Raw genomic sequence first — 72,089 nt, forward strand, 5'->3', positions numbered from 1 at the left:
TACGGGGACGCGACGTACCTGAGGATTCGTGTCCGCCTCCGTCAGTCGCCTATTCCTTATTTTCTCGTCGCACCGACATGACGACGTGTTGCGTTCTTATCACGACCTTTCCGCATCCGGCACGAGCGTTTGCACTCGCGAGATCGAAAAAGCCGACGACGACGGTGACGACGATTTCGCGGTGTCCAACCGATTACGATCCGTCGGTATTATTAATAATAATAATATTTGTTATTATTATTATTATTATCTTCGAAAAATAGTCGAAATACGTGTACGCGCACACGGGTTTTCGGACCGAATCTCTGTGCGCGCGTGATGAGACGCCGTCCACGCCCGCCCGAGTGCGAAACCGCGTGGTGGGGGATCGGTTTTACATGCGCAGTTTGCACAGAAATATTGCTTGCGATTTATATCACGCAGTGGGCTATTTTAAAGTTTTTGTTGTATAGTTTCTTTTTTTTTTCATGTTTTTCGTTTCGGGGTTTTTTTTGAACGTATTTTATTCTGACGACTTCCTTTCATTTGTGTGAAGCATATATACATCATGTTACGTGCGTTTGCCAATATTATTCCCCGTACCACACCTTCGTCCGTTTTGCCCACACACGTACGTACGTAATTATAATTATTACCATTATTATTATTATTATTATTATTATTATTATTATTATTATTATTATTATTGCTACAAGTACAGTTACACACGGTCACGCATTATGACACACATTATTTTTGTCTGTTACTGTTTAAGAATGCGACATGATTTCATTTTTCGGTGCATAAAAATAATTACAATTTTCTGAATAATACGTAGCAGTGTGCCGTTACCTAGGAGCGAGAACGCTATAAGACTTCACCTTAAAAAAATTGGCTTGAAAACGTGTTTTAGGTCAACACCGAACGTCTCGAACGCCCAGGATATAAAATATTATTTTTTATTTGTTTCATAATATTTTATAACGTTCAGTATAAAACAACAATTTCCTAACATGAACAACATTACTGTTACATTTCTTATTAAGTGTAAAAAATAAAAATAATAATTAACAATAAAATAATATAAATAGAGAATAAACATGTTTAAATATTAAACATTATGGACATTGGACATATATAGCTTACGGAACCCTGTCTTTTTCCATTTCACACTTTTCTGGGCCACGAGTATATCGTGGACAGTGGTAATTGAATGTGTATACATATATCATATATACACAAATCGCCAAAAATCAAATCCTGTCCCACACTTGTGTCTTGAAGAATCGGAACAACAGAAACCCAAATACCGGTACGGACAGCTTTTCATCCTTGCACATGTATAGCCAATAACCGAACACTGCCAACGAAAGGTTGCCGAATATCTTCAAATACGGTACCGCGTTGGGCTCGGGAATTTCTGGCTGATGCAGCACGACGGCCGATAGCCATTCTCCAGACGTCGCCAGATCTACACCGGCTTCCGGTTGTACGGACAACGTGGCCGAATATTCACCGCTCTCGTCATAGTATTCTTCGTCCCCATATTCTTCATCCACGTCGCCGTCTTCTTCGTAGTCATTCCGTAGGCCGGCTTCAAATCTAACGACTGGTTCATCGCCGCATTCTATGGCAGCAGCCATTTTCAACTGTTCAAAGTCCAAATAAGTTTTTGCTACAGGTCTCCTGGCCACTCCACTGTACTGTTCCACTATGGCACCGTAATGTCTAACCGCGATCATCTCGGCGGCAGCGGTGGTATCAGTGTCAGTGGATGAGTTGGCATTGTCATCTGTGCAGGTATCGACAGTGATGACTGGAGGCTCAATTGCGTCGTCTCCATTACTTGCTGCCTGGGATATCTTCAACTCTCGTCCCGGAGACTTCTTTCGAGTAACTTGATCATCGTACCTGTCGCGGTCCGGCCCATTTGCCTGTCTACTAAAAAACGGTGGCACAAAAATCTTCTTCAGCACAGACTTGGGACTGCGATCGCTCGTCTCCGTAACCGTAATGACTGGAAGCGTCGGTCTAACGCCACTACCAATGGTGGTTTCCCGTTCCGGTATCTCAGGTGGTACGATACCGATCGAATCTGACGATAATTTGAATTTAACCTGCTCTGAACTGTCGGCTGCAAATGCATTTTCCTTGAAGAACGGATTTGGTAACATTGCGTACTTGGGGATCCCGTCTCTTGGTCGATAAATAGCATCCACTGACATCTCTACCGTAGATATATCAGCTGTGTCTGATTTGTTCTCATCCGGCCGAGAATATTCACCACTATCAGTCGATTCATTAGAGTAATTTAAGGAGTCTTGTGACATCGAGTCAGACTTTTCCGACCTATCTTCCATGGACGGTGGAATTACCGCCGTCGCCGACGGTCTTCGATCAGAATTTTCAGAGCCTATGGCGGCTGATGTAGATGCTCCACCGTTGACCTTTTCCACCCATTTGGCTGGTGACTTTGACCGTTCCCTATCAGACAGTTTCTGATCTGACATATAATCATCGTCATAATACACTGTTGAAAAAAAAGCGCTAGACGTATTGTTTTCTAACGCTCGTTTTCCACTTCCAAAATTGGTAAACTTTTCTTCCGATCTGTCTGACATATTATAATCATCGTCAGATTCTATTGACGTTTCAGACTCTTGACCAGAAAATGAAGTAGACTGTTCCGGATTGTCGTCGTCAATTATTTCTTTAGCATCGTTCATGATTTCTTCTTCTTCTATGCTGTTCGCTAACGACATAAAACTATTTGCATTTGTTCTTTTAGAAATATCGACAACACTATGAACTGAATCTGAATCGCTAAAAATTGATTTTTCTTCAGAGCCATCATTTGATCTTCTAGTGATAGGTGAGCGCCTTAAACTATTTTTCCTATCCATCGCATAAATTGCAATTTTTTGAGCTTCGGAAGATAAATTTTCATTGTTTGAATATCCATTGAACCTATTTAAGTTTCGTTCGTAGAGAAGTTCACTAGAGCTGTAAGAGTTCCTTAAATGTTCTTCGAAACCTTCAGACTCTGCACCTAATTCCGGAGATGATAATGAAATGGGTGGAGCTGATCCTCGTTCGAAATTCAATAGTAATAAAGAATCTGTTGAATTCCCTAAAAAATATATTTACATATAATTGTTATGAGTACATTATTATATTAATATTATATGTTATACGCATACTTTTTGTTTTATAATTCATTGGCGGTATTTGAGAGTTCGTTGTATCTCCCTGACTTATCCTATCATTATTTGTCTTTAATCCAGGAGGTAAACCCCAATGGTCCTTTTGTTCAATTGGCTGTTGCCAGGTCTCAGCGGATACGTCTAGATAACTAAATGATTTATAAATATCCGTCTCTGAGTTATTTAAATCGGTCTTTGACTTTTTTTTTCGTCTCTTTGGTACAGGAGGTGAAACCTCGTCTACACTTAGTTTCCTCGCTTTAGACAACGGCTCCGGAGACTTTGATTTTCGACCAAAGTACTCTAACATCTCCGTTTCTTGAATCTGTATTAGCTTTTCTTCGTCCTCGAACAGGAGAGCTGGTGTGACAACCGGCTTGTATATACTATATAAAAAAATACATGAATGAAAGTAAATATTTCTACTAAATACATTATTTTGTGCTTAAAACATTTAAAATGCTAATTTACCCTCGTTTGATATCCGGTAAAAATATTGGTTCAGATACGTCGCTTGGTAAACTCATACCGTAAGGATTTTCTGCTTTTACTCGAAATCTGTATTCCGAACCCTCAAGTAAATCGTCGAGGTCTGCCGTAAGTTGTCTACTGGTCGACGCTTTTAACCACATATCCCAGCCAACCTGCAATCCACGGCGTTAAGTATTAAAAAGTGATTAACCAAATAGATTAACATCGTATTACTCTATTATACTCAATAATATAATTTCCAATTTTACAGCCTCCGTCATCTTCCGGTGGCTTCCAGGAGAGTGTTACAGATTTACCAGACGTTTTGGATACATGCACTTTACCTGGCTGTGAAGGTCTATCTAAAGGTAAACATTACATTTAATTCAAATGTACAGAAATCATAATGTAAAAATATTAAATAGTGATTATTTTAATACTATTAAATGCCATTTTGTTAATTAAATTGTACGTACCCGTAACAGTAACCAAAAATGAGGCCATATGATCACCCAACGGGTTTACTGCTTGAATTTGATAGCACCCTCTATCTGATCTTTTAACACATGCTAATTTTAAGGCGGCATATTTATCTGTATGAATCACTTCGAACCTAAAATTGTTGAAATATTCATTGTGATTACACTATTATAGCTATAATAGATTATAATTAATTTTATAATAATTCTCTGCAATAACATAAGTTCTAATAAAATTGGTAAACTTTATGTTGAAATAAAAATGTGGTGTTTAATTAACGGGTCCATTAACTTTAAACGAATTGTAAGATCATCAAAATTGGTTCGATAATAGGTATAAGACGTCATTGTATATTTTTTTTATACATATAAAATCTAAAATTAATTTCATTTATTTATGAACGCTAAAAACTTGTTTATTTGTATCTTCAGACATCTAAAATAATTAGTCCCAAAATATAAATTTCAACAGTTCAAAATTAATTTTACCTATCACCGCCCCGGATTTCTTCCCCATCGTGAAGCCAAGTAACTTGTGGTAACGGACGACCGGAAACTGAAACTTTTAATCTCATTGGTTCATTTTGTTCCAAGAGCAAACCTTCTTCGTAATCTTGCGGTAAACGAACCATGGGTGGTGCTAAAAAAAACAATTTCACGTTCAAACGATCATCTTCACGACGTGTCGCAACTATATTGTGTCATTGCACTTAACTCTATTATTTAATATATTATTATTAATTTTTGATGCAATAATTTTATAATTATTGATAAATTGATTTATTGGTAGTCATTCGACTATGGCTTATATTTTAACGAATTGTCTTATACTATAATAATGATTGATGATGGACTGATGTCGATGTATACCTTCGAGTCTCAACCTAGCCTTTGTTATCGCGTGGCCAGCTCTGTTTGTAGCTGAACATTTTATTTCTCCTTCATCCGAGTACTCGGCCTGATGAATGTATAATGTACTCATTCCGTTATCGGTATTCACTCTTTGACGTCTGTTACTGAGAAGTTCAAACCCGTCTTTGAACCAACTGATTTTCGGTGCTGGCGTGCCTTCAAACTCCACTTCGAATTTTACCTTAAAACGTGTTCAGTTATTATAATTTGAGTATAAATATTAATGTTACATTGTTATAATACTGATGTATAATTAATTATTATTGCATATGTACGGTTATAAAGTTTATTATAATATATTATAAACTGTTCAAATTCTTAGTATGCATAGTAGACATTCTATAAATCAAATCTGAAGGGAACACGAGAAATAATTTAAGAAGGATACATTTTAAAATCAGTACCTAGGTATTATTATAAAAATAAATTATGTTCTAATAATCTAATGTAAATTCAACACGTCGAATACATGACCAAACATTAAAAAAAAACTAGCTATTTGTTTTTGCAGGTAAAAAGTATTATACTTGTGCAAATTAAAAATAATAATAACAATACAACAGAAAATCTTGGGACTTTGATTAGGTAGGTAAAAAAAATAATTAATAATATATTTGTGTAACGGAATTTAAGTAGGTTGTATGATTGAGTTAGAGCAACATTTTTAGGTGTACGATATTATAACTATTCGTGTATGTATCTTTTGTATCTACTAGATTTGCACAGCACAACTATTTGGGAATCGTCAGTATATTGCGTTTTGTTTGAAAGGCTTTCCAAAACAAAATTATTATTATATTATATAAACTGTACAAGGTTTATAACAATAAGAACTGACTAATGTAATTAACTCTTGCAATAGTTGTTGTTGAATATTTGTTATAAATTTATAATATACTTGACTTTTTTTTTAAATATGGTTTAACAAAAATGATTACATAATTAATTATATTTACAATTTTTCAATTGGGTTTCTAATTAGATTTACGTATTATGAACATTGACAGACCTGGTCGTTTTCCAACGCGACGCGGTCTTCTATTCCACAGACAAAAACCGGTGCCACAACCGCCGTCCTGTGAACGGTCATCGTGACCGGATCTGAAACGATGCTCGGTGGCGATTGTCCCGATGCGTTGATGGCTTTTACTCTGAACTGATAACGCCATCCTGGCTCGAGGCCACTCAACGTCAGCTGATTATGTTGGACTTTTCCCGGTGTGGCTTTGACCCAGTGCGGCGAAATTGTCCGACGATGCTCAACGATATACCCTAAAAACAACAAAAATCGTAATACGCCTATAGCAATATTGTCTATAGATATATGACTAATTAAATAATAATTTCTATCTGAAATGTTAACTTTAGAAAAAATTCCCTACATCCTCTGATAGCACAATAATAGCATGATAACATAATACTATATTTTAATCGTTCACCAGATAACTTTGTTACCTGCCATTGAATAAAAAGTCAGATCCATCGATATTTAGCATAATAACAGTTCATCTCATATTCCAGTATTCCACTGACATTTAATTCGTATTAAGTACATATAGCTGGTCATGACTAGATTAAACCCACCCTTAAATATTTACTTTATGTATACTTTGATAACCACTAGATTCAGAATTGTCAAGAAAGCACCACTAACGTTTTGAATGCAGCGAAAGTACTGATAGTTTACCGTGAACACTGAACATGTTAACTAGGTAGTAGGTACTAGGTACCTACATAACATGAAAATTAGAAATGTAATTAAATAGTTCTTAAGTATTTTTAATATATTATATTATCAGTTCAATATTGGCGCATTGTATCATAAATGTTTCTAAAAAAGAAAACCTACAGAAAACTATGGTTATAATAAGTGATGAGTCAATACTAATAAGTAATAAATAATGACTAATAACAATTTTATATAATATATTTTAGTATTTAGTTGTGTATCATTTATATATTTATGTAATGATTCTCAGAAAAATAATATACATGTGTCTCACAGCCAAAAATGTGACTTTCAAGTATACGACGTAATAAAACTTGTATGATACTAATAAAAAATTGACCACGTAATAAAAATTAACAAAAAAGTATATCGGTACAATAATGTAAAAGTGAATAAATTATTACAAAGAAAATTATTTAGATGAATAAACGCCTTGTTTATTTAATCAGAGTGGTTATCACTGACCTATATATTTTATAATTGATAATAAACAACAATAGTTTTCCTAAACTGTTAGTTTTAATGTGCCAATTAAGGTTTGTGGTCAAACGTTAAATGTTATCAATTATCAAAATAATAATTTATAAACAAACCGAAAATAGGTATAATATTATGCATTTATTGATACACAATATTATAATGCAAATAGGTACTTAATTTTTCACTATCATGGTTTAGCAGTTATACTATATATTATATAGGTATAAATTAATCTTAAAATATTGGGTACGTATTTTGACACGGTTTTATTTATTTACTATACTTTGGCTATATTCATTCTATAAAGATTATTCAGATTTTCTGCAAGGGTTAAAGACACGCGTATAACACTGAGTTATTATTAATAGAAATTCCAGTAAAACATTATACTTAATACGCTTCGTTCTACTTTTTTGGCACCGGAGAATAATATAATATATTTCATGTGAATGAACTCTCTTATTATGTATTTTGTTATTGTGAATCTTTTCATAGGTATACTGTAAAATAATTTAGTCTTATTAAAAAACCTATAATATAATTTTAAATGATACTACATTTAAAATATGATATTGTTTAAAAAAAAAACTTTAATGTACTAATTGACGATTATAATTTATTATAATTATTTAATTTTCAATTATTGCACTCCTTTGAATCGTTGTAAGCCTAAAAATTTTATTTCTTAATGTTATGTGCCAACGAGTTGGATATTGTATACATAGGTATATTGTGTAAAAATCGTCGATTTCTAATTAATGCGATAGGTTATAAACTTTGCACACAGTTATTAATAGTGATTTAAAAAATAATATTGTACGCGTGAAAGAACGTCGCGATGTTCAAGTCAGCTTTGGATCGATGCAAAATGAAGTGTATTACATACATATATAATGGTAGTTGTATTATATGCTATATATATATATATACAGAGCGATATCGTGTTGTACAATTCTACCTGTGATTTTCGAACCGCAGTCACGGGCCGGTGGTTTCCACTTGACAGTTATCACGTCCGGTTCGTCTGCTGGATCAGCGACCACTAGATACGGTTTTCCCGGTGCGGACGGTGGACCTGCGACAAAACGTAGGTACTTATATAGACAACGAGAACGAAATTATTATTCATTGCATCTCATTTGTGTCCACGGAAATCTGTTAAGGCGTAGGTATAATGCCGTGGGCGTGTGCGTTACATTAATAATATGTTAAAACAATTTAACATAACTGCAGGGCCATTCGAACGCATAATACCTACTATAGTAATATAACATATTATTATTTAAGTATAGGTGAATGGTGGTATACCGGAAGTGAACCTCTCGGACGACGACGACGACGACAGATGATCTCGGGAACTAGCCGCACCGTTGTGCTGCAGCCTGTGCAGTTTGCCGTGCGACGAAGACGAATTGCCCATGGTGCACTGCCATCCAAAGTGCTCTCCGCGGGGCCGGTCTGACCGGACGCACGCGGTGACGGATATGCTGGACGGATGTGCGCAGTGCGACAATAATAATACGACGAAATTATCGAATTCACAAAGGCGGTCGGCGCATATATTGTACGTGGTTTACGGTATACGATTTTTGTATAATATAATAATATAATATACTGCGCGTGTGTGTATAATCGTCTTTCGGGCGGTCGAGAGAGCGTGCGACGGCTCAGAAGTCTGACACACGAATATCACCGAAAATAGAACGCACACACAGCTGCTGTCGGGTCTAGCCGGTGCCCGTGGACCTGCTGCGCACTGTACGTTTTTCACACTCGACCAACGCAGCGGTGCAGGCGCCGTTTTTTATACACGTTATTATTATAATATGATTATTATTTTCATCGGAATTATTAATTTCATTTTATTATGATTATTGGTATTATAATTTTTACCATTATTATTACAGTATTATTATTGTGATTATTATTGCTATTATTATTATTAAAACGATGGCGTGACGGAGAAGGCGCCGCGCCACAGACGTAGACGTCACTATGACGATAGCGCTGGCCGAAGGGGCATGGAAAGTTGCCACAATTTCAAAAGAGATTTAGACTTTTAGATTTCAAGCTATGAGAGGAATGCATTTAAATTTCTTTTATGTGAATCGACGGACCTATTTGCAACGAGAAACGTGTTTGAATCACTGGCAAAACTTGATGCCGGGAAATGGGCCTCACGTCATCAAAAACCCTTAAACTTACAATTGAATATAAAATAAATGTTGAAATGTCAAGTTAAAATTAATGATTTACTTAACTCAAATCCTCGTCACAACCACCAAAAGTTCACTTAGAGTTACGTCCCTGATTATAAGATACGTCATATAGGTGCCTAAGTATTATACTAACCTATCATTAATGACCTTAAGATTTTATACGGGTTTTCGTCCACATGATTCGTAATTTCAACACTGAATTTTAATACAATAACTTGTTTTGCTTACCATAATTTAATTAATAAGCTATTATAGGATTTAATACCCTTAAAATTAATGAAAATTGAAAATGTCCAAAAAAAAATTTAGATATGATTTAAAATCTCAAAAACTACATTAAAACGTATTTCTTTTAGATTTAAAAGGAAAAACAATAATATTAAATACTAATTTTTATATATTGTGTTTATATAACAATTTATAGACTATATAAAATGCATGTCTTCGACTTCTAATCTGGTAAAATTAAATATTAAATAAAATATCTTTAATTAACAATAATATTATACTAACACCAATCCATATGTATGATTTACAGTAATACAGTGATGTACCTGAAGATATCACTGATGTATCTGATACACTATGATGGTATTTATTACAACACTAAACTTGATAAAAATCGAGCTAAAAAGTTAATCGTAATTCCGGTAATTAACTGATAAGTCTTGCATCAAAATCCCAACCTTTATGACAACCGATACAAAAATATATCTTATTGTATTTTCAATAAAATAATAATAATAAATCCGATTGGATAAAAATAACGTTAACAACTTATGAAAAATGGTCTGTACATACAATAAATATACTACAACACAAAATAAATACAAAATAAAATAATTAGTATCTACTAAAAGGCCAAAACACATTTTCCATTCTCGGAGTTACATTTAAAAGGACCAGTACAAAAATTACATTGTATCGAAAATCTGCTATTCAAATCTCGCCCAGGTTTTTTTTCAATTTCATACACAGGATCTTATGTTAGGGGAACAAAGCCAAACTCACTCACACCATTAATCACTCTAGAACAGTTTTATGGTTATTGTTAGAAAATAGCTTGGCATCCGGATTTCATCCAGACGACGGACAGTTTAGACAAAACGACCGTGATTAAACACGCGATTAGTAGTAGAAGGTACACTATATGTCATGTACTTATATATTATTATAATATAGCGTAAATATAATATAATTTACTAATATGCGAATGAAAATATGGTTTTTAATCCGACATAGAAATAAAATATATATAAGTGAACAATGCAGTCTATATAATATGCTTCACCAACTCATTTTTCCTCTTTATTTTATTTTTTTTTTACGAAACGTTTTAATATTTATCTAGCTAGGTAATATTAATGCAAAAGTAGATATATTTCGAGTATTGATACGAAAATAAATAACTTTTCAAAAATGTTTCTCCCCGCCAGAATTATATATACCTACGCACATGTACCTACAGGATTAACTTTTTCAAATACATCGAAGTATGCCTAACCGTCATTTGTAAAACAAAGCATATAATATAATAATATGACACATGCGTTAATCTCTGGTGTAAATTTATTATTATACAATTATTATATTATACACACGCGTCCTAAAAATATATCATCGTGAAACAGCAGATGGGCAAGTCAAAGTCAAGGATTAGAACACTCGAAATTCAAAAGGCTTATGATAATATTAATAATCTAACAATAATAACAATAATAACAATCATATATTATTATGTATATAAGATACCATATGTGTATATACGGTATAACTCTTCGTATATATATATATATATATATGGTATACCAATCGAACACGTCGTAAGTGAAGTAGATACTGAAGTATACGAAATACGTTCACTATGATATTATCATATTATTGTATAACAATTATTATTACTAACGTAGTTCCGACCGAGTTCATATTATTATTTGGAAGAATACTGAACTTACGTTTCGTCTTCCATTATATCATTATTATTTATTGTTGGTAAGATGTGTCCTCTCAAAGAATAATATAGACCATAGTTGAACCCGATAAATATAAAAGTGAAATTGTGTATGCCCAACTCGCGTCCCGCTCATTGAAAATAAATAAACAACCCGATAAATAACAAAATTAATTACGTAAATAAATAAATCGTTTTCAAATCACTTAATAACAATAATTGTGGGGATTATACAAACGACTAGGTTATTTAGGTTACTAGGTATTTGTATGGACTATTTTTCCTAATTTATAACTCAACATTGTATATTTAACGCATCTATACGTACTATTGTATGTTGAATCAAATATTTTCTTACGAAAATGATTTACAGATATTCTATTGATTATTATGATTTCAATACAAAACGCTCTGCTGAAGATTCAAGTTTTTTGAGTTATAACCCTTTTGCACTGGCAGTGCAGTGCGCTCCAATGCTCCATTGCAATACAAAACGTTCGGTATTGGATGTAAAATAATATAATATATACGTATCTATAATATGTCGAGAAAGAGTAAATCGATAGAGTAAATAATAATACGTCGCACATGACATTCTATGGGAAAACTTTCATTATTGAGTTTATTTTGTTATCTTTAAACAAAGTACCCCCATTAGAAGCGGTCCGAGTTCGATATCTGGTAAATCGGTGGCGCAAAACTCATTTCCGCCCACAATGCAAATTACATGTAAATTGCATATTATTACTTTAGTAGTCTCCTCGACAGCTTCTATTGGTTAATTATTTCTCGTCACAATGGATCGAACGACGAAACGATTAAATATGGCGTTCCGGATGAAAAACCGCTGCACGCATATAGTTCTGAAAACAAAAATTGCTCTATTTATAGTAATAATAATATTAATACAATATTCACTGGGTGGTACTACACGCGCGACAACTGTTGAATTGTATTATCACAAAATACATAAGCCTAGGTATAATATCCGCTAACAGATATATTTTAAGGACGACGATACATTACAAGTATAATAGCCGCATCGTGTGGCGTCATCGTGGCTATAATATTATACTCCGCGGTCTAAACATACGATTGTAGCTGTATATTATAACATATAATTTACTGAAAACGCCTTGTCGACTCCGTGACGACAAGACCTACCCTGGATGATCATAGAGGTACCCTGCTCTATTTCGGAGGACTATTTCGTTTCACGTTTGTATATTATTTTGTTTTAATAATATATAGCACGCAGCGGCGGTTGCGAGCCGTTATATTCTAAATTCAGCCGCATCGTCCATTTTTCTACCCGTCGTATAGTTTTCCTAAAAATAAAAGGGCCGTTTTCTTCTAACTTCGAGTAATTATACATAAACGTGCGGACTCTGTAAAAATACAAATCGAAAACTCCACGTAATATCACATCAACGTGTACAACAATGGATGTCTCTTTGTTTGTTTGTCCACTAGACTCATATAGACTATCCACATAGACTCAATAACTATTGAACCAAACTCAGACGGTGTTTAAGCTTATTTTTCAACATGACTTGTGATCATTCACGATTTGCTTTCCTAATTCTAGACATTAAAACAAAAATATGTCCTGCAGTACCTATATTATTAAGAAGTGGGAAATCATAAATTGAATTTATTATTGTACCTATTTATTGCGTTCGTGTTAGGTACATATTTCAACTCAAGGAAAACGGAATACAATAGAAACTAGAAAGATAGAATAATTTTAACCCTGGATAAGTCGAGTACTACGCAGCTAGAACATAATAAAAAATATATCGTCGCTGGGACTATAATAATTTCATTGAAACATAATATCAAACAGTGCATATTGATGACGTTGTATAATATCTAATGATAAATCGTGTATTCCTCATTATTTGTGTACTTACCTACATATTTTATTTTGTCACGTGATCGCTAGTTTTCATTTTTGATACGATCAAAAGCGAAAATTTCACAAAGAATATTTTTAGACTTTTTTTATTGGTTAAGAATAATTGTTATGCATATTTTAAGAATATTTAGGACATTACACATTAAACTGTCATGAAACGTCGACACAATACATAAATTATATAATTTTATTAGACATTAAATTCTATACGGCTATACCGTTATTATTTCTGCAACTATAAATTGTCATTTTATTTTTTATAAGAAGCCACGACAACATAGATTATATTGGCTTTTGATGACAGTTTATACAAAAAGAAGACAAATTTTGATATTTGTTTGTATATGTAATACATTAGTATTGTTGAGCATCATTATATTACATTTTTATATAGTATATTATTTCACGATGACACAGTCACGAATATAGTTTTTTTTCATAAGTCAAACTCAATAATAGTTATTACTATATTATATTTCTATTAAAAAACAGCTTTATATTTTTTTACAATTATACTATACATATAATATGAAGGTTAAGTAATTGGCTGAATTTAAGTGTTTATGTTATTGTGTTGATTTTCGCGTTAATATTATCTGTAGGTTGTATTTAGTCGACCGACAACCATATTTTTTAACAGACAGATATAACAGAAATATTAAAATTTATTATTAATGACACTGCATTTAGACAAAAAAATATTTGACTTGAAATTAGCTGCCAAACAGATAACAAGAAGTGCCAAAAAATTGAAAAAGCAAGAGGCCAAAGAAATTCATACATGTATGAAGCACGTGATGCTCGGCGAACTCGAAATCGGTAGGGTGCACGCGGAAAACGCAGTTCGCAACCATAACCAGAGTTTGGAATTACTAACACTGGGGGCCCGTTTACAAGGAGCCCTGAATATCCTGCAGGCGGCTATCGTGCAAAACGCGGTATGAAATTTTTCAATTTTTTTTGGGGGGGGGGAGGGAGGGGGGAGCGAACGATCTATTAATGCATATCATGATTATCTACTCAAGTTGGAGCTCGGGGCCTTTCATGGCATGTATATGATGTGATGAAGTGTGAACTAAAAGCACTAGCTGTCAAGTAGGTATCTATACTATTCTATAGTAGTAGAGTTGTCCCGAATTTAACCCGTAAAATATTATAATATTATATTCAAACAGCTTAATCGTAAATTGTAAATAAAATACTTGATATACAAAACAATTAAATGTATTCACACAAATTATAAATAAAATAATACGCTTATTTTAATACCTATATTTTTTACTCTTTTTGTTGTAGTGATAACTTACTACAGTTATCACTTATCTATAACAAAAATGTCCAATTCATATTTTTGTTATTGTGACTGGTAAATAGTTACACTTACCATGTACAATGTACATAAATACTAAATTGTGTACCTGTTGGCTATTATTTATATTTAAATAAGTCAATGGTCTGTAGTAGCTATATTGCTTGTGCACTATATATTATATACCTAACCTATAGGTATATATACCAGTTACGTGTGATATAAAATTTAGACAAATATATAATACAATATACGAGAATATACGTATTTTTTGGTATATATATATGAATAAATGTGAAAATGTCTTGTATACAAAGCCGTATTTTTTTAAAGTTGAACAAGAGTTTTTATATTTTAAACGTTAAAATAATAAGTGCAGTCCAGTAAAATAAAAAAATATTGAAAAATGTGGAACCCCGAAATTGTTTTCAGTTCGGCATTGCTTGTATAATTAATTATCTAGTAAATTTAAGATTAAGTTCGATCAAACTTATATATTCTACGGATTAAAATGGCACCAACTACTGTCTACTACTATAGTGCTATTAGTTCACACTTTCATCACTTCATCGATACCATCAATGGCCAATTCATTGTAATCATCGCATCGAGTACCAACCTGAGTATATGAACAATGCTGTAAATTTAATGTACGCTCTACATACATACGTTCGGCCCTCGCAGATCTTCTTATATAATTCTGGCACTGTTTTTTTTTTCATCACTTGAATATTTGTGAGCGGATGACGTGTTGCCAAAAGTCTAGTTTTGGTCAGTCGTTTTTTTCTGATATATCGATTAATGCATGATAAGAAATCTGAAAACATAATCAAAGTGGATTGATTTTCCTATAACATTTTTTTTTTTTGTATAATCGTATTTATGTATTATAATATTTAACCTATTGGTTTATAATACGAATCAAAACTGGCTTTTTTTGTTTACAGTATAGTCTATTATCCCTTCGCAAGTTTTTTAAAAAGATAACGGTCAACGGGTATCCTATTCTCAGTACCTAAACCTTTTTTTTTTAGTATGTAGTTTTATATACGCTTCATTTATTGAAATAATATCGGTTTATTTATTTGAGATTGACACAATACAGCAAGTATGGATTCCTCGATATTTTTTGTGACCAATATAATATTATTATCGTTAACATTGAATAAAACTACAAATTATCGAATATCCGATATAACATGTATATACATTTGTATTTTAAATAATATAATTGGAAGTTCATACGATATCTTAATAAATGAACCATGAACGTAAACGTTACGCATATAATATTGTCATCTATATAAAATAACATAAAAAGTTTATTGGTGGGTGCCGTGAGCCGTGGCTGCAGCGTGTGGCGAATAAAATGTGTAATAATCACGAAGTGTAAATTATTATTTATTCGAAAAATTAAATTAAAAACAGTTTTTTGCGACTTTGATTTCGAATCGTTCGTACTTTGAGTGTAATATTTTTTGAATAAGATCACTCCAAAAGATCACGATATCGTCGTTGCCAAAACAATACTACGTATCTCCAAAAAAATCAAAGTTATATAAGTAATTATAAGAGGGATCAGTGTTTTCGAATCGGCTATTATAAACTACTTATATACATCAAATTTTTCAGAAAAAAATAACACTTCATTTAGTGTAAATACCACGTATAAATGTATAATACATAAAATCCAAAGAGAATAGAAACGTTGCAACATTATCTCGTATATCCATTATCAATATTATTGTCAAAATACATCGTATCTCCAGGTTATAAACTATAAATTATTTTTTTAAACATCATTTTGAAAGCATAATTAAATATGAGGTTAACCTATTGCTAAAATTTGATTTTATAATTAGTTTTTTGTGTCTCCTGAAAAAATTATATTTTAGAGATGCGTAGTATTGTTTTGACAACGACGATATTATATTGTGTTACAAACTCCTTAATCACATCAGCGTGTATTATGTACTCGCCGCAGGTTACTTCGGCCATGCGGTCAGTCGTCACGTCGATGGCGTCGGCCTGCGGCGCGCGCGACATGCACTTACCGTCGCTGACGGCCACCATGGACAGGTTCGAACGGATGACCGACCACTTGGGGGCGCGGCAAACGTGCGCCACCCAAGCGCTCGGCGGCGTAACGGCCACAGCGACGGGCGCCGAACAAGTCGACCTGCTCATGGCGCAGATCGTCGACCGGGCCGGGCTGGACGTCAGGAGCGTAATGCCCGCGGCCTTGACGGAGGGCTCGCCACTGCGGCAAACGACTACGCCGCCGCCGGCGCAGGATCCGATCCTGGGACTCGACGAACAACTGTCGAAACTCAGAAGCCACTACGGATAAATAGCGATAATTATTTTAACCACTCGGTAGCATAATGCTATCGTGTTATAATTTTATGTTTATTAAATCTAAATATACCGATAAACACGTTTTTTCTCTCATGTAGTCATTATGTTATTAATTACATCCAAATAGGACATATAACCATATATGACCTATAATATTTCATAATCAATGCTATTTATATTAATAGTCACTGTACGAATTCGACGATAGTTATACTATTCACCCTATCAGGGCCTAAAATTAAGATAATTTGCTTCAATGCACACCTAATTCCACACCAAAATATTTTAAAATAATGAATATGGACCTAGTAGCGTGCACATGCCACATATAACTTCATTGCATAATTGTTTTTGCTATTCATTAATAATTAGTTATAATACAATCTGAGACAATCTTCTATAAAATTCCTATAGCCATACCTATAGGTATGGCTATATGACTGAACATTTTAAAATTAAAAACGAAGTAGCTTGGGTTAATATACTTATTATATTATAAGCCGCCCACAATATAGTGTAGTCGGTATTATTTTTAGTGTAAAGGATTTTAAACAAATACAATATGCTAATTACTAATTATCAATAATCAATATTGAATATTAATCAAATAAAAAATGATAAAAGCCGAAAATAAGTACTGCACACTTTTAAATTTGCTACTGCACACAATTTTAGGCCTGCGCCCTATCAACTATTAACTATCATGCATACGCTATCGTGAAAGCAACTATTGCGTTTTACTACCGTGTGACACTGTGACGGTGGCTTAACGCTAGTAAATATTAATATTAAATATAAATAATATTGATAAACAATATTATAAATTTATAAATGCACGATAAGGTTAGATAGTCATTAAGTTTTCAGAAATTATCAATAGCAACCTTACAAATAAAAAAATATATTATGACAGATGGCGCCACTCTTGTATTTTTGCCTTCCAGATTTCCTACTTTTTCGGTTGTTTTTCCCAAAATTGTCTTTCAAATAAACCTTGTCCTGAAAATTACAAACACAACAAAAAAATAATCAGCCAAATCGGTCGCATAGCTTCTGAGATTAGGCGTTTGAAAGTATAATATACGTATAAAAGTAGTTTCACGCTTCATACTATTATATATATGACTAATATTTAACTCTTGTACTTGTTATATTGTGTTACACGACGCTTATACTACTACAATAAATTACTGTTATTCATATTACTATATTATATTGTAAATTGAACATACTCTGTAAGTATATGAATTAAATAAATAAAATAAAAATTTATATAATAACAAATAGGTGTCACGTGCATAATTCGTCGATTGGGGTAATTATGGCTAAATGGTTATTTCAATAAATATCGATTCCGACCAAATTTTTCGATTTTACATTTAGGGGAATATTCGACAATGAAGTTAAGCAGATTGGCAGATTCCTAGGCCGTCATAATATTATTATTGGTTGGGACGTTGAAAGGCAAAATATGAAACATATTGTGATATACATATTATATACATTATATACAATATACCTACTGGCTAAAACTCACAACTATATAACGATCGCGTAGGTGTTCCTAAAATACAATACAATTAATTCAATATATGTAATAATTTGATAACCAACCAGTGGATGGAACAGATAGCAGAATGGGGTGATTAGGTTATGTAGGACGTAGGTCATATCAATATAGAATTATCTGCGTTTAATGCACTATAAAACCTTAAAAAATGGATTAAAAATTCCTAAAAATGCAGTTTAAATAAATAAAATCTTATTGAATGTGTGTAAAATAAATTTAGTTGACGTATATTGATAAAGAAAAGAATACCATCAAATATAATTTTAAAAAAGGAAAAATAACGCTAAAAGTAAAAATGTTAAAATTGAATTAGAAAAAATAGATACCTGTTAATGCTTTTTTAATTTTAATTTTTTAATTGTATAGGTAATACCCACTAATCAACACAGACCGAAAATGAGACATTATTATAATATCATCATTATAATAGTTGGTAATGGTAGCCGCGTATCATTAATCATGAGGCAGGATAGTGAGGATAATTGTTTATAATATATTTTATAGAATAAACTAAATATAAATGTTTATAATAAATTAATATATTTAAGTTAACTAATAATTGATTCAATGAACACGATATTATGTATACGTTTCTTTTTCTGCTCATAGTATGTAAAATATTAAATAAAAGTTTTATTTTTATTTTTATTTTATTTCATGTATAGGTACATATAAATCGAATTTTATGATAGATAGTAAAGTTTTTCTTATAAAAATACTAAATAACAAAAATGAATTTTACAATACATAAAATACGATTACCTGTACCTATAGTAACGATATGGTTGACACTACTTGACAGTGACGCGTAACGCATGCATAATATAACTGACATCCCACAGATTAGCCGATTGGGTCTGAGTGTCTCGACATTCATAGGTCCTGATATGATATTTGATGGCTCCATGATGTATAATTTCTAATTATGAACCATATCGTGATTCGTGGCAGTAGGTATTTACTATAGTACGGTGATAGGGAATACCACTGAATTAATTAATTAAAATAAGTGGTGCGGGAGAAATTGGGGCAAAATGGACTTTTTTTCAAAAATTTTATATGGTAATTGTACCGCTAAAATTTTACATTTATTACAGGTAGACTGGGGTTGATTCATGCACCATTTTATTTTTATTTTGCTATCGAATCCGGTAAACAGAAGTTTATAATATTAAAATTAGAAGTGTATAGGGACATTAAAAGCCAGGAAACGAACTTTAATTGAAAGAATTATATTTATATACCTAATTAAGATTTGAATTTGCGCAATTGTACTTTTAAGTAATAGAAAAAAAAACAATCATTATTTGATTAATTTTACGTACTTACTTATACTTACTTAGTTTTATATATAACATTTATTCAATAAAAACATGTTAAATGTAGGTCTCTACTATAATTAATAAAATGTGATATAAATTCGTATACATAAATTAGTCATATACAATCTCCGGTTACCCTTTTAAAATTATATAGGTAGTTAATTTGAGGACCGATACCCGGATAATAAAATGTAAACAAATATTGTATACTAACTACTAAGCTGCAGGTAGATAAAATGTGATCCATGGTTCATGGACCAATTACCGACCACTCGGGTGATCAATCTCAAGAGTTCGATTTCTATACTCTTATGATAAATTCATTGTGCGCCATTGTGATACCAGACCGGCCGAACCCCCCTGACAGAGGGTGTGTATAGTTGTTTTTTTTCCACCTTTAATATAATACAGGTACTGTGCAAAACCTTATTTGCGGAAAGATGAATCGCCAATTTTGCTATTGTTTGTGTGAGTATACATAAGTACATATTATGCATTATTTGTTGACTGTTTTTCCTTAGTTAATTTGTCTTTTTTGTCAGGTAAACAAATTAACTATAATACTTCGGCCCCTATATAATATTATAACCATTATTGTAATAATATAGCTTACACATATCATGTTTATCTAACTTATTCATATTTGTATACGGTATTGATATAATGATAATCAAAAATCATGGTTGAATATTAAACTATAATATATTGAGTATAATTAATGTTGTCACAAATAATGTACTAATGCGCACCCGTAGGCTTAATTAACAATAGGCGATCCGCTATAAGAAAAATAAGCATGTTTCCCTTCTCCATACCTGAATCTGATTATATGTGCTATAATTGAAATAGAATGAATCAAGTCGACGATTCTGGTGACTTTTGGCGCAATTAAATTTGTCTATGGAAACTGACTGAAACAAAAGTTATTAATTATATAGTTGTTTGGAAAATTATATGCAGTATATACCTATAGTTATATTATTTCGCAGGAGACATCGGGACTGACAGGCACACTTCCATACATTGTACACATACACGTGATTCCTATTATACGAGTATAATATTAGACGCGTGAATTGTTATTTCAATTCGATAATACAATATAACGAGCTCCGTATAACAATGCATATTATTATATAATATATGCCGTACACACTATATCACTATTATTATGTGTTATAATATTATATCGTTGCCTTCGCGGTATATATACCTACGTCCTATATATAATATATATATATTATGTATGATAGTATAATATATATATAATATATATATATTATGTATGATAGTATAATAATACATACTTATGCATATATTATATACTTCCTACCTGTGTGACTGTATATACGTTACTTACACTTGGTGTCTTGTATTCGCAATACGCACATACATTCATATTATTATATCTTTATAAATAATATATATGTGTACGTCGTATGTGTATATACGACGACGACGACTTTCTACGTTTTGTGAGTGGTAGAGGGATTAAAATATATTGTTATTTCGTATCGACGAAGATGGGCGTGTGTGTGTGTGTGTGTGTGTGTGTGAAAATAAGGCTGCAGTATAGGTGTGCATATGATATTATACAATATAAAGTTATGTTCCGGGCGTGCGAGTGTATTATATACGGCTTTTGGTGTCGGGGGTTGGGGTTGGGGTGGCTGTGACGTTGACGGTGGTGCGTGCAGCGCGCGCGGTGCAAGATAAACAAGACGGCCGCGCTGAACAAACAACCGCAGCGCATAAAGCCGTCAAGCCGCAACGTTTGCAACCGTCCCGAATAATAGGCACCCCGGGTTCGCCCTATCTCGTCCCTCTACACCCTAGTTACCCATCCCCGGCCCACCCTTCCACGCCGAGTGCGGTTCAGAGTAAGCCCCGGACCCTCGATGTTTTTTTAACCGACCGTATTAATTTGATTGGTCCTATTAAATAATTCAATACGCCGCCGTCACAACCACTGCCGCCGCCGAACACGCATCGATATTATAAAACGTATTATATTTATAAAATATATATAATATATGAAAACATTATATTTTTATACTCTGTACGTGTATCAGCTGCACTCGTCGTCGTTTTTGCGATTTATACAGAGCGATACTCTGAGCACACTGCAATCGCGCGCGACTTGGCCCAGTCCAATCATATTATATACTGCGAAGGGTCATCCGAGTTGTGAAGTGCAAAGCTGACCGGTGAAGAATACATATTATTATTATGGAGCAGCTTTGCCAATTGTGTAGCGTGACCTAACCTAACCAATGGAAAGACCCGGAAGTAATGACTGCGACAATGATATTTTTTTTATTATTTCACCGGACTGAACAAATATTATTGTTGTTTAATTATGAATTTTAAACATGCACTCAATAGTATAACTACAATTAACAACTTTGTTTTCATATATTAATTATGTTGAGCACGCGCGTATACATAATAGTTAGATAATTCTTTTCAGTGGCGCCAAAGTGTATATTTATTTATGACGTTATTGTCATAGGTGAATCAAATTTTGTTAATACAATTTTTCAAGGCTGGGCAAGTTCAAGATTTTTTTTAACTCTGTTAAGTTAAGTTAATATGCACCAATAACAAAAAGTTAAAAGTTAATTTAACTATAGGTTAACTTAGTTAAATTAAAAGTTAATACACATTTTTTGTTAACTTTTTATAAAATTAAAAAAAGTTAATTTATTTATACAACGCTAGCATACTTAATTTTTTTCCAACCCAAAACTAAATTATGGACTAAAGTGTTTATACTTTATACAGTATTTCCATACAAGTTAGATTCTAATGATATAAATTTTTAACTTCAAATCGTAAATATTTTTGAAATGAAAACAAAATTGACTGAAATAGTGAAATATAATAAATTAAATTAAATTAAAAACAAAATAAATTAGCTTAACTTACTTCTTAAAATGAAAAATTAATTCGTTAATTAATTAATTAATTTAACATTTTAACTTAACTTTAACTTTTTAACTCGTTAATGCCCAGCCTTGCAATTTGTATTATGTGGGTGTCAACATTTTATGTAGAGTACTCCTCTACAGAACTCCCCTAAGAAGATTTTAATATCATGGATACAATTTTGAACTTCAACGCCCCTAAATCTATTGAATACATACCTAATATACGTTTTTTTAAATTTATTAGACAACATAATATATGATACTAAGTTTTGACAAATAACCTGTTATCGATAATTGTATCAAATTATTGTAACACAGTTTTTTTTTAAATATTAAAACTTTTGAGCTTCAGATTAGATTGTTTTTAATCTGAAGCTCAACATGTATAAACTCCAAGTGTAAATAATTGAGGAAATAATGTATCCTATATTTTGTATCTGTGTATACATCGTATATATTATATAAATAATATAAATTATAATCGATCATTTTTATCATAATCTTATCTAATGCCTATTTCTATTGCCGAATATCTTATATATTTTATAATTCGTTTTATGTAGGTACGCTTATATAAAATATATTAGAGCCCCAATTTCAAAATGTATAAAGAATATTAAAGTCATTCAACTTATTTTTGTTTGATACGCTTAGAAGATTAAATGCATTTCACAATCATGGTTGGTAAGGAGTTATGTATCCACCTATCAGATACACGTGAAATATTACATTTAAAAACCATAAAACGTAGAAAACAATTTTGAACATTCTCTAAACATTGATTATGATTAATTAACGTACATTTCCTCGGCCCCCCACATTCAAAATATTATAATTTTTTATATGCTATTATTTAGCATGCTATTACCATGAATTTGCACGTTTTTAGATTATGCGTAAAACCTAAAAATATCCGTGGGGGGCTGGAGAAATGTTTCTCCGGTCCCGCCAAACATAACTAAAGTCAAATCAGAACTAATTCCTGTGCCAATATTTAGCTCGGTATTAGCATGAATTTGCACGCCCAAACCCGGAGTTCGCACGTAACTTTCCCACCCTACAAACGCATGTTCTTTTTGGCGCATTTCCCCAGCCCCCCACAAAAGTGAAATAATGTGATTTTTAAATAGGATTTGAAATAAGGAGAGCACAAACAACATTATATTTAAACTTAAATCTAACTAAAGAAACAAATATTGTTGATGATACATTATAGGGACCGCGAAGTCCTTATACAATTCCTATAATTATAAGAATGATTTGTTGTTACATAATATTACAAGAAATGTTAATTAAAAGGAAGATTGATTCAAATATAATACCTATATCAGGTTTATTGTAAACACTATACTCAAAGAAAAATCGTTAATATTGTATTTTCATTATATTGGGCATCATAACTTTGGGAATAGATTGGTACCTGCTATATTAAATAGTACACTAAGATCGATTTAAGAAAACATCGTCAGCTTCAAACCAATTTTGTTTTATTTCATCGAATAATATTTATTTACACGCTATAAGGAAGTGATCGGTTACAACAAGCAACAAGCAAAAAAAAATTCTTCGATACGTGACATGTCGACACCGATCCCAAATTAGACGTGTCGATCAATGCCAACAATAAATTTCAACGCTCAAAAGCCAAAAAGACGGCCTTTGGGTCGGTGTTTCTTCTCACTATGACTATACGGTGAATTATATACTTATAGAACTATATACAATTATTTTTTCGATTGAATTGCAGTAGAAATCGTTCAACGATTTTTGAATCAACGCAGTTGAATTACAGTTTTTCTTTCTCAGTATAAATCAGAAAACACCTCAGGGAACACTGAGTAGGCAATTCAACGGGCTTACATACATAGATTTTAATTCACGGCGCAATAAAAAGTAAATTGATTCGAAAACTACGAAAATTAACCTTTTTTAGATTATCGACAACAAAGCTAAGCGCGATTTGTTTTTGTGATTATAAAATAATATAATTCATTCAAAAATCAACAAGTTGTATTATTATTTTAATTTTTTACTTACGCAAAATAAAATTATGATTTATTGTAAACTTCTTGTATACATTAAAATCATGTGGGTGGGGGGTGCTCTCTTCATCCAATCACTTCCAGGCTTATGGTAATGACTTACGTGCAATCTTTTTATACGTTTTATCGTTGATCGTTCAAATCTATAAAATAAATATAAATTAATTTCAATCAATGTACAATAATAATTATACCATTGTATATACAATAAACTTAAAATACATCACTCTGCTCAGAATTTAAAATATATTATTATAACCATTCCAGAGCACTAACAAATCAGTGTTCATTGCTCACTAATAGAAATTTCGTTAAGCCCGTCAAAGTTATACCATTAGAACATAAATAATTGCAGTTTAGTGAATCACTATATAATAATATGCATCATGATGTGTATCATCAATAATTATTTTATTAACCATTTAATATTATAATACCTATATGAATCTTAATACACGATTTATTTAATATAATACCTACGAGTATATTATGTAATTATTTCAATACCTATACATCACATATTCACTTACAAGTACAATTATTGTTCTTTGAATGTATTTAGGTAAAATACTAGCTAACCGCGTGCAATTCGTTGTCCGTAAAAAATGCCAACTCTTACCTGATTCAAACTTTGTTCAATTCGTTATTTAATATCCAATGTAATGCATAATTCAAAAATTTAAAAAAATATATAAAAACAAAAAATTTAATTCTAAATCGGCAGATGATAGTTATAATGACTAATAAGTAACTTTTTTTCTTACTGGTAATAACTAATCGTTGGCAAAAATAAACAAATATGTATAGTTAAGGTTTTGAAAAATTTCAATTCCAAAATCCTTGGGTGACTGTGTAATAAGCTTCACTGATTTTTTTGGAAAATCCTTTGTTAGTACATCCCCCCAGGGATTTTTCTGGTTATTGCACTAAACGACGCAGTTTATTCTTAATAACGTACAATCAAAAACTTTGACCAAAATATGGAAATGTCTGATATTGTTGCTCCGAGGTCTTCAAATTATATTTTATTGTTATCAAGTCGTTAAATGGTTAGGTGATGTACTGGTAAAGGTAATAAATACTTTACGTATGTTTCCTTTTTTTTTGGGAGAAGTTACCAGAATGTAATAGCCTTTATGCGGAAAGCCTCATATTTTTTGCATAGGTTTCGTTAAAATCGGAGTATTATGCCTTATGCCTCTGGGTCAGGCCAGTTGTAGGGACGACACTGATCCCCACATAGTGGTATGAAGGTACCATGAATATTTCAAGTCCGTCCAGCTATCCTAGTTCAGGCTCTACGTTGATAAGTCAGTCAATCGTAGGACACGTTCGATCATATATATATATATATATTTATATTATACTAAACGGAATATCAAGCGTTTCGTTTTATTAATTCAATTGCTGATGAATATTTCGAAATCCGTAATACACGTCTTATTACATTATATCATTACCATTTACCCTTCAATTTGGCCATTTTAAATCAAACGTTAAAATACGTTTATGCCTCCCATCCTTTAATTACATTTACATGTTACAGACACTACATATTATACTATGCATAATTCCTAACTAATAAGTACAATAATGAATTATTGCGAAAATGGATTCGAACATATTTCAGTACCTGCAAATACTGAGAAGGGCAAAATGGTGGCATATATTATATTATAATATTACCATAATATATCGTACATTCGTACCATCATTAATTAAATAGCATTCATTTTAAAATGCATATTTATTTAATGGTACCATATGCACGACGTGTATATACCTAGGAAGGTTTTCATCGCATATTTGAATAGGGGTGGTTTGTGCTTTGACGGCATGAATAAATTTAATATAGATATTAATATATTGTTATATTATCACGATATACCTACTGCAGATTGCGATTCATCCGTAATTATTATTCAAATTTGTATTGTATAAAATGACAAAATGTAGGTAATATAATTAATTTTTAATTTATCTGAGAACCGTAAAGAACACAGAATTTCCCAGTCTTCGGCATCCAGTTTCGTGTTCCGTTTAAGTTTTTACCATAATATCATAATAGAATTTTACACCATGGTATTTTTATGTTTCTTCTAACGTCTCCTAAGTCTATATATCCTACCTCTTATAGCCTCTTTCTGCAATATATCGTTGTATCGAATGCACTGCGATTCAAACATTACCACTTCTAAACTTCTCTGCTTAATTATTTATTCTTAAATATTTTCTATAATTATTAACTATTATAGTTTTATACATTTTTTTTTTTTAACACTCATTCTCTAAGTCGTAATATTTGAGTTGTAGTCACCGAGCAAAATAATTACTGTGTAATGTGTATGTAAATTTAAGTATGTATATCGTCGCTGTGGAGTGCAGGAGTATAATATTATAAATGCAGTAATGATATATTATCGTGACAAGATGATCGCTGCAATAATTCCGTCAACGAGATCATTATGTCGATGTGATGTGTACCATGTGAAACACATGCGGCCGCGGTTTCGCGTGGAGCTGGTTATCGCGACTGATATAATAATATAATGCATTATATAATTAATTATTATTATGTGTTATAATATATGGTCGCGGTAAGTGGTTGATCTTCGTTTTTTTCAAAGGCCTCTTGCCGCCGCAGCAAAACGTCACGTCCGTCGTAATCCGCGCGATTAGCGGAAACGCCGACAAAGGACCGCGACGATGGGAAACCGCGCGCGCTTCGGCGGGGACCGGAAGATGTTAATCCGTCGCCGCGAACGACTTCCGTTATCTATTATTGTATAATAATATAATATTTACTATGTACAGACCCGCGCCGAGTTTTTTTGGCACCTCCGCATAGAATACGTACCTTTATAATAATAATACGTCTGCATATACTTAATACGATATATGACATGCATGATCGTTTTCTATATTTAGTGTCTGAAATTCGACCAAGTCCAAAAGGTATAATAGGAATATTCCAAAAAGATTACCCATAGGATAATAGTAGGTATAATGTCAGAACGTACATATATACGTACACATAAGCCCGCAATTGATTCCATTCGAAAATCTTTCAACAGCTGAAACACCTTTATCGTTTTGATAAATCGATCGGTATAGACCATCGGGTTTTCATATTTTTTAAATGATTTTTTCATATAATAATAATAATAACGTTGAAATACGTCATAATATAACCATATAAAATAGTAAATATACAAATTAGTGAACCAAACTCTAATGTAGTTACTATATTTAATAAGCTATTGTATTTCAGGGAATTAAAAAAAAAAAATTGAACATTTCTATGGTATTTGTCATAAAAAATACCTCTAATTGATTAGGTTTACAAAACGTATCAACTCCTTTAACAACTGAACTAGGTACATATTATTATCTATTATATTATAAAAGCATTAACGAGTTAAAATTCATATTTTCAGTGAATAAAAACCTCATAAAATAAAATTACCTAATGACAATGTTAGGTATAATCATTGTACATTTATAAGTTTATACTTTATATAACATATTAGTTAAATCCGATAAGGAATAAAATAAACAACTGAATTGAATGCAATAACTAGTATTACCTACCTACCAATTATATAAGCTAGCTACAACGTTATTTTCTGCAATAATTACCAGGGCTATATTATGTATAATCTATACTACTTAGACATATATGTACCGAGTACCTACCTGGTTTCTATATAAGTAGTATTCTCACCATAATTATTAAATACAATGTACAATATTCATTGGATATTAAAATATTTGATTATAATTATAACGTTATTACAATATATTATACTAGGTATTTTTGAGACTTACATGATATGCTACAATAGAATAGTATAGATGCCTAAACTACCGCATCTATGTATAATATCAGAGGTATATGGTATTATTATAATCAAAAACATTTATAAACAATATCTACTATAGCATATAGACGTCTTTACCCTTTTACCCTTATCATACAAAATTATAGAACTTGTATATTATTTCGAAGCCGTTTAAAAACAAAATATAAACCCTTTTAAATAATTAGTCAAATATATATATTATGATGTCGTTGTGACAGTGTCACATTTAAACATGTGTTTAAATATATACGTATGTTTGTATTTTTAATTTGGATAATATATCTAATGAGTTAAATAAATATCAGGGTAGTTATTACAGCTTAATAGATGATAACATTTTATTAATTGGTTGTATAGAATCTATAGATATACTATTGATAGTTGCATATTGCAATATTGCATATAAAATAATATAATATATGGGTAGTATTGGGTACTGGAATTAAATAGTGTTCGGACTTATCTAGATAATTATTTGTTCATCTTTTACCTTATCTAGATAAATAATTACAAGGTATCTAAACGTTCATCTTAGATAATTTTTTTACTAATCTAAATAAACTCATCTAAATATATTTTTTATTAATAAAAATCGCGAAATTGTACAAACGCATTTTTAAATATTTATACAGATTCTCAAACAAAGTTTATAGTTTATAAATAATGTAATTATTTTTATTTATATCATGATTATTATTATGTTCCTAATGCCCAACTAAAATATACCTAAATTTAAAACCATTTAAAACATAATTGTATCTTTTTTTTATCTAGATAAAAAAGTATTTATCTTTATCTTAATCTAAATAAATATGAGTTAAGTTATCTTTTATATCTATCTAGATACATTTGAGTTGCATTATTTTTATCTTTATCTAGATAAAAAAGTACTCATCTAATCCGAACACTGGAATTAAATATATAAATTTATATAACAAGGAATAGGCATCATTTTGTACCTATTCTGCCCTCCAAAATAAAAAATACTGAAGTAAAATGAATTATGAGAGTTATTTTGTTATCTTGTAATAAAATCTTTGACAACATTTAAACGAAAAACAACAAAATTAAATACAATGGAGATACTGCATTTGTAAAAATCAATAAATAGGTAAAAATAATCAAATCAAACAAAAAAAAAAACAAACAAACGATATAGCATAAAACACCGATTTCGAAAAAAAACGATAGAGTATTTATTGAAATATTTTTAAATCAAAAATTCATTTTTCTAATATTTTGAGTTTTGCAGGATATCTTACACTTTTCTTTTGAAGGATAATAATAATAGTATACTATTTTTATTGTTCTCGGTAGCCAGCCTTAGTATATCTATTGACAATATAGGTAAATTACAGGTACAAGTGTACAACTATAAAACGTTGGTACCTATTATACATTATTCATGCGTCAACATAAGTGGCGGATACCGGGGGGGAGGGGGCTAGGGCCCCCCAGACCTCTTCAACAGTCTCCTCATAAAGGACAGTGCATAGATATTTAAATATGTATGATACAAATGAACTCATTATAAATAATTTTGCTTCTAAAAATAAGTGCAGATTATATTTTGTATTATAGTAGTTTTTTTTTAAAATAAAATAATTAAAATATATTATAGTATAATTGTTAAAGGTACCTAATTAACATACATGATTCCTAATCCAAACATAATAAAATTAATAACATTCCCTTAATAACCATTTCTTTTATATTTTTAGTAACATCAACTAGAATTTTATTATGTATATTGTATTTATGGCTTAGAAGTAATTTTTATGGGAGCCCTCCCCCCCTAAAAAAAAATGTCAACTTCTAACAGTTCTAACCCGCCACTGGTCCACATATCGTCAATACAACATATTAAACAAAATGTCACATACTCACATACAAATAAAACGTTGCAATATAAATAAAAATGTGGAACTTAATTAATTATTATTCAACCTTATTACCTTATTGTTTCAAAGCACGATAAGACTAAAAAAAATAATATCACCACGGTAAAACTGAGATAGATAATAACATATAGAATAACACCTGTTAGTACACAATTTAAATTGTACACATATTTAATTTAAAATATTAAACATTAAACAAGAATTCAATAAAATAAACATTCCAATTTATTAATATAATTCGTAAGTTACGAGTCTTGTCGTATAAATGTCTAACCTCTACATAGAAATAAATAAATGTATTAGGTTGGATTATCACTAACCATAATTATTATAATAATATATTCACAATAAATCAGATTATGAACAGTATTTTAGGTATAATAGATACCTATTTATTATTATAGGTAGGTAGTTAACAGCTGGTATATTATGCGAATACCTATAGTTACTCGCCTACTGGGGTCTTTTTCATGGAATATATAAAACGAATTTCCACTGTCAGATGGTAAAAATGTAAATATACATACCTATATAAAACATTGAGCGTTAAATTCTGTATGGTGCTGGGAAGCATTCGAATTTTGGCTACGATGAGGAACAGGCGAAATTGTGATGGCATAAGTAAAACCATTGAACGCGGATGCTTTCAATATGGTATTCAACGCTTTCTACAAAAACTTCACACACTCACGACAGTATATATATAAATACGAACCGGAACTTATATACCTGTACTCTTCGGCGGACCATATACGCTTGTATAGATGAAAACCATCTGGCGATCGAATGGGTTCGACGAGGCGTGCGTAAAAGCGCACACGCGCCCGCGGCGTCCGCGGACGATGACAGTCCGTCTCGTCGACGGCGGCGTCGGTTTTTCTCCGCATTTTCCCAGGTCGCCGCCGCCACCCCCTCGCTTGCGCGGCGCGATTTTTCCGTTTCTCGGCGGTCGTTTTACGAAATCGTATAATAATATCATTATTATAATATCGTTACGCACCGTCAAGTGGCCGTGGCTGTCCCTACGCGGCGCGAGCAGACCGCGCGCGCATGCCACTGCGCGGTGTGGTCACATCGTCGACCGGCCGGTACAGTGTGGGACGGGTGGGAAGGTGACCGCGCCGCACCCCGTGGCCGGGCGGCTCGTCGTTTGCGCGCGCGGGGAGGAGACCGCCCGGTTGGCCGGTGGGCGTGACGCGGCCCGGCCAACCGGGGACCGCTCTCCGGACGTCCGGGGGTGGCGGCTGACCGCGTCGTACGCACTCGACGGCGTGCGGGCGTGATGACGACTGCGACTGCGACTGAGCTGACGGCTACGCGGTGACGGTGGTGCGTGCCGGCGACAGTGTAATAATTTTTTCGGGTTGTTTTCGTTTGCGCGGCGGTGCACAGTCAGTCCGCGCGCGCGCGGGTTTGTTGTCGTTGCGTTTTGTTTTCATTGCAAACATTTCCGCGGAAAGGCCGTCGCGTCTCGCGTGTTTCTCTAGTACGGACGACCCGCGAACGGGTAAACATATATATATCCACTCACACACACCTATCGACCGATATTTATATATATATATATAATCGTAATTGGACTCGGAATAATAATAACAATAATAATAAAAATAAAAAACCCTTTTGTCGTTCGAAATATAAATAAGTATTAAAAATTTTCCGCAGATATACAACGCGTCATAACATCTCTGCCGTCGTAGTAAGTGGTACTATTGTGTTACATAATAATATATAAACATCATGCACACGTTGTTCGGCGACCAAAACGCGTACTACCGGACGGGCATGTACCCGGGCACGTCCAACCCGGCCGCGTATCCGGGCGCGTACGAGCAATACGCCCGGTATGGATACAACCCGGCGGCCGGTTACCAGGCGTCACACCACCATCATCACCATCACGTGGTGTCGGCAGCCGCAGCCGCGGCCAAGGACATGGTCAAGCCACCGTACTCGTACATTGCCCTGATAGCAATGGCTATACAGAACGCGTCGGATAAACGGTGCACGCTCAACGGTATCTACCAGTTCATAATGGAGCGGTTCCCGTACTACCGGGAGAACAAGCAGGGCTGGCAGAACTCGATCCGACACAACTTGAGCCTGAACGAATGTTTCGTCAAGCAGCCACGCGACGACAAGAAGCCGGGAAAGGGCAGTTATTGGACGCTGGACCCGGACTCGTACAACATGTTCGACAACGGGTCGTACCTGCGTCGCCGGAGACGGTTTAAAAAGAAGGACGCGCTCAAGGAGAAGGAAGAGGCCATCAAGCGGCAGCAGGAGCTCATGCTGAAGAAGGTTACCGAAGAACAGTGCAAGCTGCTATTGCACGGTGGAGGTGGTGGCGTCAAGGAACTGATGCAAGTCGACTGCAACAAACAGCCGAAAAAAGAGCCGGGTGTACCGCCGGCTTCCACGCCACACCAGTCAGCCGGCGGTGACCCGGCCGCGCCACCGACGTCCGGTGGCTCCACGTCGTCATCGGCACCACCGCCGCCGCCTCCCGCATACCATCAGCACCACCATCACCTACAGTACGACAACGATCATCAGGACGATTCGCCGACGGCCGCCACGGGCAACCACCTGCACCATCACCATCACAGGTACATGACCACTCCGGCTGCAGCGGCTGCCGCTGCTGCTGCCGCGGCCGCTACCGGTGACCACCACCACAACCATGGAGACGAATTTGCCTCGCACCATCACCAGTACGTGGCCGCAGCGGCGGCGGCTGCAGCGGGCCATCACCGGGCGACTGGCTGGTACAGCGCCGACCCGTCTGACTTTTTCGACGCTGTTGTGCCCAACCCGGTGGCCGCAGCCACAGCAGCCAGTTGTGGATTCCGCAACTCCCAGCATTCCACCCCTGGCACCCACACACAGCTACACAATTACTATCAACTGCAGCAGCAGCAGCAACAGCAACAACAGCAGCAGCAACAACAACAACAACAACAGCAACAACCGCCGCACGACGGCAATTCATCCGTCAAGTTTTCGTCACAACTATAACGTGAGTAGTTATTATTATCTATATAACTATATTATGAGGTATAATAATATTAAAAACTATGACTTGCCAATTATTATGTTTTCCTCTCAAAAATAACAAATAATATGATAGTATATTGATACATATAATATAGTTTAAAATAGCAAAATAGATTTAAATATATTTAATATAAACATTAAACTTATTCTCAATTTAATTCAATATTTTTTTTCTGTTTTTTAAATACTTATTTATATTATAGAATAAATAAATTAACAACCAATTAACATTTTTTATTACGAGTAAATATTGGTTTAAACCCTTTAGTTATTACTGTATTACTGTAATAATAATCGTATGATTATAGTATTATTAATTGAACCTGTTGTTTACTATGTCGATACCTATACCTATTATACCTAGTGTATAAATTCGTACTCTTCTGAGTCATTTCATTGATGAACGTGTAACTAATCAACTCATATATATCAATATGTAGTATGAATAAATAGCTCACACGTGAATCAACTATGATTTGCATACTAATAATAAAGCACTTTAGATTATAGACTATTATACAATGGCAACGGTTTATCACGATTATTTTCCTCGATTGTTCAATTGAAAGAAATATATAAATCAGAGGTACATTCATAATATTTTAGACTACGGAGAACTTAAAACGTTTTACTATATAGGTATACCTAATACAGTAATACCTATAGGTACTGCGTAAGGTGTAGGACGGACGTAGGTTCTCTCACGTAAATTCAATACGACCTAAATACATAATAATATTTTACTATAAATCATCACACGATTTTTCAGATATTTATGCATACCTACCTATTATACATATTTATATATCTAAACAATTATGCCTATGAACACAATTACATTTACAATATGATACTATATGCCTTTAAAATATAAATAATCGATATTATATAATATTATACTATACATATTTGTATAGTGAATGGCAAATATTTGCAACCCGTGAAAGCAAATTCAGAAAAAATTTCGATTGAACAATACGTCATCAACTATTTAACCCTGTCCCTGTATAATATAATATAAATAAAAGGTAGATGTAAAAAGATTGTGACAATAATTATATGTCATAATATTCGTATAATATTACGATTTATTTCTAAACTGATTAGGTTCACCGATAGATCAAGCGTTAGGATTAACCTTACCTACACACAAAATAGATATCAATAATCAATTTACAGTTCAGAGCTCAGATTTATATAAATAAATATATAATTATTTTATCCATTTTCTAATTTATCATGCACTGTACCAACAGGTGTTACAATAAAATATCTATAGACAGATTTAATCAAACGCCTACAAATTAATTCATAAAATCCATACATTTTTAACTGCAGAAATATGTACCTAAAATTACCCTAATGTACCTATATATTCTACATTTCTATCAAAATAAATCTTCAAATGGTATAAACTTTATACTTTATACTATAAATTATAAGTGTATAACAACTGAAACGTAACGTTAAACCTTATATTAGTCCATTAAAATATCTTAAATTACTCGCCGTATAGTTGTATACTTGTATTATGTAGGAAGATATAGTTGTGAAGTTAAAGAACGAGCCATTCATTCAAAAAATGTTAATTTTTAGTTTTTTTTTAAGTTAAAATGTTAATAGATCAAGTGCAATCGAAAATTAAATATTAACCGCGAAATATATAATGAAAAACATTTATTATAATTTTGAGTGGGCCACAACCTACCTAAACTTATTAGTATAGGTATATTTTTTCAATTCCAATTTTAAAAGATTTTCTTATTTGCTATATCCTCACGGCTCGGTCGACTCGTCAGCTCCCCTGCCTCCTACCACCGGCATTGCTTTCTAACACCCACAAGACTGCACTCGAACCCTCGTCATATGTGACCAGCATCGGTACATACTGTTAATAACCATTAACCACCTTGTCACGGGTCGCGCGCGGAAACTACTATATATATTATTATTACATTAAACACGGGAATAAGTAGTCGGCGGCGTATTATTACATATTATATTATATATTAGTCCCCAATAGAGCGTTGACATATGTGTTGTTTTTTATAATATTCTCTTTACGATTTGTGTGTGTGTGTGTGTGTGTATATATATATATATATATTGTATTGCACTGTATATACAGGACGACGACGGGGAAGGACGAGGAGCTGCTGCTACTGCTGTCAGACGAACAAATTGTACTCGTCCGCGTGAGAAGCCAGAAAGACGCGTCGCGCGCCGCGACCGAGACGATTGTGCCGCAGGAAGACGACAGAGAGAGAGAGAGATAGAGGAAAAAAAATTCACCAAATCGAGACACGAACCACATGCTGCCGGCTGTCACTCCTCGGAAAACGCGTCCGCCGACGAGGCTTATCAGGTGACGGACGGACGGACGGACGGACGTGCGTGTATCTATCGCGGGCGCTCACAGTCCGCCACCCATATTTGTGTGTATGTGTGTGGGTGTGCGGGTGTGTGGGTGTGTGTTGTGTGTATGTGTGTGTGTGTGTGTGTGTGTGTGTTTGTGTGCGCTGTCAATGTGTGTTTTATATACATATTATAAATTATTGTTATTATTATTATTATTTGTCATTTCGTCCATTTTTTTTCAATTTATGTATTATACTCGTAACGCGTCCCGCGAAGATTTAAACGTATATACACGTTTAAAAAGTGTAATGTGTGTGTCTCATATTATTATTTATTTACTAGTTCATATATTATTTTGAATTCGATTATGCATACAGTGATTTCCCACTTTCCTGTGCTAATAAGATAACGAGAAAACTCAATGGGCCAACCTGTACCTATATAATATACACAGTATAGGTACCTAAGCTACTTGTATATTATCCAATACTTGAATTGAGAAAATTAATTAAAAAGGGACGCTATCGAGTCGCACAATATTGACAAAAAAAAAAAAAAAATCGTTTTTATATAAGTGATGCTTCAATAAATATTGAAGTACCTATATATATAAAAGCCAACGTCCCATATATACTACCCATTTCTATTTTTAGCTGATTAGTTTTACAAATATGATTTTCCTTCCTCGTTAAATAACGCGTTCGAGCACAGTGTATGAGTACATACTGATCCGTTTATCGTTCCGTTAAATCTTCGCTGTATGTGGTGTGCTATAATAATGACATTATACTATGCGTGACGTACCCATAGAGAGTACCTATATAGGTATATCATTATTATTCGCACCGTACAATAGACAATTTGAAATATTTTATCGGATCACTCTTTTAAATATGTGCAATTATCATAATATCGTATATAATTGTTTACGCAGTGCATTCGCGAGACATGTACCGCGGGAAGAAATAATATTAATAATAATAATAATATTTTATCACCTCATAAAACCATAAATCCATTATCATGATATCAATAAAATATACATAATATACTTACGATCGTATTGTCACTGTTAGTCTTGTACGAGTTGTCACTAGAGCAGCACGTTATTATTATAGTATATGTATAAGTACACAGAAGTCGACAGAGACATCCGTAAGTCTTTCCACACGTAGTCATAATTTCTATAATAATATACCTATGGTAAAACGACGACAATTTCTGCGAACAATTTTTCATACTCTTGTTGTATGTGCGAGGCTAAGTGAAATCGATACTACCATCATTTGGTGGTCGTTGTATAGGCGGTTTACTTACCACATATTTTTGTGGGATATTTAAATGTAAACGACGTGATTTCGGTCGATCGTTCTGATTCGCCTCCATGACACGAGCTTTTTTTCAGTAATTTGTCGCAGACATTGTCGCTTTAATAACACCTATCATAACGGGTAGAATTATTTTAATAACTCAAACTTTAAAAATAATTGTTTATACCCTCCTAGCCAATAATAATATTCATAATTTACATACATTTTATTTGTTCCCAAATACGCTTCTATATATCATCGTTGTAATCGCTATCTATATATTATGTTTTATTATTATTATTATTATTATCCACTAACTGTTGTATATGCATCCGATACGATCTCGCTTGACTTTTATTCATCTACTGCCCAAAAACCTATTAATGTACCTATTATACTATTATAATTATTATTGTATAATAGCTGCAGTATTTACATAAAACTTCATGTCTACATTGAACAGCGTGTAACTCGATATTGTATATATCTGCGAAAAACTGTAACTATATTATATTTATATTTGCTTTATTCATTATTCTTCTATTGTAAAATGTTTAAGTATCTACCTATGTATATATTATGTAAATAGTTTGTAAAATTATTGATGAGTTTGTGTCGTATAACTGTTTGTTAGTATACACCCCGAACGTGTTTTACATCTATTAAAACAATTTATTATAATAATATGTAATGGGAATTAATATAAATTCATACAAATCGTTAATCCCTATTTTATCTTTCAAAAACAAAATTAATTACCTATGCACAAACCTCTATAAAATTAATGATGGTTAAAAATGTTCATACCTATATAGTAATATAGGTACTTAATGAAACTTAAATCGGTATTATTTATCATACAGAAAAAAGTTTTTAGATGCTTTACAATAATAAGAAACATAAAAAAAAAAATATCAATTAACAGGTAGGTAGAACATACGAGATCATGACGTAACATAAAAATATAATGGGGGAGAGAAATACCTATGCATTTATATTGGTAACAATACTATTTATATTTTTCAAATTAACAATTTTGCAACAAGTCCAATTTTTTTTTATTATATTACAAAGTAAGAACGCCAAGTTGTTTTTTGATGTAAAATTCGTTCGTGGCAATACCGGTAGTTGGAACGTTTATATATAATAATATATATAAATATACCCATATAATCGGTATATACCTACACCTGTTGAAACTCGCGTTTGAGTAATATTGTACGCGCATATACCTATGTATAATATTTTATTGTATTTTATATTACTCGTCGACTTTTAAGTACAACGATTTTAATCAAAATAATATGTAAATAACTTGCTATAATATGTAAACCTATACTTGTAAACGAAATTATGTGATTTCACGTTTGATTATAATATTATATCATAAATAATATAATAATATATCATATTGCATTATGTACAATTTTGTGGTTTTAGTATATATTCGACTATTTGAGAGATTATATTGTCTCTTTCCCGCCAATTCCTAACCAGTAACCTAGAACCTAGAAACGCCTACACCTCCAAAATCGTCTGTGTGTCCCCTCGGGTATACTGCAGTGCGGAAAGTATCACAACATGACATAGGTACATCACTACATCATCGTAAATCTCCATAACTCATATTCGTCTAATTCATCTGACCGTATGTGTTCGCACACCTTATTATCATCGAATATCAATGAAATAGTTATAACATAATATGATTGTGAGCGTGTTATAATAATATGTACGCGGCAATATAATTAATGGGGTTCTCCGTTGCTATTTCGGGTCGCGAGCGCGCGTACACATACGTCCGGTCGAACATTATATTATTATTATTATTATTATTATTATTATTATTATTATTATCATCATCATCAAACCCGAGTGGAAATAAATCCGTCGTCGTGTTTCCGATGGTCCACGGCTACTGCAGCCAGATGTGTCCCGTCGGTATAAATTTAAAACGCCGCCGCCGCTGTCACCGCCACTATATACTGCTGCAGCTATGCCGCGCCGCCGACTGTTCGGATCAAAAAGAAACGATCGCGGAAGGCTGTCAGCGAGTTTTTCGCACTACATAACATCACCAAAAGTCAAAACGGTATACATCTATTATGTATATTAAACTGTTATGTGTGTATGTTATATACTTGAGGATGTCGTATATTATGCGATATTAGTGTGCGTGTATAATATATCAATCATATATTTTTAATACATCAAACAACGCCGCCGCCTTAAATATATAAAATAACAATAATGATATTATAATATAGTCGGTTACCTTTATGTGTAATGCACAGTTCATAGATCTGCCGAAGAGTATATTACGTTATAATAATATGACGTGTGTTTGTGGTCTGTCCCTTGCGTAGTCACGTAAACGGTAATCTATATTCTGACCTTCCATCTGGGAAGTATGTATATAATATTGTACCTACACCTATTTAAATTTTTTTTCCACGCCTAGAGCTCCACAATGCTTAAATTATATATATAGTATCATATATTATATAGAAATTTAATTAAATTTAAGTACTAAACTTTAATATTATGCTTTACATAAAGATATTAAATCTAAAACATATGTTTACCTATTCACTAATGATTACAACAAATTGTATTATTTAAATAGAAAATAATATTTGGCATAACTTATCGATTAGAAACAAATTAATTTTTTTACAACAAAGTGTACCTATATAATAATTATTCATTTAATAGAAAAGTTTTTTTAATTTAACACCAACAAACATTAAAATATATCAATTATATTATGCACAGTACTTACCTTAAATTATTAATAATATTTTTCATTTGGCCGTCTCTGCAGTTAAAGTTATCAAATGTTAAAATTTACTTTAGCATACAATACATTTAAGGTATACCTAGATCCTATAATATGGGTAGGGGTTTGGAGTCTTAACATTCTCCATTGGAGGCAAGTTTTCCATATTTTTTTTTGCATTTTCTCTTATAGCTACCGCTCTCATCATCATCACCATCGCTTTTTATTTCTGCACACCATATGTTTCGACTGAAAAAATACACATTGTTTACTTTTTGGATAAAAATTAACCGATTTAGAGCCACGAGCGAAGTCGGAAAATATTATGGGGACTTGGAGAGATTTGGTCTAATCACGCATTGATCCGTCCGCTGCACTAGAAACGGCGTTCGACCCAGTGCAGCAAAATAATAATAATAACATAAGCCATGCGATCTGTAAAGCACATCATCTCCATCACCCACGCGGTGCATTGTAATATATATATAGGTAGGTATATTATATCACCGAGCACACATATATACTATTATTATTGTTTTACGTCCTAACTGTCAAGTCACGAGAGAGCAAGCCCACACTCGCGCATTAAACCGCCGCACTACGACGCTATAATAGTGATCCTGCCGGCCCTAGGATATAATTAATGTATATAACCGTACGGTTTTCGGTTTTGTTTTTCTTACACACACGAACTCCCGGCGTGCAGACGAATAAATTGTCAAAGTCTCTCTGCTATAATCCGACGGCCACAAACGTAGTTCGCGGTATAAATAACGAGAAACGCGGCAGCATAATATACGCTCGTGTTCCGTCCTATTGTGTGTGCTATTATGTATATACTATATAATTTATATATAATAAATATACTCTAATAATACTGTGAGACTGGCGTGGTCCCTATACATTATATGACACGCCGTGGCCTCTGTTTTATATACGCGCACTGTGTATACACGCGCGTTATACAATATAATAATAATAATAATATGTGTGTATACGACTCGATTAATAAATCGTTTCGAACGTTTAAAAGCCGTGTACGATTATTGCATCGCCACACCGCGCAAAACAAACATTCGAACGTAATTATAATATTTCATCGGAAAGGCGGGGGCGCCTATAATATCATTTCGCTGCAGCCGAAGACGATTAAAATACGATCGTGTTCTCGAGATTCGTTAAATTTTTTAACCGTGACGCTTCGTAGGAGACAATGTTGAAATATATACTATTATACAACACTATATAATATGTATATAACACTAATATTAACAACTGAAACAATAATCGTTCCGGCGACACGCATTTAGATGTGATTACCTATACACGTCGACTGCAGCGTTCTGCGGCTGCCCAGCAGTCTCAATATTATGATATATAGGTACCAACAGACTTTCTCGAAAATATTATTATACTTATACATTTTTGATTTTTCCACTACAAATTTCCATTAAGTACAAATTGTACTGTACATGTAATAATAATATGAACTCGGACGAATTTCGTTTTCGACGCGTATAGCACCCGATATTATCCACCTAAGGTTTCCAACAGCCACGACTTTGAATCTTAGAATAAAACCAACTTTCAATAATTACTGTATAGTTACAATCCGGAACAAGAATATTTCGTAAAGTTACAGGAAAAAAAGTTCAATTAAATTTTTTTAGCGTGAATAACTTATAAAATTATTCAGCTGCAGTTGCGTATCCTCATTTGTACAGCATTAAGGGTGTTTGTGCCAGTTTTTTCAATTTTATGAAATTCTATAAAATTTGAAAATTATATTTTATATTTTAGTTGCTACCTTAGTTATAATACTTTTCCACTAATCTACAGCTCGATACCTATTTAGGGGGACATGATAGTGTATTATATCAATGAAAATTACTTTATAGGAAAACTCTCACGCCGTGAAAAATAGTCGGATTTTGTTAGCTTATTTTTTATTTAAAAGAAGAGAACATTTTTCAGGTCAGATCAAAGCCTGAATTTTTATTTTACTGATAGAAAAATAACAAATATTGTGCATTATTCAAATGCATATTTTAGCTTCTATAATTAATTATAAAATATAAAATCGAGCTTTGAAAAATGTTTTCTTCTTTTAAATAAAAAAAAAAAATTAACAAAATCCAATTATTCGTAAGTTTTTCCTATGACATGTTTTTGTACTAAAAAACGCACCGGCTCTGACGCCCTTAAGTCAGATTTACCTATTCAACACGTGTTAGCGATGTTGCGTGTTTCAATACAACATCGCTACAACATCGAAGCGATGATTAATTGCACAGTGGTACTGCTTGAATTTGAAAAATAATAGAAGGGAAATGGAAAAATATAAAAAAAATTGCAACACCAGAAGATTTAATAAAATATATTTTTAAAAAGAGAGGATACACCTTCCCCTTCTGCGACCCCTTCTAATTCAAGCACGGCTATGCAATACATATTCGTATAACATTGGATACGAACGATTATTAATTGTTATTCTGATATTATATCGTTACTATTTATATGCATAAATTATGTCAGATGTGAGTCTACATGTTCTTATACATAATATTTAATTATTATTAGTTAAATATTGTTATAGTTTAATCTTTTTGTCAGCTGTATCTTAGAATGATGATAGATAATATTATGTACTATAGATCGGACTATATAAATAAAAAATGTATAAAACTTGATATGTAGCATGTCCAGGTGGTTTATTGCTGAACCCTGATGTTTTAAAGGTACTCGGATAAGGGTGTCCATGAAAGGATATGAATGCAGTGTAGTAAATTATTTCAAGCGACTATACAGATTAAATATATTATCATTATTATTATTATTAATTTCCATGTACCGACCAACCAGTTATGAAACAAGATTCTGTGGGACCAAAATGTCCGCGGAGTCTCCATTGTGCAAATAAATAAATGGGTAGTACCTATACTTACTCGAATTATTAATAATGTACGTAAAATATTGTTTTTATTTTCCCTTATCTATTAGTCTTAAAAATGTATATTTATTATAAACGTGTAGAAATCTGTAACGATATGTTGTTCGGAGATTTTAATTTCTTAATATTAAAATATTTATAAATGGTTACCTCGATATTTTTACCCCGGATCATAAGCATAATACAATTTTGATTTTAATCAAGAGCACTAAAAAATCACACTAAATAAAATAATAAATAGGTAGTATGTATATTATAACATAATGCAACATCCATGATATTTTTAAGCATTGAGTCATAGAGAGAAGAAATACAATTAATTTGAAGAGTATACTCATTGATAATGTATTGTTAGGTATACCTGTATAAATTTATCTGATCCCCACAGATATCTTGAAAACTACAGCCTTTTAAACTTATTTTCAAATACGGAATTGTGCACAAACGCGACGCCGCGCGCCGTAGTTCAAAATCTTGTTTCTCGTAATGGATTGAATTGTTTTAATATTATTGTCATTTAAAGTCAAAAATTAAAATATAATAACATAAATATCAATAGGTACCAGCTATAGTATGCGTAATTGAATATTTACTATTTCATTGAGATAATTTTTTGAAAAACGTAGGTATCAATATATATATATTACAGTATACCTATAATCTATATATAGTATAATACTGTGTATATAATTTGAAATTTTTGTAGTTGGTAATAATTAATATAATAATATATATTAATTATATGTATAAAAAAAATCATTATTATTATACTATACAACATATTATAGAAACAGTAGGATAATTATTTGTATCGTACGCATATTATACTACTTATATACCATTCCGCATTCGGTTTGTCTAATACCATCGCCATAGCTGCCGAATTCCGAAATACAATCGGGTCAACTCCGGGAGGTAGGTCGGTCGAGTGGCTGTGTCGCGCAAAAATAAGGGATGTCTGATGTATAAATTGAAAGAAAGAGAAAGAGGAAGAGAGAACTGAAAAAAGAGAAAATATATACGATGGACGCGGGATGAAAAAAATATAGAAGAGGATGAAAACTCGACCCCGCCTGGAGGAGGTATTGTGGTCGCGGTGGAGGTATAGGATATACCATTCGCCCCGCCAATCATCTAGCGGAAAATGTTTTCAAAGACAACAAAAGCGCTCCTAAGCAATTAATAACCTCTCGTCTGTTTGTTTGTGTTGCATCGCAAAAGTTTTGGCCACGGAAAACCGGCACCGATAGAAACAAAAGTAAGTACTCACGCACACACACACACACATACATATATACATATACGAGCGAGCGTATATATATATATATATATATAGATAGATGTCTGAGCATCTGTGTATAGCTCGGGACGCGTGTGAACCACTTGCGGCGGCTGTGGTCCCGCGGGCGAGCAGCAAACGACAAATGGATTTACAAGCGGTTATACACGGCGGCGGTATATAGCGAGTGAAAAATACGCGGACGGAGCGGTGCAGCGGCGGGGACGACTAAATTTAGCGTTTTTCTTTCGGAGGTTTCAAAAAAATTTCCCGGCAAAAAGGGGCCTAGTTAACGGTATTGGGAAAAAAAAAACAATGCGTAGTCTTGATTTAACGCAACTGCGGCCGTCCGTCAAGTCGACGCGCGTTTCAACACTTCTCCCTGCCACAACGGCGGCGGCCCATATTATATCGTTTATACGCGTCGACAAATTATTGTTTCCACCGGGCGCGCGTGTATTATTACACTTATATGTATATATAATGTGTAGTGCGCGGCAATGATTAATGGTCTCCGGTGGCTTTAGACGCGACGTGTCGCTCTCCACCCTAACGAGACGATATTTGTCCGACAAGCTTTTTTTCTTCCCCCCCCCCCCCCACAATCTCGCTCTTACTCTCTGTCTCTCTCGCTCTTTCCATTTTGTCGCCAGAAAAATATCGACAACCGCAGCTCGACAGCGCGCACACTTAAATATAGAGGCTATGATGATGTGTACCTATATAGTATACTCGACAAAAAGCCAAGTCGTCTAACAAAAATATATAATATTATTATTTATTACACGTATAATTTATATATAGGTAGGTACTTCCTTCAATCCCCTGCACGTTACGCTGATACATACACGTTACGGGTTTGTAAAGTAGACGTAGTTTTGTTTTTTTTCTGTTATTCGTGCATCGGATATATACTCGCAAAAAGGAAATACTTATTTCTGCGTTTTACGATAAATATGTTGACCAGCTGCTTTAAGTGGATTAAAACAACAAAGTTGAAAAGAAAGTTTTTTTTTCAGTTTGAAAACTCATAAAAAAAAGTAATAACTCAACTAAGTTAAAGTAATTATAATACTTTAATCAATAACCATAATACCTAAATAAATAAAATTGCAGTCTACATATTATTATTTATTGCGTATAAGGGATGACCTCAAAAATAACATTTAAGTTTTAATCTAGCTGCATCGCCTGCATCTATAATGAATTTATTAAATTATTAAAATGTAACAAAAATATGAATATAATATTTTTGAAGATTAATACTATACATATACTTACTAAAAAAAAAACTAATTTTCTATAAAAATGGGTACAATTTCGTTTCAACTCGTAACTATAAATATTTTTAGAATATTTTTTTTTGTAGTTCTCTATAAATAATAGTCTATACATAGTTTGATTTTAAGTTCTAACTTCAACGACATTTCTGTGTAACAATAATATTATGGATAATTGTATTCACCCATCGCATCATATAAGCGATGATTTTATAATATAATATAATAAATAGTGTTACGGGTACCCCGTTTGTGTGTATACTATATATACATCTGTACACATCACAGTCAAACCGCAGACTGAAATCGAATACGATATTTCCGGTCTCTCGAAATATGGTCAAGATCTTTAACCCACATGATGATCGTGCAGATACTTATCCCATAATGTTATGTTTGAAAACGATTTCCTGGTCCACTATTGGTTTATAATTACGTATTCAACATTCATGTGTGTGTGTGTGTGTGTGTGTGTGTGTGTGTGTGTGTGTACGTTTTGTATATAGGAATGTTGCGCACACGAGAGTATTTTATATCTGCGCACACGTCTGATCGCGTACATATAGTATAGGTAGGCCAGGTATATCCACTCCTTAACCATACATATTATTATATATTAATATACATCCTAACTCGATATAAGTGTTACCTTTTGTTCAGCGAAAGTGCGCGGGCTAAACCTTTAACCGTTCCTATATATAATATATGCATATAGCAGATTATATTTATATATATAGTACTTACACGAAAAAAATAATAGTATAGAAAATACAAATTAGGTCCAAGCATCGTATATACCTACTTCATGCACGAGGCACTATAATATAATAGGTATAGAGATTGAAATATAGTTTCATAAGATAGTTTTTAGGATTAGGATAAATACATAATATTATGATATACGCAATACAATAACTCGTAATGTAGTCATATTATGTGCTACATCCGACTTGGTCCCCGTACCGAGAACTCAACATTCTGCTAATAATTGGTTCCTGATATTTAATAAATATGCGACAAACGTACTGATTCCAACTGGGATTTTTCTATTACCTTACTAAACTTAAATAGATACTATTTGTGTGTATGATAAATACGCTAGCTGGTTTACTAAGTATAGTATATAAAAAAAAATTGTATGGTGTTATTATCTTGTTTCACATTTTACACATTTGATATCTAAAATAATAACAAATCAGGGCAATCGTGTGTAATGAATTTATTTCCATATTTTACGATGGTTGAAAAGCAAATTTTGCTCTTAGATCTTATACATATTTTTCATTTTATTTTGCATCTCGCGACTCGCAAGTCTTTTCTCGCTGACCACCTTTGATATATAATATTCCTACATGACCAATAAAATTTACGAAATTATAATTCGTTTAATTTTTAGGTTCATAATAAACCTGACGTATATATTATATTTATATTTTGTTTATTTATTTATTAAATTAATTGTTTCAATACATTTTTGTTTTCACAATAATGACTTATATTATAGTAAATAAAAAACCAAATTGAAATTGGTATTAATACTAATTTACTTGTTATATTATATTAGATACCTAATATATGGCTACATCGAAATATAACATATGTTTGAGCATAATTATTAAGAGTTAAGATAACATAATATACTACCTACCAAATACAACCTCATACATTAATATTCATATTTTATTTGCATTTGGTTACGATAATACAAAAGTGTAGTCCATAACAATTTTTTTTTAAAACCCAATAATACAATATTAATTCTACCCGGGAACCAATTCGGTAAACGTATCTATATATATATATAAATCCCTATGTCCTGCAGCGTAACTTGCAGGTATCTCTTATGCGTATATAATATAACAACAAGATGTTTCACGTTATATATAATATATATAATATAAATATTGTATAATATATAAGCACCGATAATACAGATATAATAATATATTAAATATATATATGTATATAAATAATATGGTTACGCGATATATTGTGTGTGCTGTGGCAAGAGAGGAGGGGCGACCGCCGCGGTACATTTGAGATCGGTTACCATTTTATTTGCTTTGACGCCTGTGAAATTGGCCGTTTAAAAATATATATACGTAAAGATTATTTTATTATATATGTATACGCTCCGGGGGATGATGTTTTCATTGTGTGCGCGACCGTATAATATTATGGTGTGTATATATTTATTATGCTCGTGTGTATATCATATGTGTTCCTACCAATATATATTCGCCGTCCCCCTCGGCCCCCTCCGGTGACGGCGGCGGCTGTCGTGTGTACTTAGCTCCGCCGCATTAATCTAATGGCCGGTTTGTTATTTCAATCGGACATAATACGCACCTTATACGCCGCCGATGTGCCATTTTTTTCCCTTCCACTTCATTATCATTATATAGAAGAGCGTGTATTATATTTGTATTATGTGCGTTATATATTATAGGCGCTCGATACAGCAAAAACGATTTGAAAGAATAATTGTTGTTTTTTCGGTTTTTTTTTTTTTTTTTGTCCCGAACAACGGCGAATTTTTCGCATTGTTATGTATTTTTTTTTTTCGTAACATCACATTATAATATCGTGCTTATAATAATATGTATATAAACTGCGTATAATATTATATAATTGTATTATATAACAATAAATTAGTATATGCCCGCGCTACAATAAGACACAAATACGCCGTCGCGTATCTATTGAGGTAGAATTGATACCTACACAATATTATAGAATATTTTCCTATCTCTCCACAATTGAACAGTATGTATTATAAACGATGGAATCGATTTCGTAATTTCAATGTACGTACCATATTATACCTGTTTATATGTACGTCTTATTCATAAAAGTGCTTTACAAATTGAATCGACTACACGGTGGTACCAATATGCAGGTATACCTATTACATAAGTAGGTATAGCTGCAGGTAGGTACCTCCTTTATCTCGGAATTTGAATATTGTTAAATATCAATTATCATCATCTGTAACTCGTATTGTTCTTTAATAGCCGATGAATTATTATCGTGATATTTTTTTTTTGAAAATTTGAATTGTATTAACTACAAGTTTATATTTCACGCATGCGTCGACCGCAGGAATATCAAATTACCTATAGGTAATTAGCTGTTATTCTTCATAAATAATTATACGTATCAGTATAATATTATTATCGCATGTATTAATATATAGTACCAATATAAAGGTAGCTGTATATCAAATTGTATATTGATGGGGAAAAAACGTATATCAATGCGCAATAATAATAACCACCCGGATAGAAATATTTCCCATATAAACGCGCATAATAACTGGAGATTGTGTTAAAATAAAATAAAATATGATTGACGTCGAGTGCCTATACCAATATATATGTGCGGGCATATAAGAATGTACGTGCAGCTGATTGCGGCCGTGTGAACTTTCGTTTCGTAGGGCCCTGGACCGGAGGCTGTGGTGTGCGCACACACACGCGAGGCCATATATGTGTGTGAGTTGAATTCTACGCACATGAGTGGTGACGGCGGTGTTACGAGACAGTGGCGACGATGGGTCAAATTTGAATTTTATCGCCAGGGGTGGAGACCATTCTGCTGCAGTGGCGGCAGCAGGTGACAATATAATATAGTGAAATATAATGAAATATCATAATGGGCACTCGAAATGACGTCCGAATCACCTTTATATATATATATAGACAACTACCGCGGTGGTCTCCGGCGTTTTTCTCTGTTCGCCACGTACGTATTATAGGTATAGGTAGAACGCACAACACAGCACATCATATTATTATTATTATTATTATTACTATTATGTACACGATGAAATTCCACAGGGGATCAAGGCGGCGACGACGTGTTATTTTCGCCCTCGCCAGCTCATTGTCGTCGTCAACGGATTTTTTTAACAAAAATCACCATCGCGCGCTATGTAAACGTTTAATGTAGACCCTTTTCGTATTATACAACAATAGTATATAATCGCACGCCCGTTAGTTTTGCGGTCGTCCTCCACCCCCGCACTCTACACTATATAGTCGTAACATATTATATATTTTATTCCATCGTATACCTACCTAAATATATCGTATGTGCGCGTGTGTGCAGTGCGCCAGCCAAGTGTGGAAACGCATTTTGTACACACACACACACACACACACGCTGCTTCTGAACCGAATAAAATTTAATCCACCCCGTCTGTATACATACGTTGCGCTCGCTAATACGCGAACCACCGTTGTACCCTGAAAAGGCCACATGCGACGAATTTAATACTGATAATATCTAAGAATAATACATATACCTATACCTGTATAGGTATATATCTAGTATATATATTGTGCACACTATATTACCGTGGGGTATACACAGGGCTTACAGCGTGGATACATCATACATATAATAATGGCATCATAGTTAGTAATATAATATACAACGCACCCTGACGGCGTGTCTATATATAATATTATATACCTATACCTAACCTATATACGGATAATAATAATAAAAAAATACGCCACCCGGAATGGGGTATTATATTATGATGTATACATTGTACACCCCTATAGGTACATTATCGTTACTGTAGCACAACGCCATCACTATACCTACTATAATGTAATAATATACTAATATTGTACGTAACTTATATACATATATACGGTATATACCATACGGACGCAATACGATGAGGCGCATACTCCATTACGTTTATCGATTCGTATATGCCTCCGATATAACTGCACCCATCAGGTGTGAGGCGTAACTTACTAGACAAATTATTATAATACATACATTACACAGCGGGGAAGTCCACACACTACAAAATATAATATAGGTAATATCGTATACAAATAACTGAAATAAGTTTCACGTGAATACTCTTTAAATTGACACACGAACGGAATCAATTATATTGTTTTATTTTACATTCAACAGTTAATGTTCATCTTCAAGTTAAACATGAAGTGTAACGTGACGTGTTCGATGAAATTCGACAAATCGGCTGCATAAAATGTACCCTTTAAAATAATATGTCACATAAAAACTAATTTTTCAATTATTCGGCCATGTGCCACTATTTAAAATAAACTTTAAGATATAGCTATGTAAATGCTTGTATATTATAATAACACAATACTTCTCAACTACCTATACAATGTATACGCTATAATGATAAACATCATAATATGCATTATATAAACTGCATTACAACACAATTCATGTTGATCGTAATGTATTAAATTATATTAGTATATTATTATTTATTACCAAATTGTAGGGTTGTAATTTAATTTACTATATTATAATACGAATATATTTGGGATTTTACACTATAATAATAATATATATATAATTTGTACACTGTCGCAATAAGCTCGCTGTAGGTATATACTTGTACGTTTCTTGTTAGGTTTTTTATACTAATCATTTCATACCGTACTTATATAGGTACATAAAAATATCCCGAAAAGACAATGACAACAAGAACAACAGTCAATAAATAATTAAAAGCAATAATATTTGTCTATTAACATCTAGGGGCATAGAATATTATATTTATGTATCATTATATTGTATAATTTATACATCTTATCAATTGCCGGGTATCATGATTAGTGTTACTGTTGAATTTATAAATGATTGACAACGAACCGTACGCGTTTACAATAGATCAAACTGCACGTACTGCACTCGTCATATGCATCTTTGTTTTCTTTTTTTTGAGCAGCTTACGACATTGGGAGATGTCCAAATAAACGTTATATTAGTGGCCAAAATACACTTTTGACAAATAGTTAAAGATCAAAATTGTACAGTTAAACTTCAGATGAGAAATATATACATAGGTACCTATATATATTATTATGTTTTTTAGTAGTATATCTAAAACTAAAATTAGAAACCAGACTTCTGGGATTTAAAATTTCAAAAAATGTATTTGCAGTACTGCATAATAATACATATTATTATATAATAAATATATTTAAGTATAACTTTTATGTCTTTTGAAAAAAAATACATATTTTGTAAGTATAAATAAAGGATAAAAGGCTGCAGTGATATGAAAACTAATTAACAGTGTAATATAATTATTCTAAAACCGAATTTTAAAATGATTTACTACGCAGGCAAGTTTAATATTTAATACTTGTAATATCAATATTATCTTTACATTCTATAAAATATGTGATTTTCAGTACAAATAATTAAAACAAAAAATATTTGTTGCCAATTTCAGCCACTAAATCATTTTTTCAAATTTACATAATATAAAAGCCATAAGTCATTAAAGCATAATATTATATTACAATTTCACTTAAAACAATTATTTCAACTTTTGACACCTTCTTTCTATATGCACTCGGCAGCTTAAGCAATTAATATTTTTGATTGTGTCCAACTTCATAAAGTATTTTTTTTCAATTTTTAACAAACGGAAAAGACAAAACTAATTTATCTTTTATCATTTTTGGCCAATAACTCGTAATATATAGTTGCAGGCCGGAACAATAAAGATTTTTTTTGACCGAAAAGGGTGTCACCCGATAAACCGTATTCATTGAATAATCTAAACCATCTGTAGTATAATACGCGTATAATAAACCTAAGCCTACATATATATTATACTTTACAGCCAACTTTCAGAATATTTCGAATTTATTTTTTCGGTTAAGTAAAATTACGGGTTTTTATGCTTTGGGTTAGCGGTTTTGTCTTCAAACTTCGCAACATAAACATAATGCTAATTTCAACGTAGCAGCATTAAAGCCCTTCAAAGTCAGCCGGGCGAATAGTTTTAAAGTCGGTTTTATGCATGAGGGAGAATATGGTGAAAAGTTTTATTCAAATTTCTTCGTGATTTGAATAAAACGACGGTTTCGCAATATGTTTTATCAGATACTGATTTCGAATAAAAATCTCGACGTAGAATACATTGACGTAATTCTACGGTAACCACGAAAAATGGCGCATTTCCTGGCTTTTTATATATTACAGGAATAAAAACATTATTATAACCTAACCCAAAAAAGGCGTAATTCTTTCATCGTCGGACCCATTGTTTACTGTGTTATTACGCGAATCGATCGGAAATTATTTGTTGGAATCGAGGAATGCTAAGGTATAATTTCTAATAATGTTTATACCGTAGTCTAATCCCTAAAGAATTACAAAGACATTCGTTATATTATGTCTTATCGATGGTATAATAATAGTATACCTCTAGGTAGTAATAGCGTGTCTTCTATACGAGGAAGGAATTGTAAAAACATTTTTTTAACCATCTTCAACTTAATGTTATGCAAAATTTGACGAAGTTTTAAAACCAATACAATATGTATATATCATATATTTTATCCAATGATATTTTTTTTAGAATCTAAACTCTATATAAATATTATAGTAGATTTTCCGCGATAGCCAGATAGACTATTGGGACACGATACAAGTAATACTCCGCTGCAAGTTGAATAAAATATTTAATATAATGTAAAAAAAAGTATCGCTCGACGACACCATAATATTATGCATGATGGTTACGTTCGGAAGGCAGATAACGCGGCAGATATAATGTTACATAATAATAACCGCGTTGAAAACACGCGACGATATATTAATATAATACAATTATTAATATATACGGTCATCGCTTGGTGGTATAACAATAATAATAATAATAATAATAATAATAATAATAATATTTCTGTGCGCGCGAGTGTCTGTAAACGTGTGTCGCGGTCGGTTATTGTACGGCGAAAGGGTTGTGCCTATTGTTCGCGTACACAACACACTCGCACACATACACACCTACACACACACCTACACACACACACGCGCACAAACGCACGCAATAGTATTTTATGTATATATTGTTGCCAAGTGACAAAACGAACGGCGGCGGCGGTGGTGAGGGCGGCGGCGGCGACACGCAGTAGATATTATGCGTAGAGTGAGCGGCGTCGACGGCGCGCGAGTTTCCCGGTAATCCCTCGCCGAGTATAAAACGAGGTCTGCGTGCGGTCCCGCAGATAAACAAACGTACCCTGCCCGGGCGACGGCGGGAGCACTATTATTTGCATATCAATTATCGGATACTCTTTTGCGCCTCTCTCGCCCTTCGCCCTACTTCTACCCCCATACCGCATCACACCGCCTCCGGACTATAAGCCCGCCGAGTCCCCCTTCCGTAAATTCTAATTGCGTACATACATACATATATATATATATATATATATATATATATATAATATACATTAATATATTATATATGTATATCGTATATACGTGTATAAGTATATATTATATACATATATAAGTATAAATGTTGACGAAGACGAGCCACGCCAAAACACCGCCCCGTGAAATCGTTTGTATACATCGCACTATAGCTTTAGTATAGTCGTAGCTATCGCTATACTGCTGTCCTCTCATCGAGTTATTAATTTTTTCGCATTTCCCTCCTCCCTTTCACCCTGAGGCACACTGCTGCTGCTGCTGCTGCTGCTGCGAAGTCAAACCGCCGTCCCTCGGTCGCAATAGTATCGCACTTTTCGGTTCAACCCTAACCCCTGCGCCACCACCAATTCAATATTTTGGTCCCATAACGTTCGATTTTCCGGAGATCGGGAGTTAAAAGGTTTTTCTGAAATGCACACTGTCCTCAGCAGTCGACTATCAAGATTTTAGTACGACAGTTGTACGTATACATACTATTATACACACCACACCCAATGAACGTAGCAGCTGTTTCACAACGAAATTATGAGGTCAGTTATGACAATAATAGTAGATACTTAAATAATACTAGATAATATATTTAGTCTGTCACCTAAGTATTTTTCGATTGGTAATCGAAGAAATAAAACACTGAAGGCACTAAAATTATAAATTGATAAATATCAATCAAATTTAATTTAAAAAAATGTGGTGCTTTGTTTTCCGGGGAAATGGTAATTTGCGCCAATTTTAGTACTATCACGCCACCAATAGATACATAATTTAAGTGCGTATGTAATCTGCGCCGAAATATAAATAACCAACATAAATAGTTTACTCCACATCTAAACATTAATTTTAGTAATCTGCGACACTATAAAAACCAAATTGCATGATAATATTGAACCTGCTCCACGATTTAAATTTCAATCGTTGGAATTAACAAGATACATTTACCGAGCTCACATCAGTTATACCACGTCATAATATGCCATGAATAAAAAAATGGCCTATTAGAACATTAACTATTGGACAATAAATATTATAATATTCATGATTTTTACATATTTTATTATTAACTGAAATATTACTCATTCGTACACAAAATAGGTACGTACACCTACAATATTACAAGTAGCTTAATTTTTTTTATTCTACTTTACGTTAATTTAAATAATTTTCTTGAAATGTACCTACGATTATTCAGTCGTATGTCATGTTAAATAATATACACTATATAATATTATATGTACCTACATTTCTTCGCGATACAATAGGTATACGAATGTCCGAAGGTCTTCTCGAATCGGACCCAAATTTTGATTTCTTTAATCTATAATACGATATTATTTTCTATTTATATAATGTATATTATAGTCGATATAATCGCCTAGAAAATAAACCTGTGTCATGTGTATACGAACCTCACCATGTGCAGCATATAATGTGTACTTCGCGATGATCGACTCGAATCTTTTACAGAGAAACGAAATAATTTGTCGAAATACCACATTCTCGATAAAATGCAATTGTGTATATGTATTTAAACATACAGTAGAATAAACGCGTAAATATACATGTAAGGGGTGAAGAGGCGTCTTGACAACCAAAACCTTATAGTGCGCGTAGGCGGGCGATATTTGCACACGGCATACCACCGCACATGTGTCTCTCACCATACAACGCCTACCGGATATTGGATTTTTTTTTGGCATTTTGTAAATCGTCCTCTCGTCAGAAATAGCCTAGGGTACCCTTTTTCTTTTTTTCTTGCCCCTCGACCGAGTGACCCTCTTCAACACCCCGACGAGTTTGACCGTTCGCCCCCGCGATTACCGGAGTTATTTTCGAGTACGTCAACAGGAAATGATGGATTCGTCGGTGGTACTCATTATAATGTATTACACTTATTATTATATTATATATACATGTTCGTTATATACAAGCTGACGTAAATTAAGGATATTATAATATATGCGTTTTGTCTAAAGATAGTCGAATTTGTGTGGGATCAATTATGACCCTAAATCAAATAAACAAGTACGTATTACCAAGAATTTCAGCGGAAGTGTATATTATAGAGAATATATACATTGTTGGTTGCAGTGCATTGTTATTGATTGTCCATTACTTGTGTATAATAGAAATCAGATCTTGCTATTAAAACGATCAAAATATTTACCAAAAGTTTTTTTTCATTTAAGTAACTAAAAATGTTCTAAACTATTTTCCATAAAGATACGGAATATAAATATTTATTTTCTACTTATTGTTTGATGCTAATTTAATTGATTTACGTACGCCTGTAAGTAGGTTACCTTTTCAAAGTGATCAGAAGGCTTTTAATTGCAGTGTGATTGCCATTTATTATTCCAACCAAACCCATTGAACTTAAAGCGAATATATTTACAATAAAATATTATTGTTTGTAAATACTGTTTTGGTTGTGCAATTGGTTTCAAAATTAACTTTATTGTTTTTATATTTTAATTGTAAACTTCCGTATTAGTTTTTGTTATGAATTGTTTGTCTTAACTCATATAATTTATTCAATATAAGCAATCGTTTTAAATAAGTACTATTGTAAATATAGTAAAATATATACTTATTTATGAAAAAATTCAACGAAATTAAATTACTAATTAGATGTTTAAACTTTAAAGTATTAACTGTTGAATCATTATTAATTTAAAAAAAAAATTAATTTGAAGTCATGTACCTATAGGTACAATTAATGGATTTAATAATATCCATAACAAATTATAGATTTATGTCATAGACCATGAAATTAAAAATATCACTGAAATGCTATAAATTAGGATATTATAAAATATATATAGTATTATAGTCTTTAAAATGTTCATGATAAAAAATAATCTATAAACGATTTTATTTCAGAAGATATTATTATAGAATATCAAAAGTGTATATTTATAAAATAATAATATTGAGGGCACCATATTTCTCGAATGTCAGTATTTGTTTTTAATAAATTTAGCGCGTACGTTTGAAGATCTGAAAATAAAATACAGAAATAAAATAAAATAAAAAGCGTTAAAAAGAAATGTTTTATAAATAAAATCGGTCGAAAAGTTCGGTGACAAGTTTTTATTTTTTATTAGAGCACGTGTGTATGCGTGTGTGTCGTTACGGTGTTTGGAAAGCAGCAGGACCGAAACCGTTTTGTCGGGACCAATTTTTGTTTGTCTTGGAACATGTGCATTGTTGACTGCAGCGACCCTGTTAATTATTAATCGGTCTTTAATTGAATTACACGGTTTATTTCCATCCTGGCGACGAGACGAGCGACCACTTCCATCCATTATCCTGCAAGTGTGAGCAAAATTAATTATACCAATTTAACAGACAAGTATAATATTATAATATTGAATAATTTAAATTGTTTTATTTTTTTTTTTTACAAATATAACTGCGAGTGCACATTATTGATATTAACTATATCAGCTTTTAATTTAAAAAAAACTTTGTTGCCTCAATAACATTAAATCTATTACACCATTATAGATAGGATTTTTGGGCCCCAGCGCACAGTTCTTACGTCATCCCCCCCACTTCATAAATTTCAATTTTTGATGATGAAAATTAAATTTATTAACATTAGATGATTAAATAAAAAAAATTGGACAAACATAAATAAATGATATGTTTTTATAAAATGTCAAGCATTGATTTTATACTTAACAGACAAATGACGGTACATGAGCATATTCGGTGACTGAATTATGTGTAAGAGGGTTTTGAAGAGATGTCGGCGAATCAATGAACTAGGTAATTATTTTTTTTCAAAATTACAATTTTCTATTTCTATTATTGTCGTAATAGTGGGGTCAATGTGTGTGATTTCCCAAGTGACGCGATATTACGATATTGTTTTTATTTTCTTAGTCACTAACAACAACTTTATATTTTCTATTCGATTTTATTTAACTGTCGTCCGTTCGTATTTCCGGTCGGGATTACAAAACCTATAGTATGCTGCGGTACGGCATAAAATACATAACTTGGTATCAGTAGTGCCAGGCTGTTGCATATTATTTTATAAATTGGTTGAAGTTTGTATATTGTTTGGAATATTTACATGGTTTTCATTGGCAAAGCATATAGGTAAATATAGGTATAATCGAAAACTGTTTACAGATTTTAAGATCTCATTATAGAAATCTAAATTTTAATATAAAAAATAAAAATCAACAACAAAAAAAAAAAATGTACGCTTAGACATTATTTGTAAACTAGTTGCATGCGGAACCCAGTACACCACTCTCCCCCACTCCCCCAGCACAGACATTACTTAAGTGTGAGCACTGGCGACAAGAATAAGCGCTGTACAATATTACTTTAACGAACATTGTGATGTGGCCCACCGCCACGTGGGCGAGGTGTGTCTCGAATACTTGCGGAGTTTCTATAGTACATTATAGTACCTACATACATTTTCAAATAATACGTTGATGTTGTTGCATAAGCACAACTAGGGTTAAAATTCTAGGGGGGGGGCTAAAGCCCACCTAACAAAACTATTTATTTAAAATAACACATAAAAGGGCTTATATCTAAATCAATAAGGGATATTTTTTTTTTGGGGGGGGGGATAAATTGTAGTAAGGGGGCAAAGGCCCCCCCCCCACAGTTGCACCACTGTGTTGCTGAAAGCGACCGTTAGTATATAATATGCAATAAAAATATGGGGCAGCTAATCATTCTTTAGATGATTTGTTGCTGAATGTCGACTTCAAACGATACTGCGTAAATATATTTCACGCCAATAATCCTTGCTGCATAATATATTATTTATTTCGATTTCGTTATTTTTTACAATCGATTTCGCACGATTTTTGGAACCCTTTATAATATATAGTTTAATACTGTTCAAAAATTTTAAAAAAATAGAAAAAAAGAAAATATTTAATTTTAAATTGACGGATATATCATAGTATAATAAATTAATAAGTAGCTTTTTTTTCTTACAGGTAATCCGTAATAATTGTTAGTATAAATAAACAAATATACGGTTTTGAATTATGTTTTTAATCCTCGTGAGTAAATAATATAGCGATCAAATATCAAATACAGGTTAAAATTATTTTCAATCATTATCATAATTACAATTTTATATTATGTAACCAGTGGCAACCATATAGGAGGAGTATAACATAAAAATAATAAATACTAATTTATACTATTACTATTATAATATGTAACTAATGCGGCAGCCATTTATAAACAAAAAACAATTTCGATTTGTATCGTGAAAATCTTAGTATAATGTGCGACTGTGTTAGCAATGCGAATTTTGGAAAATCTTCTCTTAGTGCACTAATTCATGGTGCTACTGTCCATAGATACTATCAAAATGTCAAGTCCCAAGATATCATAGCTCTACGTTGATCAGTCAGTCATCAGGACACATTCGATTATATGTACAGTTGATAATTAAATGTATTTTAGCTACTAGCTAGTATTTTTATTTGTAAAAACCTATATTTTTAGATACTATATGGAAATGTTTTAAAAGCTTTTTATAGCTAAGTTATAACTTATATGTAGGTACCTACTTATACCTAATAAACAAGAAGTAATAATAATAATTATTATTATAATAGTAATAATAGCTACTAGTATTCTATATAGATAATTTTTTACTTTCTCAGTACCCTCCTAGTATTGAAATATACATTGTGAAAAACTGTCTATAAAATATAAACCATTGAGATACAACCACGGTATATATAGTACTAAATGCAACTAAACTAGTATAATATGACGTCTATGTTTACTTAGATTAGTTTTTTAAATTCAATATTATTTTTTATTTATCAATGTTTCATAATATAAAACCTCCTTATGACTTATTCATTATGTTATTATATGTATAAACTATAAACTATTATTGATATTCCTTGGATTTACTTGGCAAGTTGCGTTGTTACATGTTTGACCTCTCTCCGTGGCTCCACCCTTAGAAAGTTATTAAACCAACCCCACCACCCGTTGGGTAGTCTGAATTTCTATAGCTCTGCCGCAGTATGCCAGTATATAAAAGTACAGTATACACAAATTAACATAATAACATATATTCGACCGGATATAGGATGTGTATTATACAAAATATACAGTATAAATATATAAAATAACAATGCACAGTCGCATCCTGATATCATAATATATTGTTATAATATGTTAGGTATATATAAAATAATTATGAAGGAAATATTTTAATATTTTCTTAAAACGCTTTTTGTACCTATTAACTATAATTAAAAAAATATATATAATAGGTTAGGTTAGTTTAATATATAATATAATAGGTATACAAATAAACAATAATAACATAACGATTAAAATATTAAATCACGGATTTTGACCGTTATTTATTTTATAGAACATTAAAAACTGTGATTTTATTGTTCATTTAGTTAATAATTAAATTCTAATATCGATAATCGATGTACCTAATTATGTTAACTAAATGAAAGAGTTCTGCACTCGCGAAGGCCTTGATTACCACCATAATAATAGGTTTTTTTATTCTTATATAATTATGAACAATATCTAATGTTATTACGATGCCTAAAGTTAAACATTTTTAGTTTTAAATTTGTCCATATACAAGGTAGGTATATCTACTTATAATAATTACTTGGAAAAGTTAACAAATCAGTAAATATAAATATTGAATAACATCGTATGGGTAGTGACATCGTTTAAATGTTGTATTAGTTGTATCTATTACTGAATACCGACTATACCGGAGACAATCAAATAATAAGCAAACAGACAACTCATAAATGGCATTTTTTTTAGGTTCAGCATTTATTTTCTCGTGCTTTTAGATCACCGATGTGATCCGGGTCGTGAATTAATGACAATATATTAATATTATGTATTATATGCTATTACATTCGGTGTAACGCGTGGTTAACCGCGAGCGTTAAGTACAACCGCCAATGACGAACACGACAGTCGTCCCAGCGGCGCGGAGGTTTCGCCTCGTCCGCGTAGGCCACGCGACTCGATAAATTTTACGGTGTCGTCGCCATAGCGACACGCTGTGCTGCGACGGGGACAAAGTTCACCGGGCAGCCGTCGACGTGCGTACGTGTACAACGGGTGTGTGCGTGTGCGCCGAGTAGTGCACGCACCGACATAGTGACGGTCCCAGGTCGGGAAAACGGAGTTCTGCGGCCCTCGGCGTATAGGAGCTACTGTGGAGAGTCCCACCCGACGACCGAAAATCGTCGAGTGTACAACGTGTATAATATTTATATTATAATATAAATATATGTGTGTGTGTGTGTGTGTAGTTATATCGATTATTCGTCATCCAATGGAAACAATAGACCCAAAAACCACTGGGTCGAACGTGATTTCGGTGGAAAAAAAAGAAAAACCCAAAATTCCAGTTCCATTATATATGCTTATATATGCCTATTGTTTTTATTTTTTACATCGTTTACCCAATTAGCTGTTGTACTTTTTAACACCAGATTTATGTAATTAAAATGTGTATGTAGTCAAGTAGAAATCTTATAAGTTATAATCTCAAAAACGTCTGTATAAAAAGATCCAATGTATTTATTTGATTCATCTGATACGTTTCAATAGTCTAGCGCTTTTTATTAATCTCTATTCTGTATAATATAAGATGTTGATAAGAAGAGTGGAGACTATTCACTGATCGCTATACCACTGCACTTTTCTAATTTGTACAAATGATAATAATATTTATAACTATTAATTCAATAATAATTAATTTTGATATAGGTATTACCTAACATTAATTATTAAAAAATAATATTCTACAGTTGTAAAAGTTGCCATTAAAAAAATAAGTGCAGATCACAAATAGTACATAATGAAAATTTACATTTTTACTGAAATTAATATCCATAAACATTTTAAATAATAAACACATTTTCTTTTGATAGCCAACAATAATAATAGTAAATCCTTAGAGTGTACCAGATTTGAATAAAAAATATAATATAATATATTCACATTCTAATATTACAATTTAAAAGTTTTTAAAATTCGAAATCCTCATTGTCTACAATAATTGTAATTCACTGTAGGCTATAAATGTTTTACCGGTTGTAATAAGTTTTATATGTAATTTACATTTTTTCTTTTAGATATTACGGTAAGTATTTAAAAGTAATACTATTGCTAAACATGTCTACATAACGTCATTAATAATAATACACAGTAACTGTCAGTCAGTACATAATATTATACAATACTCATAGGAACAAATATTTTTGAATTTCAGACGTCGGTGTAATGGTGTAACCTGCACCGACACTGTTTGTTTTTCGTTCTCTGTATTATAATATTATAATATCGGTGTACAAATAGATGGACGAGCTTGAATGGAATTTTTTCGTGGGTTCGTATATTATATACCTACATGTACAATAAATATAATATTCGTGTGTGTGTGCGTGCGCGTAAGTATGTATATAACACGAGTGTACCCCGACACGGAACAGGTGGGATGTTTGTTCTTGGAACACCATCCTCGTGGGTTCGGTACAGTACCCACCAGCTATAGACGACCACATCGTCATCATCATCATTCACAAACATAATAATATTACACGCGCGCGCGCGAGCGCACACACACACTCGCACAAATGTGTATATGTGTGAACATGTTTTGGTGTATATTATGTGCACGACGTGACTAAATGATACTTCTCTCGTATTCCGGCGGCGGACTCGCAGCAGACATTCTGTCTGCAATCCGATTCCTACAGCAGCAGCAGCAGCTCAGCTGAGGTCGTGTGCTCGAGGACGCCCGACGGCCCCGCCGCCGCACCGTCCTATATATATATATATCACTATCGCACCAACGCGCGCGAGCCCTTTTTTTAAATATAATATATATGTCTGTATTAGACCTATTGATCATTTTTGTCTTGCCGGTCTCGTAGTTAATGTAAACGTTTTCGTGGAAATAATTAGCCGTGCGACATCGCGACCCCTCGAAATGACGCGACGAAACAGTATATCACCTACGCTGCAACCGAAATGATTAATGATCTCGACGTGGATATATAATAATAATAAAATTGTGTGTTTACTATAATACAATATATTATGTGTATGTACCATACGCCGCGTAGACCCGCAAAACTGCACAAGACGTGCGCACATTTTTTGCTAATGTATAAGATTTTAGTATATTACGGTCTTTTGCAGGCTCGATTATTATTTAGACAAACCCGGCTCAGGTCTGCGATTCGTCGTAATATTGCGGCATTATGTGCACGGCCAAATGACTTTAACACCGTAAACTTTTGAACTCTCGTGACTGCACGGTCTCTCGAAAATCGTACAAAAAGATGGGTACGCCAGCTATTAACGACCGATGTGCGAACAGTTTCATATAATATTCACACAAGACTGTCACAATCACGGCGGTCTTCTGCTCTCTTCGGTATTATCATGTTCCCTCTCTTGGTCAATGGTTTATCTTAAATATATTAAAATTTCAAATACGATGTTTCCAATTATAGGTACCTATAATCTATATATTACCATATCGGTATTAGTGTATTACACATTTATACCACGCACAAATTTCAGTATAACCAACCGTACAGCCGTACCCCCTTTCATTATATAAAATATGTAAAAATGTTTTCATAAAAATTGTCACGTTTATAAATATTTTTCATTTTTAAATATAACATCCTTCCATATCTGTTGGAAATACTTGTGTATGCACCACTGCGTGATGCCCAATTATCTGGTCTTCTGTATCATTGATATGACGTTATAATATTTGTCGTTATAGTAGACATTATACCGAATTGTCTCTTTTCAAATTGATTATATAGAACTACGCAACGGGCTTTCAGCATTATTAAATTCCATTCGGTGGTTGCATACTTGCATATTTATTAATTATTATATACATTCATAGGTACGTACATATACAAAATGGCCAATAGGTACACTGTACAGTGTAATAGGTACCTAATATGGTAACTGGTAAGTAATTTTATCAAATGCCTCTAGATCATGGGTCTGAAATTAATTTATATGGCAGTACAGATATTTAAAAAAAAAACTTTCGAAAAAAAATCTTAAACTTAATTTTATCATTAATGTATTTATTTTTGTATTAAAAACACATTTTAAGACAAAGTATTTAATATTATATTGTTTATAAAGTAATTATATATTCATACTAATAATAACAAGATTGTATACTTAAGTTTAATGAGAAAAATGACATATTTTTTCTTGAGCTAATTTTTTTAAATCTGGTACTGTTGGAGAACAACTGATGCGTAAAGTGTTTTCAAGGTAGTGGTCTGTTAATCTTGAACGGTATCGGTTTTTTAAAAACATTATTTTTGAAAACGAAGTTTCACATACACAAGTGGAGCCAAACGTAGTATCTAATTTTATGGCAAGGGTTTTACAGTTCATGTATTTATCCAAGACATGCTTTATCCAAAAATCTTCAGTTGATGAAGTTTTATTCATTTGTAATCAGATATCTTAATAGGTAAATACATAAAAAAAAAATTGAAGAAGGGTGTTTTAGGAAACCAAAAAAAAATTTTGAAAAAATTTAACTGTAGGAATACACATTACAAAGTACAAATTAAAATGCCCAGAATATTAAACAGAAAAAACTATTTAAAATATTTATTTAATTAAACAAGAATGATTCAAGAGGTACTAGATTGTCAATGTTCAAAATATTTGGCTAGAGGTTAAATCCTAAAAAAAAATAGAAGGAGGGTGTTGGCGCCCGCAGGCAAATGCATTTTAAGAAACCAAAAAAAATTTTGAAAAAATTTAACTGTAGGAATACACATTACAAAGTACAAACTAAAATGCCCAGAATTTTAAACAGAAAAAACTATTTAAAATTTTTATTTCATTAAACAAGGATTATTCAAGAGGTACTAGATTGTCAATACAAAATATTCAACTAGAGTTACATAACGAAAAAAAAAAATAGAAGGAGGGTGTTGGCGCCCGCAGCAAATGCATTTCAGGAAACCAAAAAAAAATGTTGAAAAAATAAACTGTAAGAATACACATTACAAAGTACAAACTAAAATCCCCAGAATCTTAAACGAAAAAAAACCATTTAAAATATTTAGTTCATTAAAGATAAGGATTATTCAAGGGTACCGATTGTCATAGTTTAAAAAATTTGGCTATAGGTAAAATCATAAAAAAAAAATTGAAGGAGGGTGTTGGCGCCCGCAGGCAAATGCTTTTTAGGAAACCAAAAAAAAAATTTGAAAAAATTTAACTGTAGGAATACACATTACAAAGTACAAATTAAAATTCCCAGAATCTTAAACGAAAAAAAACCATTTAAAATATTTAGTTCATTAAAGATAAGGATTATTCAAGGGTACCGATTGTCATAGTTTAAAAAATTTGGCTATAGGTAAAATCATAAAAAAAAAATTGAAGGAGGGTGTTGGCGCCCGCAGGCAAATGCTTTTTAGGAAACCAAAAAAAAAATTTGAAAAAATTTAACTGTAGGAATACACATTACAAAGTACAAATTAAAATTCCCAGAATATTAAACAGAAAAAACTATTTAAAATATTTATTTAATTAAACAAGGATGATTCAAGAGGTACTAGATTGTCAATACAAAATATATAACTAGAGTTACATAACGAAAAAAAAAAATTGAAGGAGGGTGTTGGCGCCCGCAGCAAATGCATTTCAGGAAACCAAAAAAAAATGTTGAAAAAATAAACTGTAGGAATACACATTACAAAGTACAAACTAAAATGCCCAGAATCTTAAACGAAAAAAAACCATTTAAAATATTTAGTTCATTAAAGATAAGGATTATTCAAGGGTACCAAGTTATCAATTTTCAAGTCAATACAAAATATTCAACTAGAGTTACATAACGAAAAAAAAAAATTGAAGGAGGGTGTTGGCGCCCGCAGCAAATGCATTTCAGGAAACCAAAAAAAAATGTTGAAAAATAAACTGTAGGAATACACATTACAAAGTACAAACTAAAATCCCCAGAATCTTAAACGAAAAAAAACCATTTAAAATATTTAGTTCATTAAAGATAAGGATTATTCAAGGGTACCGATTGTCATAGTTTAAAAAATTTGGCTATAGGTAAAATCATAAAAAAAAAATTGAAGGAGGGTGTTGACGCCCGCAGGCAAATGCTTTTTAGGAAACCAAAAAAAAATTTTGAAATAATTTAACTGTAGGAATACACATTACAAAGTACAAACTAAAATGCCCAGAATCTTAAACGAAAAAAAACCATTTAAAATATTTAGTTCATTAAAGATAAGGATTATTCAAGGGTACCAAGTTATCAATTTTCAAGTCAATACAAAATATTCAACTAGAGTTACATTACGAAAAAAAAAATTGAAGGAGGGTGTTGGCGCCCGCAGGCAAATGCATTTTAGGAAACCAAAAAAAAATTTTGAAAAAATATAACTGTAGGAATACACATTACAAAGTACAAACTAAAATCCCCAGAATCTTAAACGAAAAAAAACCATTTAAAATATTTATTTCATGAAACAAGGATTATTCAAAGGGTACCAGATTGTCAATGTTTAAAAAATTTGGATAGAGGTTAAATCATAAAAAAAAATTGAAGGAGGGTGTTGTCGCCCACAGGCAAATGCATTTTAGGAAACCAAAAAAAATTTTGAAAAAATTTAACTGAAGGAATACACATTACAAAGTACAAACTAAAATGCCCAGAATCTTAAACCAAAAAAAACCATTTAAAATATTTAGTTTATTAAAGATAAGGATTATTCAAGGGTACCAAGTTATCAATTTTCAAGTCAATACAAAATATTCAACTAGAGTTACATTACTAAAAAAAAAAATTGAAGGAGGGTGTTGGCGCCTGCAGGCAAATGCATTTTAGAAAACAAAAAAAAAAATTTGGAACAAATTTTACAGAAGAAAAATACATTTCAAAGTTCAATACTTTAGCAATACACATTACAAAGTATAAACTAAAATGCCCAGAATATTAAACAGAAAATACTATTTAAAATATTTATTTCATTAAACAAGGATTATTCAAGAGGTACTAGTTTGTCAATGTTTAAAATATTTGGCTAGAGTTAAAATCATAAAAAAAAAAATTGAAGGAGGGTATTGGCGCCCGCAGGCAAATGCATTTTAGAAAACAAAAAAATAAATTTGGAAAAAATTTACCGTAGGAATACACATTACAAATTTCAAACGAATAATCCTAGAATCTTAAACAGAAAAAACTATTCAAAATATTTAGTTCATTAAAGAATGATTATTTACAGGCACCAAGTTATCAATTTTCACGTCAATACTAAATATTCAAGTAGAGTTACATTACAAAAAAAAAATATGAGGGAGGGTGTTGGCGCCGGCTTGTCAGTGTTTAAAAAAATCTATATAGAAAGATCTAGATAGGAATTAAATAACAGAAAAAAATTCTTTGAAGACTCACAAATTTGAAAATATTCATGTTAAAAATCAATTGAATTAAATTTATGAAAAAAAATTGAAAGGGGAACGTGGGAAACCGCAGGCAAACGCATTTTAAAAAGCAGATAAAAAATTTTAAAAAAATCATTTGGCACCAAGTTGTTAATGTCTTGTAATGTGCCGACCCGGCACATCTCTTTTAGATAAATTATTAAATACTTAATCAAGTCTTCCAATTTACTAAACATTTATATTTTGTAAATAATTTGAAGAAAAATTTAAAATTGAAGAGAGACTGTGTGAATTAACAAAATTTTTGGTATGAAATGTTTATTTGAACACCTGTTATAATGTATTACATTGAACTTAAGTTAATTTTTTATAATGTACTATAGTAAACATTTGAACATTTATTACAATATACGTATATTATACATAGATTTCAAGTATGATTTTTTTTAGTTTTTTTTTTGAAAGTTACCCATCTACTACAATACAAGACACTTTATTTTTATATTTTGAAGCAATATATGTTTTGGATTATTTACATCTATATAAACTAAATTTCAGACCCATAGTTTAGTATTTAAAGTTTGTATGATCAAAGTCGTGGAACCAAATTTTATCAGACTCTACTAGGATGTTGTAGTTAAATTAAACTATAATAAGTATGTGGAATAACAGTACCTAACTTTCTATGATAATTTGTTATGAATATAATATTTTAAGTAATAGCTCAAATTTAGCACTTTTACGGTACTTAATACATTTTCCTAATATTTTAACTGAAATTATGGAGCTAAAAATATAGAAATACCTATATTATATCACGGTCCATAGTTCATAGTTTTGTTTCATTTATAATAATAATGCTTTTTAATATACTTTTTCATAAATTAATATTTATTACAGTTGGCTTTTATTTTTTGTTTGAACTATTAGTTGCGTATTTTTTTTGGGTTAGTTAATAATATAATTGCATGTTTTAATGATTTCTTCGTATTTATGCTTATTTTCTTAAAATGTTTTTATATTTTCGGTTCATCCGTTACCTACCTACATACCTACCTACCAAGTGTGTAAATAAAGAATTTTTTTTGTAAACCAATTTGAATTATAATTTATTAATTTAAAAAATGTTTAATAAAAACGTTTTCATTCAGTATTTTTTTGAATTTTAAGTGCATATTTTTGAATATTTCAGTGCATATATTTGCCTGTTTTTAGTGCATACATGCAGTCAAATATTTAACACTTTTTCATTGCATTAAATTCACAGCCCTGCTAGTTACTTTTACTTCCAATCATAATACCTACCACAGTTAATGTTAAATGTCAAATTGTCAACAATCAACTGCTTCTTCAACTTGATAACACTAAGAGGATGTCAGATTTTTAAGCACGATTTATTTCTCTCTCTGGCCCAATCATTTTAGTGTTTTCTTAATCGTACATTTGGTATGCTACGCGTGGGTCAAAGATGGAAAACAAATAGTGCGCTGACATCCCAACCGGCAACAAGTTTACACGAGTGAGCTGGGTATGCTCCATCATAGATAATAAAGATATGGATAGGACATAATGGTCTTATCAGCGGTCTTCGAGGGGAACAATAAATTGAGGCCAAATAAAGTATACTTATATCGAGTATCGACCATCGACTATCAATATAAAGGAGCCTCAATTGCCTTCCCCTCCGGGAACGCGGCCCCAAATGTATTTAACATAGGCGTGGACTATCCAAATCTTTATTATCTATGGGCTTCATCCATAGCATGGATTAAGGTGTCAACAATCAAAGGATCAACTTGATAATCAAACACTTAAGTTCGGCAACCTGCAACTCAGGATCTTTTTATTCAAAGTGTCCTAATGAGTCATAAGAAGGTTAGTTAGGTAAACCTATGGTTAGTTGAAGCCAAAGAGTCAATAGGGCCTTTACAATTCAAGATCTTTTCCTACGTATTCGGCATTGTTAACATAACTATTCTACCTTTACACTTTTTCTTCCCCCGTCTCTCACAGCTATATACAGGTTCAGCCACTCTCATTCCACACCTCCATATGATCGGGTTTCTGTCTATCCATCTCTTCTTCAGTCTTCTCGTCCATCATTTCTCCCCTAAATTAACTTCACTATCTCACTATCTCTTATCATACAGTGACCGAACCACCTAAACCTATTCTCTCTTGTTTTCACTACAATATGTACACTAACCTACACTACCCTTAATTAATTAATTTCTTATTCTATCCTCTTTTGTACCTTAACACCTTACTTATTATTCTCATATCTGCTACTCTCATTCCACTTACCTACCCTAACCTTACATTTCTTTTTTATCTTTCCCTTTCATACACCAAACATTCTGAAATCCTGTTGACCCATTCCTTATCTTCGCCATATCACACACTTCCTAATTCCTATTCACTCAGTCTCTAGTTACCTACAAGTCATCGTACTTGATTATCGGTGAAAATATTTAAATATCATTGAGCGAATTCCCTACTCGAAAGAATTGCTTAAAAAAAAATCATACCTCACCAATTTTCTAATTTTGAACACGACTTTATTGATAGCCGGAATAGTGTTATACCAGTATAGTTACAATACAAATATTGAAAATTTTCGGGCAATACATCCCCTGATCAATTAACTATAATAAAAAAAAACCTACTGAGAAATAAGAAAATATATACCCCGTGACGGAATCAAAATCTGCTACGAAACTTAGTCTTCGAAACACTGAAACTTTCACACATTTCAATCTGCTTATGATATATTATTCCCAGTTTGAAAACGTTCACTGACGAATACCATTTCTGAAATAACACGCATCTTATGCAGTAAAATGTTCTACAATATTCTAATGACCTATGCGTTACAGATATTATATAAACCTACCAATAAATACCTAATATTAATTTTTAATACACAGAGTTTGTATTTTTAAATGTTGTATTCAAAGATTTATCAGTTTTATTTTTATACCTAACAAAAATTACATTTATTCACAAGTCAGTTATCAACTAGAACTCGACTACGAGTAAGACAGCGTTTGGATTGTTCGGACTGGCGTATTATTATACATTGCGCCTTTGGTAGGCAGTAGTAAACGTATATGCTTCTACGTTACTTAGTTAACAGATTTTCCGCGACAATAAATATTTAATTTAAGTCTAAAAAGTAAATGTAAGACTAAAATAATATAAAAACAAACTTACGCATAAACATCGACTTCCATTGAAACCTAGCTGTACTGCAGCACACGCTGTCGTCGAAGAAACAGCTATCTTCATCCGTCTACATCTCGCTCCATCTCCATCTCTCTCTACATCTCGCTAATTTAAACTTATCTAGTATACAATACTAGTATCTTTATGATCTGTAATATATTCTGGTGTTCGATGAAAAAGATTGAAATAAGATAAAAATACATATTTTTTTGGTTTTGAATATGAAAGCTGTGAGATGATCGATATGAATTTTGTGAGAAATCTAGAGGTACTAGAAAACTGAGACGAGTGTGTTGAATGAAATAAATTAAAAAATTGATTAACACAACAATCGCTAAAAATTAATTTAAATCAAATAATGAGATGAACCTTATTAGATCATTTAAATTTTCCAGAACAAGCCCCCAGTTGTTGGTCGCATGCCAATTTTAACCATATACTAGACCACAAGTTTATAGAGATTCTATAATGCATTCTGCTGCCGGTGGCCCTAGACACTGTTGGAGAAATTATAATTCTTAAGTAATTAAATTACGATACGAATTATAAGTTACGTAGGTACCAACCAATACTCGACCACCAGAATTTAAATTAAAGAATGTGATATACCTAGGTAACATATCGATCGATTCTAAAACAGAAACTTAACCTAGGTACAAATAATATCACAATATCAAATAGTGAAATGTGAAAATTTGAAGACAATTTCCTTTAGGTATATCCCGTAAAACCCCCAAAATAAAACGTACGTTTTAGGTGTTCTCTTAAAACCCAAATATTTAATGCCCGTATCCCGTATGCATAGAAAATGTATATTTCACATTTAACGAAAACTAAAACTATCGTGACGGAACTGAATTACGAAGAACGTAAAAGAAAAACAAAAATAATCGTCACCAAGTGATAGGTATAATCTGCTATGTACTTACAAAGTTACAAATCATATTAAATAACATTAATCATTATGTATTTTCTTATTTTGTTAGGTAGGTATAAAAACCTACCTTCCTACTTATAAAAGCATTACCTAATCATTGATTTAAAATTTTAAAAATTATTCTACTATAATAATAAATTAACAGTTGTAGGCAAAGTATTATAATTTAAGGTATTTTTCATAATATCCTAATTTTTGTACACCTATAACAACTGGATTTTAAAAACTACTCTACGTCTAGCGGGTATATAAGTTTGTCTGACAATAAATATTTACATTAGGTCTACCGCGTCAACAGAGTAGTAGGACAAAACTTACGTAATTATTTATTCTTCCGCCAAGCAAAATGCAGCGAGCGTCTTCATATCTTCGATCCAAAAGTTCAGTCTGGAAGTATTGAGATTAATGACATTTATAAAAATAGGCACCTAGCTTAATAACCAGAATGGAACGAAATATGTGAGTACGTATTGGAATCGCTGTTCGTCTCAAACGATTGTCATTTGCCATAGATTATTTATAATTATAACCTAACCGTCCCAATCATAGAAAACATATAAATGGTCCTAACCG

General features: G+C 32.4%; 3 protein-coding genes and 1 long non-coding RNA gene across 5 annotated transcripts; 2 read left to right on the forward strand and 2 right to left on the reverse strand.

The window, feature by feature from the left end:
- Positions 1–886: 886 nt before the first annotated feature.
- LOC132943069 (titin homolog) lies at positions 887–9,853 on the reverse strand. The gene is made up of 10 exons (XM_061011866.1): positions 8,562–9,853; positions 8,212–8,328; positions 6,054–6,316; positions 5,003–5,225; positions 4,622–4,772; positions 4,130–4,266; positions 3,888–4,015; positions 3,654–3,826; positions 3,180–3,568; positions 887–3,109 (listed from the first exon to the last, which is right to left on the reverse strand). Exons 1-10 carry the CDS (start codon positions 8,671–8,673, stop codon positions 1,233–1,235), a joined length of 3,570 nt encoding a protein of 1,189 aa, XP_060867849.1. The 5' UTR covers positions 8,674–9,853; the 3' UTR covers positions 887–1,232.
- A 6,793-nt stretch (positions 9,854–16,646) lies between these two features.
- LOC132943605 (charged multivesicular body protein 1-like) lies at positions 16,647–17,000 on the forward strand. Its single transcript, XM_061012636.1, has one exon. It carries the CDS (start codon positions 16,647–16,649, stop codon positions 16,998–17,000), a length of 354 nt encoding a protein of 117 aa, XP_060868619.1.
- A 3,626-nt stretch (positions 17,001–20,626) lies between these two features.
- On the reverse strand, positions 20,627–31,783 carry LOC132943072 (uncharacterized). Of its 2 annotated transcripts, XR_009664326.1 has the most exons (4): positions 31,164–31,783; positions 24,868–25,015; positions 20,868–20,944; positions 20,627–20,811 (listed from the first exon to the last, which is right to left on the reverse strand). It is a non-coding gene; the product is annotated as an uncharacterized LOC132943072 (long non-coding RNA). The 2 variants fall into 2 exon arrangements; XR_009664327.1 differs by lacking the exon at positions 20,868–20,944.
- A 122-nt stretch (positions 31,784–31,905) lies between these two features.
- Positions 31,906–38,779, forward strand: LOC132943070 (fork head domain-containing protein crocodile-like). The gene is made up of 2 exons (XM_061011867.1): positions 31,906–33,655; positions 35,822–38,779. Exon 1 carries the CDS (start codon positions 32,377–32,379, stop codon positions 33,652–33,654), a length of 1,278 nt encoding a protein of 425 aa, XP_060867850.1. The 5' UTR covers positions 31,906–32,376; the 3' UTR covers position 33,655; positions 35,822–38,779.
- Positions 38,780–72,089: the final 33,310 nt, after the last annotated feature.

This window comes from Metopolophium dirhodum, chromosome 4 (genome assembly GCF_019925205.1).
Source record: "Metopolophium dirhodum isolate CAU chromosome 4, ASM1992520v1, whole genome shotgun sequence".
Taxonomy (NCBI): Eukaryota; Metazoa; Arthropoda; class Insecta; order Hemiptera; family Aphididae; genus Metopolophium; species Metopolophium dirhodum.

Coding starts and splice junctions, on each gene's coding strand:
- LOC132943069 (XM_061011866.1), bottom strand. CDS start 8,673: ATGGGCAATTCGTCTTCGTCGCACGGCAAACTGCACAGGCTGCAGCAC. Junction 5,226..6,053: donor TCGCGTTGGAAAACGACCAG/GTCTGTCAATGT, acceptor ACACGTTTTAAG/GTAAAATTCGAAGTGGAGTT. Junction 4,267..4,621: donor GAAATCCGGGGCGGTGATAG/GTAAAATTAATT, acceptor CAACAATTTTAG/GTTCGAAGTGATTCATACAG.
- LOC132943070 (XM_061011867.1), top strand. CDS start 32,377: ATGCACACGTTGTTCGGCGACCAAAACGCGTACTACCGGACGGGCATG.
- LOC132943605 (XM_061012636.1), top strand. CDS start 16,647: ATGCGGTCAGTCGTCACGTCGATGGCGTCGGCCTGCGGCGCGCGCGAC.